Here is a 69,029-nt window from a genome sequence, read left to right on the forward strand (position 1 = left end):
ATATTGTTTGTTAAGAACCTTTCTTGGCATTCAGCAAATGTTCTTCAGGTGAATTTTGAACTTTAAATACCTTTAAGACTTTAAATAACAGGGCAAATTCTTCACAGACTGTTATTAGCCACTTTGTACACTAAGCTCAGTGAGTGCATGAAGGAAAATGTGAGAAATGGGCATAGATGTCAGGAGGCTCCACACAACAGCAGATCCAGACCATTCTGCTACATTCATGATCAGAAAGAAGTGTGTATGGTAGGCTGGTAGGCTCCTTTTTTTTTTTTTCCCTATCAAATTTGTAAAAGTAAGCAGCTTTGATGAGTCATAGTATGTATGAGGGGGGCAAGCTGGAGCCTTAAGTACTGCTGGTAGCCAGGCTAGTCGCAGCAGCTTTTGACAAGTCTTTCTATTTAAGCCTTTTGTCCTGTTGACTCTGCATCTGGAACTTGAGGGACGCCTGATACTTCCCTTCACATCCCCAGAGTTAGAGACTGCTCATGTTTGTGCTTTAGGACATCAGCTTCATGGGGGGGGGGGGGGGGGGGGAGTGAGAGAGAGAGAGAGAGAGAGAGAGAGAGAGAGAGAGAGAGAGAGAGAGAGAGAGAGAGCGAGCGCGGGAAACAGATCTGCACAGCTAAGCTTGGTGCCCTCAGGACCAGGGCTGTGTGAGGCCCTGTGTCCCATTCCCACTACCACAGAAAACCCAAGTTTAAGGGGCATGCTTAGGTAAGACCTGGCACTGCTGTATAGGACCACCAGACTTGGCTGTATAGAAGAGTTTGGAGAAAGATTCCAAACTGCCTGCAGCAGGGAGGATGTGAAGGTGAGCAAGCTTATTTTACTCATTTCATCTGCTGTTTAAAGATTAGAAGAAAACCAGGTTTTGTGGCACACACCCTGGAAGGTGGAACAGGAGGATCACAAGTTCAGGGTCATCCTCAGCTTCATAGTGAGTTCAAAGCCAGCCTGGGCTATGTGAGAGACCTTACCTCAAAGAAATAAACCAAGTTAGAAGTACATTCAAAGATGGACAGGGTGAGAATGCAGGTGAGGAAAACTGCAGGTACAGAAGTAAAGAGGCATAGGGTCCCACCTTGTGTTCCTCCCAGTTTTCTTAGATGTGTGTGCATTGAAGGAAGTCTGAATGCACAGAACTTAACTAGTCTTTCTGGTGGAATTTATTTTCTAACCACGGTTACAAAATCTGCAAAATGCATAATAAGAAAATGATATCGGAAGCATTATAGTAGAAAGATGAACTTCTTTAGGCCTGAGTGACTGCTGAGCCAGCAGCCTAGCTGTGGTGGTAGGTGTGAGCGGTACCCTCTGTGTGCTTCTGGCTCAGCAGTGGGAAGGGAGCTGCTTGCTTGTACATTTCACTTGGTTTGTGCTTGAAAGTCAGATAACTGGATTGATGTAGGAAGCCTACAGTGAACCGTACTGGATGTGTGCACACTAGAGACCAGGAACTGCCCTGTTCTCATTAACTTGTCTTGTCTTACAGGTTCGCTGCTGGGAAGTACAAGACAGTGGGCAGACCATTCCGAAAGCCCAGCAGATGCACACTGGGCCAGTGCTCGACGTCTGCTGGAGTGATGTATGTCTAGTTTCCTTTTGGTGTTTTGAGACGGGGTCTGTATGAGTTACTCTTTCATTGCTGTGACAAAACACCATGACCAAGGCAACTTCTAAAAGAAAGTGTTTAATTAAACGTATGACTTAGGTTAGGGTCCATGGTGGCAGAGCAAAAGCCCGTGCAGCAGGAACAGTTAAGAGGTCCCCATCTTGATCTGCAGGTAGAAGGCAGAAACACTGAGGATGGCTTGAAACCTCAAATGCAAGAGCCCATGGGGGCCATTCTCACTCGAACCACCACAGGGTCTCATAGTGCAGCCTTGGCTGGCACAGAACTCAGAGATCTACATGCCTTAACTTTCCGAGCTCCCAATATCTCAGCAGATTTATCCTTTTGTAGCAAAATGCTTAAGGCCAGAAGTGTCTTGGTTTCCAAAGCTTTTGAATTTGGTAGGCAATTGGATTGTGGTAGCACTCAATATTAGAGCCTGTCAGGATTTCCAGTTAAGGGTATTAACCTTGTAGCCTGAATATTTCACTGGGGATTCTGCATTTCCAAATATTTGTACAGGATTTCTTTCTTTCCCTTTTCCTGTCCTTAGAGAAGGACCCTTTCCCTTTCTGGGCATGTGCATGCTTGATAAGGGTTCTGTGACAGGTGTGCAGAGCTGTCCTTAAGGCTTTTTGTTTTGCTTTGTTGAGACACAGGGTTTCTCTGTAGACCAGGATGGCACTGAACTCAGAGATCCGCCTGCCTCTGCCTCCATAGTGCTGGGATTAAAGTGTGCTCCACCACATCATCCTGCTTGTTTTGTTTGTTGGTTTGGTTTTTTTTAATTTTTTATTTATTTTTTGAAGCTGAGGATCGAACCCAGGGCCTTGCGCTTGCTAGGCAAGCACTCTACCACTGAGCTAAATCCCCAACTCCTTGTTTTTTTTTAATTATTATTAGCGATGTGTGTTATGGCTTGAATGTGAAGTGCTACACAGGTTCTTGGTTTTGTTTTTGTGAGTATGGGTGTTTCACCTGCATGTATATCAGTGCATAATTCTGATGGGTGTGGAACCTTTTGACGTATGAGACTTAGATGTTAGATGTGAGCTATAGAGGCAGAGCTAGATACCTAAAGATTACCTGAGGATGCCGAGATGGGACAGGTGAGGATCCCAGGTGCTGTCCCTCTGCTGCTGAGAAGCTCTGAGGTAAAAGAAATCCTTCTGCTAAGATGTTTTGGTCAGGTTTGGTATGGCAGTAAAGTGGACTTATTATGTCATTTCTTGAAGCCTTTTGTGTCTCTGGATGTATAGTGAGCTGAAGTTGGTTTTGTTTTTTGTATTTGTGGGTGTGATGTGTATATGGTGGTGTTGATGTTTCTCCCACTTGTGGGTCTTTATCTGTCTGGCTTGGCAGTGATCTTTACCCATTAAGAGTTTCGCCAGCTGACATTGGTTTTCATTCTGTAGCTTTCAAAGCCACTTGATTTTTTTATTGTTTTATTTCCTGGTTTTCTTCGAGACAGGGTTCCTGTGTGTAGGCCTGACTGTCCTGGAACTCCCTTTGTAGACCAGGCTGGCTTTGAACTCAGAGATCCACCTGCCTCTACTTCCCAAATGCTGGGATTAAAGGCACATGCTACCACTACTGGGCACCACTTGATTTCTTAGAGATCCTGTTTCTACGTGAGCTCTTAGTAGTCAGTTTCTAGTTATATTACTTACAAGACTAGTTTGCTGTGTGCTAGCTCTTAAATATAGGAAAATGCAGAGCAGATGCATGACCCAGCTCTTGGGTGTCGTGGAGACTTAACTTTTGCTCCTTAAGCAGACTGTCTGTTTTATTTTAGGATGGGAGCAAAGTATTCACAGCATCGTGTGATAAAACAGCCAAGATGTGGGACCTGAACAGCAACCAGGCCATTCAGATAGCACAGGTGAGAAGTCTTCGTGGGTGGGCTCAGGAAGCAGCACTAAACAGTCCGGCTTACATTGTAAGCACCCTCACTTGTACCAGATTTTGCAGAGGACTTTGCCACAGGTCTCCCATGTCCACGTAGGTGGTGACAAGCATTGGTAAAGACAAGAGCAGACGGTCCTGACCAGTTTGGCTTCCAGCCCATGTGTGACTTGCCGGTCATTGTTCCCTTGTCCTTCAGCAGGTGTTGGCTGGTGCCTGCCATGTACCCGCGGACCATTATCACCTCGGGCAGCAGGCTGGGTCTCAGTGTGAAGACCAGAGAGTAGTGAAGGCCCTGCCAGAGCCGCTGTAGTGAAGGGTAGGGAGGCTTCTGACACAGGCTTCGCAGCCCTCCGCTGAAGGCATCTCTCAGCCTCCTCAGTAAAGTTTCCTCTTAGTAAACAGCAGCACCAGTAGCAGTCCCCATTAGATCCTTCTAGATAGTTCTCAGGAAGGGCCTTACTGTCACAGCTAATTATGAGTGAGGGTAAGCTTGTGTTAGGACAGATCATAGGTGCAAGCCCCTGGGTAACACCCTTGGGTCCTGGGAAAGCACTAAAATGCCCTTTGATTTTGTTATTGTTGAATATAACCTAGTAGTTGATTTGATTAAGTCAGTTCCTTTGAATTTCCACAACTAGAGCTATTTGCTCTGGTTGTTCAAGTGTCTCCCTGGTGTCTGTCTTTTAACAGCATGATGCTCCTGTTAAGACTATACATTGGATCAAAGCCCCGAACTACAGCTGTGTGATGACGGGGAGCTGGGATAAGACTCTGAAGGTATGCTGGGTGGTGGAGGGATTGTACGCTGGAGATGCTGTCAGGCCGTGCCGATGTCGGCCCTCAGCAGTCTCTCACTGCTGCTCCTCTCTGCTTTCAGTTTTGGGATACCCGGTCGTCAAATCCTATGATGGTCTTGCAACTCCCTGAGCGCTGTTACTGTGCAGATGTGGTAAGTAAAGAGCCTCACTTCTTTCCAACAGCTGAGCAAATGCGGCTCCGTGGCCTCCTGTGGTTTGTAGGTGATGGAAAGCCTTCGGCTTTAGCAGACTACTCGTACAGACATTTGGGGCTGCCTTTGTCCTATAGTACTAAGTGCTGCGTTCTGGATGTTTTCATTGGGACCAGAGACGAAAGCACTGGACTTTTGGACATTTGTTTGAGCGTGTGCCCCTAGTCACCTATCCTCCCTTGTGGGGAGACAGCATGGTGTGATGGAAGAAGAATGCGGAGATCTTTGTGGATGGTTCTGATCTCTGGGACTGCCTGAGTGGGATGGAAACTGAAGTGCTTCCTCCACGTCTGCTTAAGTCTTAGGGTTTGTTACAACTACCCAGGTAATTCACAGGGGGACCCATCCTCAGACAAGTGCACACTGGGGGCTGATGTTCACAAACTATAGAAAATACCTGACCGAGCATGTTTGCTTGTGCCTGTGATCCCAGTTGTCAGAGCAGAGGCAAGACAGTCTGAGTTCTAGGCCAGCCTGGTCTACAGCTCGAGTTCCAGGCTAGCAAGGGCGCAGAGTGAGACCCTGTCTCAAAAAGGAAAGAAACATCGGGTACTCAAAGACAGGAAGAAAACACACTGAAATACAGGCTGTTATCATATGAAGGGGTGGAGATGACCATCCATTCTCACTGGTGTCTCAGAATACTTTTTAAGCATCCGCATTTTATAGTTTAAAAACTCTAAAGGACATGATAACAATGTGCCGTCTTGATCAGGGTTCAAGATACTAGCCTATGCTGTGTAGCAAAACAAACAATAACAAAACCCAAAGCATCCCCACCATCCAGAGTAAAACAAATATGTGTGAGTGTTCTGCTTACAGGTGTGGTTTCTCTGTGTTTTCATAAATACATTACTACCACTGAATTAAACTTTTTGAAACATTAGAATTTTGTGACTAAAATGTCTTCATGTCAAGTGTTGTGTATCTTTCTTCTGTTTCCCAGATATACCCAATGGCCGTGGTGGCCACTGCAGAGAGAGGCCTGATTGTCTACCAGTTAGAGAATCAGCCTTCTGAGTTCAGGAGGATAGAGTCTCCACTGAAACACCAGGTGGGTCAGAGACCATTGAAAAACATACATTTGGCACCTGCTGCATGCAAGATGGTGCTCGTGTGGGGCACAGGTATACAGTACCTGTTTTGAAAAGCTTGCTGATATGTTCAGAGAAAGTGAATTTAAAGAAACAAACACAGTGGGGCGGTGGTGGTGCACACCTTTAATCCCAGCACTCGGGAGGCAGAGCCAGGGGGAGCTCTCTGAGTTCGAAGCTAGCCTGGTTTACAGAGTGAGTTCCAGGACAGCCAGGACTGCTTCACAGAGAAACCCTGTCTTGGAAAAAAAAAAAAAAAGAAAAAAAGAAAGAAAAGAAAAAAGGAGAAAAGAAACAAAAGCACAGTTTTACATAAGCACTTACATCCATGGCTGAGCCAGACTTCCCTGTCCCCCAAAGCCCCCCCCCCCCCAGTGGTTTAGTGCTACTGAGTGCTCCCAGCCCATCTGGGTGAACTAGGTCTGTCGCTCCAGCTCAGCCCTACCCTGACTGTAGGACTGCAAGGCCTTCCTGCTCCCCTGCTCTAGGTCTTCTCCTAGCCTGTGTTTCTCCTCTCAGAGAGGGCTGAACCATCCTAGCCTTCTTCCTGCAGGGTCTGTGCACATGCAGCTTCTCTAGGTGCTGGCCAGGTTCTCTGGAGACTGGTTCCATGGTGAGCCCTCTTGCCCTGCAGCCTTTGCAGGAACCTGACATAGTCCATCACTAAGTTTCTCTCTAGCACCTTACTAAAGCGTGCCCTAGTCTGGTTCATCCTGGGAAGCAGGCCATCCTTGCCTCTTCCAGAACGGTCTCTGGTCCTTCCCTTCACAGTTCAGAGTCTTCCTCCTCACCCCTCCCACTCCTCTCCCTTTCTCCACTAAGCCCTGTGCCCATGGCGTCACAGAAAGCATTTGGTAATGATGCACTGCCATCAGGAATCCGGAGCACTTTGCCCTTCAGATAGAGGTCACTCTTGAGTCACCTTTCTCCTCTCCCTTCTCAACCAGCAGGCTTCCCCAGTTCCTTTCTCGCTCTTCCTAACACCCCCAATCCCAAGTCTTCCTAGCAGCTACATAAAACTGTATGCAATGATTTCTTGGAAATGACACACAAAAACATAGGCAAGAAATGAATAACCCAGGGGACCACATCAGACAAGCTTCAGCATAGGAAGGAAGCAACCAGCAATGAGAAACCTGCAGGGAACAGACTAGTGAGGGATAGTGAGGGATTTGTATTGTTAAGGAGTTACTTTTTAAGGGCGTGAAGAATTTGTAGCAAAACCAATGACCCGATTCAAAATTTCTCCAAAGAGAACAACCTGGTCAGCAGGTATGTGATCCCAGGAGAGCCCTGAGACAGCACTTCCTGCATGGGGGACCACTGTTTCCAGAAGGTCAGAAGATGGTGCCTTAAGAAATGGTGCCATGGTTGAGAGCACTTTCTGCACAGTAACGAAGACCTGAATTCAGATCCCAGCACTCATGTGACAAGATGGGCCTGGGCTAATGTACGCTGTAACCTCAGTGCCAAGGGAGCTAGAGAGACTGTCTTAACAACACACAGAAAGTGAAAGGGGACATTTGACATCCTTCTCTGGTTCCTGTGCATTTATTCAGATGTCTGCACACATACACTGTGTGTATGCGCGCAAGAAACACAAAAGTAAGAAAGATAGCAACTGTTGGCAAGGGTATGGCAAAAGCTCCTGCACCATGAAAGTGGCCCAAAGTGCCTGAGGATTTGGGCACAGCCAAATAGAATTACTGTCAGGTCAGACGCTTCTAAGAAGGAAATCAGGCCTGGTGGTGGCGGCGGTGGTGGTGGCAGTGGCAGCTGTGGCCTATGCCTTTAATCCCAGCACTCAGGAGGCAGAGGCAGTGTTGTTTTTTTCTCTTTTGGGGAGCCTGCCACCCATCTCCCAAATAAATCACACATGGAGGCTTATTCTTAATTATGAATGCCTGGCTTTAGCTTGGCTTGTTTCTAGCCAGCTTTCCTTAACTTAATCCACATGTCTTTTGCCTCTGGACTTTTCCTGTTCTCTTCTGTAAATCTTACTCTTGTTCTGTGGCTTGTTGTGTGTGGGTGGCTGGACCTTAATGTCATACTCCTTCTCTTTTCTTTTTCCCTCCCATATTTCTCTATTTCTTCTCTCTGCCTGCCAGCCCTGCCTATCCTTTCTCCTGCCTTGCTATTGGCCATTCAGTTCTTTATTAGACCATCAGGTGTCTTAGACAGGCACAGTAACCCAGCTTCACAGAGTTAAACAAATGCAATGTAAACAAAAGTAACATACCTTAAAATAATATTCTACAACAAGCCAGGGCTGCACAGAGAAATCTGTCTCAAAAACCAAACCAAATATGTTAAAGAATGCTCCTTTTAGTATAGTAGGCTCGTGATAGCCAAGTGAGTGGGTGTTCACCCCTAAAACGAAGGAAGCTTGTCATTGCACAGTGGATGAACTTAGGGGCTGGTGTAGTAACTGAAGTGGGCCAGGCCAGGACAACAGCCTAACCAGGTCCTCGTACATGTGATAACCAAACTACTGACTTTGCTGTGTGTCCCTGTCCAGGGTTCCCTATCCGAGGACTGGCTGCTGCACTGCCTCCTGGCTAGGGAAACAGGAACAGACATTGGGTGTCTGACCTGAAGGGTGCCCTCTGATCAAAGTGAGACCCTGCTCTGAGCACAGCCAAGCAGGGCTGGAGCCTTGGACTTGGAGGGCTGTGCTGAATAGGGGCAGCTTCAGTTGTGCACAGATGGGCCCTGGAGCTGAGGAGGGTTAGAGTGGGGGAGACAAAAATGCCTTTGTATTTGAGTCATGGTTTGGGTTCTTCTAAAACCTAAAAATGGGTAACGTTTGTTCATGTTAACTAATATTTATTACATGTTGATAATGATCCTTCCCCTTTTATTTTAATCATAGCATCGATGTGTGGCTATTTTTAAAGACAAACAGAACAAGCCGACAGGTTTTGCTCTGGGAAGTATTGAGGGCAGAGTTGCCATTCACTACATCAACCCTCCAAACCCGTAAGTGACACTGCCTGGGATGCTCTTCCAACTGGTTCTGAGAGGAAACTGAGATGTCCTCTGCTTTTCAGGGCCAAAGATAACTTCACCTTCAAATGCCATCGATCCAATGGCACCAACACTTCAGCTCCTCAAGACATCTATGCAGTACGTTCCAGCAGCATTCCATCATGAAGAGAAAGAAACCCCCTGGAACCAGACTTGGAGCTGGCTCTCCAATGCATTGGGACCAGAAGTCCTAGAAGAGCCTGTGTTTGTGTTTGCAGACTTCAGTGTTCTTTACAAACCTGTTGACTGGCTCTGTTCTAGATGTGCTTGGAATGTGAGCTTGTTACATGGGGCACTGGCATTTCTGCCTTGTGGGTGTCCATAGACAATTTCCGCACATAGTGATGTTCAAGAAACTTGTTTGCTAAAAGAAATCCCACACATTTTGCTGAGGTTATGGCTTGGTGCAGCCAGTGGGTGCAAATGAGAATTCCTATCTGGGGAGCTGCCAGTTGCCTTAGGCAGCATGGCCAAGGAGTGAAATGTGCCCATGTGCTTGGTTTCCTGACTTGAGCTGGGAGCTGTACTGGCAGCAACCTGCTTCTGCTTCTTCTCACTGTGCATATCACCCTTTGCAGGTGAACGGAATTGCCTTCCATCCTGTCCACGGCACCCTTGCCACTGTGGGGTCTGATGGTAGGTTCAGCTTCTGGGACAAAGACGCCAGGACAAAACTGAAGACTTCAGAACAGTTAGACCAGCCCATAGCGGCTTGCTGCTTCAATCACAACGGAAACATATTTGCCTATGCTTCCAGCTACGACTGGTCCAAGGTGAGAACTTCCAAGCCCGCTCTGGGCCCTCCCTCTCAGGCTCTGGGGCCACAGGTCCGAGTTTGAATTGTAAATTCCTCTTGGACTTGAGCACCCTTGACCAGGCCATTGCCACCTCCCTGTGAAGAGACTGGCAGCCTGGCTCTCGGTGTGGGTTCAGTGTCATCTTCAGTCACATCTTGGCACAATGGGAATGTTTTGTCAAGGAGAGCCATCGTGAGCTCCTCCTTGTTCTTGAACACAAAACATGGGCATGCTGGGGAGAGGAGGGGTCACCAAGTGTTGCTCTGATGACATCGTTTGGTTTGCACAGGGAGAGTAAGGAGCTGGCGGGGTTCTGGCTGCATCTTGAGGCATTGCAGGTGGTGATATATGTGGTCTTGGGGCCATAACTCAGACCTTAGAGAGTGTCTATTGAAGGAGATGCCTCCAGTTCATTCCTCGTGGTTTTCATTTCTCTGCCCTTTGCTATACAATGCCTTTTCCCACTCTCCTTGCTTCTGATGAAGTCCCCAGACTCACAGTGGCTTGCCCATCTGTCTCAATTTTTGTTCATTCCTTCCTACCCCACACAAGTTCCTACTCCATTTCTCTACACTGTTCTCTCCCTGCTTTGCCAGAGAGCACACATATGCCAGCCTTAGAGAATCTGCTCGGCACCTTCTCGGCATCCATCCACTTCCCGTGTGTGTCTACGTGCTGCAGCTGGGGTGCTGACGTGCTCGGTCTCCCTGTCAGCTCTGGAAGCCTCCTTTCTGCTTGATGAATGCTTTAGCTCTGCTTCCCACAGCTGCTCCTCTGGAGGCTGCTCCTGCCCTCTTGCCAGTCTTCCTCTTCCAGTGAGGGCAGGCAGCCTCAGGGTTCTGTAGGTGTTGCATTCCTGCAGCTCCAGTCTGCACAGCTGCTGCCTCCTGGCTCCCCATTTCTCTTTAGAGTGTTTCCAGGCTTAGCCAGAGTTACACCCTCATGGCAGCTAATAATTGTCTCTGGCTCCAGTTACAGGTCGTCTGTGTCCTTTTCTGGCCACTGCAGGCATGTGGTGAACCTACGTATGTTCAAACGTGCATGGCCACACACACATGTAAACAAATCTTTAAAAAACACTGCATTTTGCTGTGAATGGTGGTTCACGCTACAGTTGCATCACTCAGGAGACTGAGGCAAAGGATCACAAAGCCTGAGTGGCTTGACAAGACCCTCTTCAAACTTGAAGCAGGCTGTGTATAGCTCAGTAGCAAAGTGCTGGCATTGTGGTGAGGCTCTTGGTTCAATCCCCTGCACCGCCAAAGAAAAGACAAAAAGAAAAAGCCTGCATTTTACCCTGAGCTCAGAGCACTAAACACAATAACCCAGGAGAGGAGAAAGCTCACTCTCTGAATACTGCTTAAAGAGTGGAGCCACAGCTGAGTGCACATTAACCCCAGCACTGGGATAGCAGAGGCAGGCAAGCTCTGTTGAGTTCAAGACCAGCCTGGTCTACATAAGTGAGACCCAGACGGGGGCTTTGGTACAGAGCCCTTCTGTGCCCCCACCGGCTGATGCCCCTTGACTTCTGCTCTCCTGGGAGCTGCCCCCTCTGTGGAATAGGTCCTCTCTCGTAAAATAAAGCATCATGGGTGAGCTTGGCTGTCTGTGAAACCTCTAGTCAGGGCTAGTGCTAAGCCTGGGACCCTGAGCAGTTGTCTTGGCAGTGAAGTCATAAAGGGGCCAGTACCCAGAAGACTAGATCCTGGCTCTCTGACTTCTGAGGGTAGAGGTCATGTATAACACAGGACTGTTAACATCTCATCCTTAACTCTACCTTCTCAGAGCAAGACTTGGTGTGGGTGTAGCTGTTGTCTTTAATACAAAGATCATTGGAGGTTTTTTTCCCCCTTCTTTAGGGACATGAGTTTTATAATCCCCAAAAGAAAAATTACATTTTCCTGCGTAACGCAGCTGAAGAGCTAAAGCCAAGGAATAAGAAGTAGTGGCCTGAAGCTGGGGGCTGTTGGAGTTTCCTGTCCACAACAGGTCATCTCTGCCCGAATTTGGGCCACAGCTGTGGGTGGCCCGCAGTCCTGGATGTGGCTCTTCCCCTCTGGAGGGACTGATGATCTTGTTCAGCGTTAGCCCAGCATCCTGGCGACCTGCCTTCTCTCCATTCCACTCCCTGCTGCAGCTTCCCTGCAATGCTAAGGGAACTGAGATCCTCACGGATGTCCAATCTTTTGGACATTGTGCCGTCCAGCAGCGTGTATTTGACAGTGTTGGGTGGGAACTGTTGATGAGCCCTGTATTCTGTTTTATAATAAAATATTTTGAAGATGGCCTGCTGATTCCCTTCATCCACTCCCCCTTTCCCTGACCCTCAGGAAATAGCCATCCCATCCCAGCATCAATGCTAGGTTCCAAGCATTGTTATTTTTGTCAGCCCCTGAAAAGCCGTGTGAACCGCACACCATCCCTGCATCAGTGTTGAGTGAAGGGGCTGGTGTGATGTCCTGCCCTGAGAGAACAGTCACCTTTCCCAGCACTGAGGGTCTTCCACAGCTCTTTTTTAATCCCAAAAGAACTGGAGACAGTGGGTCCTGGGTGACTGGTCTGCCTAAGGGCCTGAGAGTGCGCTCTTAGTCTCAACTGCTCGACCTGAGACAGACAGACCTTGGAGTCGAGCAGGCAACTCAGTGAGACCCTGTCTCCAAGTACAAGTCAGAGAGGGCTGGGCTCTGGTACAGTGCTGGCCCACCACACGAGCCCTGGGCTTCACTCCCGGGAACACTGCCGCTAGATCATTGACTGTCGTGTCTGCCTGGTTTCTCACCATTACCAATGTGTTTGACGTGCAAAAAGCTGTGTGTGTGGCCTCTGATGGGAGGTAAATATATGTCCCTCTGCAGGTGTTTGAGGTGGAGAGATGTGGGGCCTGTGTCCTGGTGGAGAGCCAGGAGCTTTGGAGAGTGGTGGGAAGAGGCAAGTGTGGGGTGGCTGCTGCTGGACCCCCATGAGCCTGCCTGGCCAGAGGAGCTGGCAAGAGGGATGGTATTCTGCTCATGAGACTGAGTGACCAAGTGTCTTAGTTTCATCTCCTGTTGCTGTGATGAAACACCCTGACAAAGCCAACTAGGGGAGAAAAGGGCTCCTTTAGCTCACAGTTTCAAGTTACAGTCCGTCCATCGTAGCACGGATCTGAGGAAGTCGCAGCAGTAGGCCCATGAGAGAGTTGGTCACATCACAGCCATAATCAGAAGCCAACAGATAAGTGCATGTCTGTACTCAGCATACTTCTCACACACAGCTCAAATCCCCCACCTCGGAAATGGTACCCCCCAGTAGGCAGGTCTTCTCATACCAGTGAACACAATCAGAATAATTCTCACAGGACAACTTAATCTAGACAATCACTGACTGAGACTCCCTTTCCAGGTGATTGTATATGGAGTCAATCTGACAAAGCTAACCATCACATCAGGGACAAGACTTAGCCAGCTTGATCCCCTCTCAAAACAACTGGGCTTCTGATTCCCTTACTCTCAGCTCCTGGGCCTTCACACTGAAGATCCAGTGGGTGAAAAGCACCCCCAAAAGTGCTGGTGAGACAGGACAGCTCTTCCCGCAGGGTACCCATCACTAAAGGGACCTGGATATGGCCAACCAGGGCAACCTGGGTAGTCCAGAGGCCCATTAGGGTCCAGGGCTCGTAAGTGGGAGGAAAGCAGATCAGAAAGCGACAGAGCCCATGAGAAGCCATGAAAGCAGAAGAGAACATTGGTCTGGAGCACAGGATGTATTGCTGGTCAAGGAAGGAAGGCTCTGTCTGGAGGGGCCATAACCTGTCTCATGGAGACCCTTGGCCTCCAGCATGGTAAGAGGATAAGCAGTAATGCTTCACACCCCCGGGTGTGACAGTTGATGACGGCGGCCACAGGCAGTGTGTAAACAGGAGCTTGTAGTCAGGTCCGCGCGCGCGTGTGCGTGTGTGTGTGGTGTGGTGCGTGTGTGTGTGTGTGTGTGTGTGTGTGTAGTCAGGTCCACAGACCCCGTGGGAGGAGGGCCTTGCCTTCCCCAGCCAGAGCCCAGTGACCCAGGATCATCGTGTGTGTGTGTGTGTGTGTGTGTGTGTGTGTGTGTGTGTGTGTGTGTGGTGCAGCCCCAGCACTCGGAGCTGCACCTGTGCCTTGGGAGCCCCTGCAGGCCACTGTGCAGCTGTCGCCAACAGCTGGACTTGGGGACTGAACCTCCACCCTGCACCATCGTGCAATGCAGCAGTGTGTAATGAAATTAATATTCATGTTAATGTGAAATAGGAATATGAACTTAACAAGAAATAGTAATGTGAGATTAATATTAACAGCTGGATTTAATTTTGGGGGGACAAGGATCATGTAGCCCAGGCTGGTTTTGAACTCGCTATGTGAATGATGAGAACCTTATTTTTTAAAATATACTTTTTAAACCAGGCGGTGATGGCACACACCTTTAATCCCAACACTTAGGAGGCAGAGGCAGGCAGATCTCTGAGTTCAAGGCCAGCCTGGTCTATAGAGTGAGTTCTGGGACAGCCAGGGCTACACAGAGAACCCTTGTCTCAAAAATCCAAAAACCAAAGAAAACCCAAAACAAAAACGAACCAACCAAACAACCAGTCATTCAAGGTATGCCACACGTGCAGGTGCATGCAGAGGCCAGAAGAGGATGTTGTGCATCACACTTGGAGGGGCACCACACTTGTTATGCAGTGCTGGGACTCGAACTCAGGCCTTCATGAATGCTAAGCAAGTATTCTACCCACTGAGCCACATCCCAGCCCTCCCAGCTGTATTTTTAATACAATTGTTTCCTTTGCAAATGGAGGCACTTTGTCTTTAAGCCATGACGCTGAGAAGGATCCTCCAGTCTGCAGATGGCCGCGGGCTCCAAGACCTAGGAGGACCTGGGAGGGGACACTACTTGGCAGAATATGCATTAGTGGATTGGTGCTCCTATGCAGACAAGGACAAGTTGGGTGCTCTCTGGGAACAACCCTAACCGTCCCCAAAAGCCCTGAAAGGAAGCTTCTGGTGCTCTGGCCATTAGAGCTGAGAAACAGGCCAGCAGAAGGGACCCCCTGCTACTGCCTGAGGATGAGAGGGCAGGCAGGGTCAGCTCTGCCCCCTCCTGAGCCTCCCAGGCATCCGTTAGGCAGATGCTAGTCTGCTCTTACCCAAGGACTCTGGAGACGCAGTCTGGCCGAGGATGGGGCAGGCAGTGTGCGGCCTGGGCTGTCCTGACTGGAATCCACAGGAACCCGTGGTCCCTTTTCCGCCCACCCCGTCGGGAGCTCACTCGAGTCTAGGTCACTGTCCTCTGGGGAGGAGAGAACTGAGCCTGGGTCCTGCAGCTGCAGAGTCTGGTCACTCCGGTCACCACAACCCGTGCCCCTTCCACTCCTACCTCCCAAGCCAGGGCAGAAGACACCACTGTTGCTCCCTGTGCAGAAAAATCAAAACAGCCGGGCTGTGGCGGTGCGCACCTTTAATCCCAGCACTCGGGAGGCAGAGGCAGGTGGATCTCTGAGTTCAAGGCCAGCCTGGGCTACAGAGTGAGTTCCAGGACAGCCAGGGCTACAGAGAAACCCTGTCTTAAAAAACACAAAAACCATACAAACCAAAAGCAAAAGCAAAAACCAACCTACCAAACAACAACCAACCAGTCATTCAAGGCTTGAGAGGCCAAGAAATGGAGCTGAGGTCAAAGTTCAGGCAGACCCCACCCCGTGTGCCACAGCAGCTGAGGGGGTGTGGGGAGAAGAGCAGGAACCAGGCCAGGCTAGCCTCCCTGGGTTCCTTGACCTCCACCTCAGGTGCAGCACCACCCTGACCTCTGCCCCCAAGGACAGCCCTATAGCCTGCCCCACTCCCACCCCCCACTCCCACCCCCCAGCAAGCTGTGACTATAAAGGATGTCTTCAGGCATCACCACATGTCCTCTGGGCTTGGTTATATCAGTACTATTGTGAGTCTCTCAGACTTGGCCTCATGGTCACAAGATGTCTTCCAGACATCTCACATCTACTCAGGACAGAAAGAATGCGAAGGCTCGACTGAGGAATAACTCCGTTGACAGAATGCTTACCTTTCGCGCACAGAGCCCAGGGCTTGTTCCGCAGGACCACATACATCAAGCATGGTGGTGCACTCCCACAATACCAGCCATCAGTAAGAGGTTGGGGAGTTCAAGGCCATCCTTGGCCACATAGCAAAGTTGAGGGTAGCCTGGGCAACATGAGATCCTGCCTTAACAAAACAGTATGAAGAAAGAAAAAAAAAAAGAAGAAAAGGTGATTGCCAAGGTCTAGCATTGCCTAGTACTCGCTCTCATTAGGAAGGGGAAAGCTGCAGAGGCCCCACAGACTTCCACCAGGGACTCCCTAGTTCAGATGGGAACATGTCGGATGGAGAAGCAGCTGCGTTCACCCACACTCTCCTGTCCTAGTGGGAGAGGGAAAAGATGGCGGGACAGGGTGTTCTCAGACAGCCCAGGGCTCCAGAGTACTGAGACAGGTTTCCGTGTCCACTGCCATCGTGCCTGAAGCCATGTCCAGCCTGAGATGGCTGAAGAGCAGCAGGAGTCACATTCAGCTGTCTCTACTGCAGTGAGTGAGTGGTTTCTGTTTGTTTGCATGTGTGTGTGTGTGTGTGTGCGCGCGTGTGCGTGCGTGTGCGTGTGTGTGTGTGTGTGTGTGTGTGTGTGTGTGTGTGTGTGTTCTTTTCTTTCACCTTTACATGGGTTCTGGGGATTGAACTCAGGTCTCTAGGCTTTCCACACAAGCACCTTTAACTCCCTGAGTCACCGTGCTGACCTCTGAGTCCAGAAAAGTCTTTAGAAAACTGGCTTGCTCCAAGAAGTCTCTTACTTCCTTGTTGTGTAGCCTCTGGTCATTTGGTCCCCTCTCTGGGTCTCTGGCACTTACCTAGCCTTTGCTGGCGCCTAGGGCAGGATTTCCCCACTGAAACGGGATCCTCCACAACGCCGGGGCCAGTGATGACAGCATCACAGCCTGATGGCAGTTTCAGGCTTGTGCCAAGGGCTCCAACTCCGGAGCTGCTGACCACGTGAGCGTTATAATTATCCCCTGGTAGCAAGAGGGTTACAGAGGACTGGTCAGCCCCCGCCCCGCCCCCCGTCCTTCTCCCGGCCAGCTGGGCAGCCTGTCTGTGTCTACACCATCAAGGCTGACAATTGGCTTTGCCAGCTGGGTAACGGGGCAGCCCAAGCCTGAAGCCTGCTCAGTTCTGAGCTTGAGAGGAGTCTCCTCTTGCCAGGTGCTGCTGGCATCCACACACAGGTTTAGACAAACTTTGGTTGATTAGCTAGGATACAGACTAGCTGGGCTATGACCAACAGCACCCCACTGCAGCCCAGAGGATGAGGTGTCAAGGGGGTTCCCCATCTTCCCAGCCCTCAAAGCAGGGGACCTGGGCCTCTTCTGAATGAGATTGGCAGGGTGAGATGGCGTCTTGGAGTGGGCTCAGGAGCCTCAGCCCACTCCAGCTGAAATCCAGACTAATGGATAACGGTGTAGTACCTAAGAATGGCTTTTTCTGGGTTAAGTCACATAACCTAGGGGAATCCCCAGTGAAGGCCTTAGCACGTACCACAAAGGCCAAGTGAACTTCATGATTAGTGATGCGTGAGGCAACTGTCAGCACTCAAAACATACCCCTGAGCCAAGCATGGAGGTGCAATGCTTGTGATCCCAGAACTTGGGAGGCTGAGGCAGGAGGATAGAAAGTTGGAGGTTGGCCTGGGCTACACAAAGAGACCCTGTGTGTGAAGCGGCAGGGAGGGGAGTCTTCATTACAGCTGTCACTTCTGGACTTTTGAAACCCCCCCCCCGTTCCCCACCTCCCACGTGGGGCCACTGGCCGCGCTTGGTCCTTCCTGCCCTCTCTGCCCCTACTCAGTGCCCACGTGGGCAACCGTGCCTGATGGAGACACCCACTATGCAGACCTAGTCCTTCGCTCTCACTGCAGCTGCAGGCGTCGAGGATGGGAGAGTGGCGGGTGTCTGCCTCCCACTCATGGCATCCTCTCTGGCCCAGAGTCGCAGCCGATAAGGCATGTGTTCAGAGCAAGGCAAGTCGACGCGCGCGCGCGCGCGCGGGGCGGGGGTGGCACGTGGAACGTGGAGCCCCTGAACAGGTGCAAGGGCAGGTGATGCAGAACCCCAAAGAGCCAGGAGGAGCTGGGTGCAGGGACCGTCCTCCGACAGCCAGTTTCAGAGTCGGAGGCTCAGCCAGCCCCCGGAGGTCACGCCCGCGCCGCTCTCGCACGTTCTGTGATCCCCTCCCCCTCCTCCCGCCTAGGCAGCCGCACGTGCCTGCAGCATCCGCCCAGCGCGCTTCTTGGGGCGGGCCCTTGGGAAGCGGAGGGGCGGGGCGGGGCCAGGGGCGGCGCTGGGACTTGTAGGCGCCAAGCCCTGAAGCCAACCGTCCTGGTCACCCAGGGGAAACTGAGGCCCCAGGAAGGCACCTAAGTGGCTCAAGATTTCAGGGCCAGGCAGTCTCGGTCCCCTAGGGATAAGTCAAGAACATACTTTAACCAGTTTTTTAAAGACACTTCTTAAGGGATCTTTGGTCGTGAGCCTTTTTTCATCCCACCATGGATCCACTCAACAGATATTCCCGAAGGCAGACCTATCTTACCGAGCCCTACAGCTTGAGGAAATCCTGCAAGTTCCCTGCTGTTAGGGAACTCACTCAACAGCATCAGGAGACCCTTAGATCAGGAAAAGCCCCGGTTGGGTAGTGAGTGCCTGGGGAAAATAAGCCAAACAGCAAAGGAACTTCTGTGAAGCTGCGAAGAGGTATCCCAGCAGGCTTTCCGGCATGCATGGGGTTCTGCCCTCTGCGAAGGCACCTAGGTGGAATCAAGCTTCTCCGGCCAGGAGCCGACTTTGTAAGCACAGGGTGGGGCTGAGCCCACCAGGAGACTACCTGCCTGCCTCTCTGTCCCCCTTGACCACTGGGCTGGGCCAGCTGTAACCCCACTAAAAGTTGCAGGTCGTCAGGTTCCAATGTGATAGTCAGAGACGAGGGCATGGGAGACACGGGATGAGAGCTGCTTCCTTAGCCGCTGGACCTGCTTCTGTGCAGAAATTCCTGCTTTCTTTTTTAGACGCGGTTTTACAGGCTAGCTTCTGAACTTCTGTGGAGCAGGGGATGAACCTATAATCAATCCTCTCAACTCCACCTCTTGAGTATTAGGATCAGTGCGTCGCCACACTCTGAGATTCACGGCTTTTCGACAAGGGGCCCACGTTTGTATTTGCCCTGGGCCAGAAGAGTTCTCTGCAGGCTGGCACCCCCAGCCCCCCTTCTACACATGGCATGCTATGCTCTCTGCTTGTTTTCCTGCTAAGGGTGACCCTTACAGGAGTCTCCATGCTAGTGACAAAGGAGACCAGCCGCCTCTGCTCTTCCCCGTGGTCTCATGGCTCTTAGCCTCCATCAGGCTGTAAAAGACACATTCACTGTGGATTAGCCCTCATTTCCACAAAGGCACTAGGGTCCCAGGGGTATATGCTTCTGCTGAAGATCCAGCATGAAGTGCCTGACACCCCAGGTCCCCAAAAGTATTTATGATGGTAATTATGTCTATATACACGGCAAAATCCACTTTGCATTTACTTTTTTTTTTTTTTTTTTGAAATAGAGTCTCATTTAGCCCAGCTGGCCTCAAACTTACTACATAGGTAAGGGTGGCCTTGAACTTCTGATCCTCCTTCCTCCCCTTCCTGAGTGCTGGGTTTACAGGTGTGTGCCACCAGCCAGGTTTACGTGATGCTGAGATCAAACGCAAGGTTTCGCACATGACCAGCTGAGCCACTACTTCGGACCTTTTAACGAGTACGTTGCACCCCTAGTCGCTTCGGCGTAAACCACTGAACGGAATCTGCCGGACCCTGCGCAGGGCGAGACCAGCTGATAACCGCGAACACTCAGGAGCTAAGCCGACTCGCCGGCCCCTCGTCCTGGCACGTGGGGCGTGTCTAGAACTACATTTCCCGGCGCCCCCCGCTGTCAGGGGCGTGTCTGAAACAGGGGGCGTGGCCGCTGGGCGTGGCCGGCTACAAAGGCGGCCGGCAGCCCGCGGGGCTCAGAGTAGGCGCTTCGCGGCGAACCGAAGAGCGGCGTAGGACGGCGTGGGGGAGTCGGATTCGGCCTGCGACGTTCCCGCATGCGCCGGCCGGCTCGGTAGCGGCGGCCCCGATGCTGCTGCAGCCCGCGTGTGCCCCGAGCGTCTTCCCGCGGCCGCCCGCCGCCCCCAGCGCCATGCACGGCTCGCAGAAGGACACCACGTTCACCAAGATCTTCGTGGGCGGCCTGCCCTACCACACCACCGACGCATCGCTCAGAAAGTACTTCGAGGGCTTCGGAGACATCGAGGAGGCCGTGGTCATCACCGACCGCCAGACCGGCAAGTCCCGCGGCTACGGCTTCGTGAGTGCCCGCGGCGCGCGCACCTGCCGCCGCCCCTCCCCCACCGCCTCCCAGACCCGCCGCGCGCAGCCGGGACTCCGGGGCTTCCCGGGGCCGTCGGGTCGGCCCTTCCCCCACACTTTCCAGCCTCCCCAAATAAGCGTCAGCTTTAGCACTAGCTACTTGAAGACGGTTTCCCACTTCCTTCCACTCTAGTGTCCCCAAACTTCTCCTCTGAGAAAGTTAACGGTACTTACTCCTGGGCAGAACAGCCTTGGGGGGTGGGGGGTGCTTCTCTAGGGATTCTCTTTGCTCCACCTCCCAGGGGATTGTTGCTGTCCTTGAAGGCTTGATTTCCCAGCACTTGAACTTAGAGGAAGGAGCTGTAATCCAGCAGACAGAGAAGACAGCCCTAAGGGTCCTAAGTACCCGATACCCCCCTGGGAGGAGACCCAGGGATGGCCTGATGCCAGGGCAGGACCCTCTTCCCCTCTGTCCTGCTTCCCTCAGCCAGCCACCGAAGCCCCTGACCCTCTGTGTTCCCGCAGGTGACCATGGCGGATCGGGCAGCAGCTGATAGGGCCTGCAAAGACCCCAACCCTATCATCGATGGCCGCAAGGCCAATGTGAACCTGGCCTACCTGGGTGCCAAGCCTAGGAGCCTGCAGACTGGTGAGAGTTGGAGTTTTCTTTCCAGCCCTTCTTGTTTCTATATTCAGCCTTTCTCTCTGTCTGATGGAATACACTGCCCCCCCCTCCCCCTTTGTCCCAGAGTGGCAGCCAGCGGTCATGTGCCTGCAGAGCCAGCCTGGGGCAGCCACCCCTAGCTTGGGAGCTTGATGGGCAGTGTATAGTCCCAGGGATACCGATTCTCAAATGTCTGCCCTGCTGGCGGTGGGGAGGGAAGAAGAAGTCTGTAGCTGAGGAGGCTGGAGATGAGGAGTCACCCAGAGAAGCTGCTGCCACCTGTGGACTTCTGAGCTTTGACTGGGTGTTTTGAGAGTTCACTAGCAGGGACAGAGGTGGTGGCTGGGATGGGAGAAGGAACTAACTATCATTTGACTAGGGGAGTGTGGCACCTGTGAGTCTGCCTCCCTGTGTGTGGCTCTGGGGCCTTACCCAACCTTACCCTGTTCCTAACTGTCCTCTGGTTTTAGGCTTTGCTGTTGGTGTGCAGCAGTTACACCCCACCTTGATCCAGCGCACCTATGGGTGAGTGGATATAGCTAGTGTGGGTGGGAGGGCTTTGAGGTGGGACCGCTGTGGGCCTCTCGGTCTGAGACACGAAAGGCCGGGGAAATGGCTGTTTTCAGAAATTGAATTGTGTTTTGGAAGTGTGGAGGGAGAGATAAGACCAACTACATTTCTCTAACTGGGCGGGGGCACACATGCCTTCTAGCCTGGTGCACACCTTGCCGCACATCCTCTCCTTACCTGTACTGTGGATGTGGGGACAGCTGTTCAGACTCTGAGTCGGGCTTCAGTCCACACCCAGTGCAGGCAGCCCTCCTGAAGTGTCTGCTAAGACGGGGCCTGGTGGGCTGGGCTCTTCCGGGGTGCTCTCTGATGTGGGTCTGTACCAGGTGAGGTTGATGTTTGTGAATGGTGTAGTAGACAACTGTCACTAGTTGCCTTTTTGTGTGAGTCACTTGCTCTGTGTCCCACCTCCTTCCATCCTAAAAAAAAGGGACAGGCCTGGCAGCTGCTTAGGGAAGGGCGGCTCACTCACCTAAGGGACACAAAAGTTAGACCCTGCCACTTGGTTTGGCCACAGTCACCTGTTTATCCAGTGTAGACTGGCTGTGAATGGGCCCGGTGGGTGGGGACTGACAGCCACCCCACTTTGCAGTGGCAAGCTTGCCACATTCTGACTGCCAGGTTTCTGTGTCTCAGCTCGGTGGGTGGGGTAGAGTGGGGTGTCTGTCTGTGGGGGCTGGAGCTAGCCTGGCCGGCAGACATGGGTCAGATGGCCGGAAAGGGTGCTGCTTGTCCTGTGGGGCGGCACTTTTGTTCTCCACAACTATCCTTGGGATTGGTGTGAACTGAGCAGGGCGTATCTATGGGGAGCTGTGGTCTGGGCCCCGGCCTGTGTTTCCTGTCGTCGTGTCACCGTTCTCCTGGGGAAGTACTTGGGGTGCTACTGTGGCAGATGGTGCCAGGTCACTTTTTTGGCCTGGGATCTGTTCTAGCCTGTCTGGAAGGAGTTTGGGAACACCCCAGCCTTGGTATCTTCAAGTTAGCTTCTCCCCTGCTGGCTGTGTGAGGGGGTACCCCTACTTCTGGGAGCTTGCTGTGCTCCTGGGCCTGGGTTTCAGGCTGGTGCTGAGCTGAGCTGAGATATGCTCACACGGACAGTTGCTTACTCTGGGACAGGGCCTTCCCACTGGCTCTGACACATAATAATGGCCTTGCAATCACTAGTGTCTGGCTTCTGTGGCCCTCAAATCTAGGTTCACAGCCTGTCTGTTACTGTCCGACTGTACCCCCTTTAGTTGCCTCTCCTCATCTGGAAAATAGGGACCCCGGTACTTAAGGACAACATGCTGTAGTCTCCTGGAAAAGGCCTTCCTCCTGTCATCATAGATGGCTAGAGACTTACCCGGGGCTGAGGTTTGAACCTGTATACTCAGGGCCACACTTGCTGTCTTTGGGGGCCGGCATGTTCCAGGAGCCCTGATTCTCAGGTGCATCTGACATCGGGGCCACAGTGATTTGTAACTAGATTAGTGGACTGGTCATCTAACACTGTGACTACGAAGTGGCCTCACAGTGTTTGTAGGTTGCCAAGGAGTGTAGACCTAAATGGACAGGTGGGCAGAGGGACTGGCCAACCTACATTGCCGTTGGTCCTTGGGTTCCTTCGAGGAACATCCCACGGCCCGCCCTTACAGACTTGGGAGTGGTGGTGGTGTGGCCAGGCCTCACTGCCTGGGGCATCGCTGTAAGTGCCCTGCCCTCCTAGCTGGGAGGCAGAGTTGGGCTGTCAGCGACCCCCTTTGTTTTTGCAAACAATCAGGCCGGCCTGACTCAGCGGTTGGTTTTGTCCGTCAGCCTTAGTCTGCCCTGGCCTAGGGCCTGGTGGGAGCTGGAACCCTGGCAGTTCAGAGCCTGCAGGCGCCTGCCTGACTGTACTTTTTCCTAGGCCTTCTGGGCCCTTGACATTCTGAAGACCCCACAGCCCGCCTATAGGCCAAAGCACTGTGGGGTCCTCACCTGTCTGGTCAGAACTACCCATCAGCTTACAAAGACTCTGAGAGAACTCAATGCTTTGCTCTTTGCCCAGGTCCCATTTGCTTGCCCCATGCCTGCTTGTTGACCAGACCTATGTAGCCTTGATGACTGACTGTACAGCCTGTGCCTGTCCATCATGTAACTGTATCTTCGGGCCAAGGCTTAGTATCTGGTGCAGCCTTCCTCAGCCATTGCAATAGCTTTTGCCAGCCTTCAGGCCTTGTGGTAGGTAGTCCCTGGTGGAGATAAGTGACCCGAGGCCTTCGAGCAAGGGGGTCTCTGCCAGCCCTGGAGCACAGGGGATAGTGCAGGGGTAGGGAGGGCCGGGCAGTTGGAGATCACCCCACCCTGGTTATGTGTTGACCTAGCTTGTCAGGGCCTCCCAGGGTCAAGAGCATCTGTCCACGTTCAGCCTGAGGCTCACGGAGAGCAGAGATTTGTCTCTGGCCTGGCAGCCCTTGGAACCTCTCCTGAACTATATTTGAAGGGCCTGTTGCTCCAGCAGGCTGCTCTCCGTGTTCTTAAGGGGAACCTTGCTGTGGCTAGATGCCCAGACACTCTGATCCTTCTCCCCAAAATAGGGCCAGGCCCTAGGGGTTGAGGTCAGGCCAGGGTCCCAAGGCCGCTGGGTGTCAGGCTGCCCCTCCGTACAGTAGCAGTGTTGACAGGACCACGTTAAGGACTAACTGATGCAACATGCTGATCCCAAGGCCATGGAAAGCTTTGGGGTTTCTCCTGGATGATCCCACAACAGGCCCTCAGCTGACCTAAGCTTGGGGCCACATAGACTGCTGGCCTGCCCTCTCCCTAGGGCCTCTCAGGCCCTCCTCCCTCTTCCAAGCAACTCTCCGCTCATATGACAGTTTTTGGATGAGTGTGCTCAGGTGCTGGACCAACAACAATCGAGGATCATCCCTCTGGCTTGGGCTTTCCCACAGCCATCATTTTAGAGACTGTTCTCTGTAGCTAGAGTTTTCCTGGTCCTGCCTGGCCCACAGTCAGGACAAATCTCTCTCACCCGCCAGTCTCGCAGCCACTCAGACCCAACCAAGTAAACACACAGAGACTTACATTGCTTACAAACTGTATGGTCATGGCAGGCTTCTTGTTATCTAGTTCTTCTATCTTAAATTAACCCATTTTTATAAATCTATACCTTGCCACATGGCTCATGGTTTACCAGTATCTTACATGGTGGTACTCACGGCCGTGGCTGGCAGCATCTCTCTGCCTCAGCCTTCCACTTCCCAGAATTCTCTTCTCTGCTTGTCCCGCCTATCCTTCCTGCCTGGCTACTGGCCAGTCAGCATTTATTTATACAGAGCCATCTCCACAGCAGTTCTCTGTGGGATGGACCTGGTGCCCGTGTGGAGATGTCTGTCTTGACACCATGTGACCAGGCCTGTGGACTAAGGGGAAGTGATGGGGAGTCATAGTTAGAGTGCTGCATTGTCAGACTGTTGACTCAAGCTGAGTGAGACAGACAGACGTCCCCAGCCCAGTGCCCAGTGTGGCAAGGACTACCTCCAGTTAAGCAGGTGCTGCTGGGGGTGCCCCTCAGGGGAACGAACACTGCTGTGTGTTGAGTCTGACTGGCTTGTTAAGCCACATGCTGTTACCGGTGTAAAGGAGTCCTACAGGGTCCCACACTGCCAGCCATTTCCTGCATAGACAGTGTATGTGAGGGGAGGCTGGGAGGAGGGTTGTTCCTGCCCTTCCCAGGGGTCTGTCCTGCTCTCACTGAGTGCAGTGGAAGGGGAGGCCAGCGTGAAGAGGCCAGCAGAGGCAGTGTGCGGCAGGCTCTGGTTCAGGAGGCCTGTCTGGGGTGCAGCAGTGAGGCGTTGGAAGTGCTGCAGGCACGACGCCAGCCCGAGCAGCAGGTGCGAGCACGCTCACCCCACCACCTGTGTGTTTTCTTGGGGGTGGCCCTCCTCGCTTCCCCCATCATCACTTCCTGTTTGGCAGCCTGTCTGGAGGCAGGCGTGGGCTGTCTTGTCTGACCCTCCCAGAGGGCGTGCAGCCCGGCTGCCGCACCTGCTCTTTGTCCCTGGCTGCTGTGACAGAAGCCAGCCTCGGGGGTTTGTAGGTTCCTCTCAGAGTAGGTTATTGCCAATGCCCAGGGGACCGCTTCTGAAGCCCGAGGCTAAGGGTCCATGGCTCAGTCTCCAGAAAGGGTTTGTAGAGGCTGGGTTAGCCCCAAAGATGTGCCCATGGCATGGAGGTCCACCAGGTGGCCCACTGGCCCCTTGATGATCTTGGCCCAAGAGTTTAGACTCCCTTGGAACAGTGGCCTTGCTCCCCTCCCAGCTCTCCTTTGGGCTCAGTGTCAGCTGGGAACCGGCAGGGAGTCTCCAGTACTTCTGACGCTCCCTTCGTGTGCGGCCAGAGACCCTACTCAACTGGTGTGACCACAGTGCCCCCTGCCAGGAGTCTTGCAGCAGGGGAGACAGAACCACACAGGATGGTGTAAGAGCTGTAGAGGGAAGGGGACTGTGGGGTGTTGAGATGGGAGCAGAGACTAGCAGTGTTTGGGTCCTTTTTTCTGAAACGAGGTCCTGAAGTGCTGGGATCAAAGTCATGCAGTATGCTCTCTACTCCTGGGCCACACGGCAATCCCCTGCTTCCCAAGTACTGGGATTCAGATTGTTTTGAGGGCATCCCTCGACTGCTGGATTGAGCCAGCAGGTCTCTCCTTGAGACCACTGCCATCCAGCCTGAGACAGTGGAATCGCCTGAACCACTAGCCCTGAAGAGAAGGGCTGAGATTCCAGAGTGGATAGTAGATGGACTTGACCTTGGAGGAAGAGGCCATCGTGATGTACAACTTTGAACATATCTAGCAGGTGGGATTTGGGCAGATTCATGTGGACCTGCTATTCCCAGGTGGCTCCCACAGTGGTGTGTCCTCTTCCTGCCTGAATTCACCTACCCCCAACACTCACCCGGCTGTCTCTGAACCCCAGAGAACCTGGTGTCCCCCATCACAGGGGGTTCCCAGGAGGCTTGCCAGGCTGCCACACACAAGCCACCCTCCCCCCAAGGCTGGGGCTGCTGCTAAGCTGCCAGCTCGCCTCTAGCACCGAGGCGTGAGGCCCCCAGGGAGAAAGAGAAAAGTGAAATGGGCTCATTTGCCTTTTTCGTTTTTATTTTCAGTCGTGGCTTCTTGTTCGGGAAATGGGCCCTCCTGGGCTGTGGCCAGTGATGTTTCTGAGAGTCGGGCTGCACACACGGGCCAGAGCCTCCACTGGCACTGCCCCCTCAGCCCTAGTTAGTAGTAACATGGTAGCTGTGCTCATGTTGTGAGGAGATGGATGTCTCAAATATGGCTGCAGAGTTCCCACCTCTCTTCTGGGGGCAGCCCAGGAGATGTGGCTGTGGCATCCTTAGTTTACCAGTGGGGAAACTGAGACCAGTGAAAGCTCAAACAGGCAGGTGAGATCTGGACCCTAGGTCAAGTCAGCCAAGTGCTCTTGGCTGTTTGTATCCAGACTCTGCATGGAAGGAGAGGCCATCATCTCTTCCCTCCCCGTGGGTCAGGTTCTCATGGCCCCACCCTTCAGACTCAGCTGTCAGCCCTGGTCAGCACCCATAGCATCCCACTCTGGGTACTTCCCTTCAGCCTAGGGTGGCCTGGTAGCTCAGGGCTACCCAAAACCAAGTACCAGTGGGAAGCTGAGAGCCTGAGTCATCCTTCCCCAACATCACATGGGTCTCCCTAGCAGGAGGGTCTGTCCCCAAAGCTCAGATTTAGACTCCTTTGGCGGCCTCTAGCCTAGGAACTCTTCTCTTCTTTTCTACACAGGGTTGGGATTTGTTGTCCCAGGCCACTGGCTTGAGAAGGGGCAGAAGGTTCCCTGAAAAGGGTGAGGAAATGGAACCCTAGGTATGAGGAGATGCTGGTGTCTGCTCTTAGCCAGAGACTGAACCTGAGAAAGCTGGTAGCAGAATCCTCTGGGCTGGGAATGGGAGCCACCCCAGAGAGAGTGGGTCACCCCACCTTTAGGTTTCAGCCCAAAAGACTGGACAACTTGGGCATGAAAGGTCTCTGTTCACTTGCCGCCCCCCCCTTCTCCTGCCCTGATGCTGCCAGGGTAAGGGATTCACAGAGTGGGCATCTAGCCTCCCGCGGGCGTGTTGTTGTAAGGGCTGTGATAAGGACATCCTCGGACTGAAGCAGGCAGCTGTTGGGGGCACTGAGGATGGCGGTCAGACTGTCTGCTCTGAACCTGACAGGCAGAGCTGTACCTTCTGTGCCATCCTACCCTGTCTGAGGCTGCTGCTCTCTGCTCTGACTGGGCCTTCTGGCTTGCCCAGGGTGCTCAGGTGTCCACAGATTCTGTTCTGGGCCCTTGGGGACCCTGGAAGCAAGGAAAGCTCTGCCCGAATGGGCCATTTGAAAGTGTACAATGATAGGACCAATTAAAAGATGTACAAAGATGTGTTTTCATGTGGAAAATAAAAGCAGAGGCAGGAGGGACCCTCAAGATGGTCCTGGGGAGAAGAACCCTTCAGGCCGTGTGCCCCCAGGTGTCAACACCCTGGAGTGGGTGTGGTTCAGGGGCAGCAGGAATCCAGGATAGAGATTCGGTGGAGAGGTGGCTGTGGGCTGTCATGTAGGAAGGCACAGGAGCAGCTTGGGCTTGCTTGGGTCCCGTGGGGTAGTACTAGAGGGTTCTGGTTCCTAGGGTGACGTGGTCTTGAAGTCTCTATGGAGACACTTTCGAGTGGTGTATGAGGGACGCAGTGGGCTAGGCAAGGGAGTCCAGCTGGCCAGGAAGGAAGTGGGGGAGACGGACAGCCGTATCGAGAGGCTTTGGGTGGTGGGTGCAGTGAACATGGAGGGTACTGAGTCCTGCAGGACCCGTACTACTGAAGTGGTGGGTTGGGAGGCAGGTGCCCTTGCTAGGCTGGGCGTGATAGTGGTTGAATAGTGGCTGGCATTTGAGTCTGAGCAGCACTGGGGACATCTCTGGACACACGGCACCTCCAGGTTGCAGGCAGGTGTGGCTGGGGCGTGCAGCAGTGCACAGCCTGGGACCTGGGCTGCCCTGGGACAGGGCACAGGGCTAGAACCCAGGTGGGTTTTCAGTAGATTGTGACTTGTGTGCCCGAGGGTTATCTGGTGTGCAGGCTCCTCTGTCCCAGCTGCCGCTCCTTGGGGCCTGGATGCCTGTGGTGGAGGCCAGCGTGTGGAGGCTTTGTGCTGCCCACGTGTACCACCACCGTGAGCTTGGTTCTCCACTGTGTGCATGCGGCATTTGGAGCTGGATAATGCTCTGTTCCAGGAACTGCCCCGGGTGTTTAGGATGTTGGCCATGTTCCTCTCTACCATGAGGTGCCAGTAGATCCTGCAGAAAGGTGTCCACAAGTGATTGTTTAGAACTGTGGTTCCAGTGGAGTGTGGCATAGGAGGGTGACTTGGTGGGTCACTCAGGTCTCTGAGCTTCTTTCACCTGTCCTGTGCCTTGGACAGACATGGTGTCAGCCACCACAGTAGTGCCTGGCAGAGACCTCAAGGGAAGCACAGGTGGAGGCAGAGACATGGGTGACCCTGAGCATTTAGGACATAGAGGATTGGGCAGGTCCTCCAGGTGGGCAGAGCAGAAAGCCAGCCCTTGCTGTAGGCATATATCCTTGCATGGGCTGTGGGTTGGCTTTGCAGGGAGCCTCAGTGTTAGCAAATGCCACATAGCCTAGAGGGGTTGGGTCAGGGCGTCCCACCCATGTTTAGGGAAGTTCAGAGCATAACACTCTCAGAACCTGTGTTTGAGTCCCAGGGGCCAGGTGGGGCTCCCCATCCCACACCCAGGTAGGGACAACCACATTGGCTTTGCTGCTCTAGGAAGGCCTCAGTCTTGCCTGGTGAGCAGGCATCCAGCAGCACCCTCCACCAGGCCAGACTGGGGGACAGAGCAGGAAATGGCCCTGGACCCCGAGCTGAGGCAGGGGCAGGCAGGAGTGTCCGGTGCGTGGGTCTGCTCTGGAGGTTTTGGTCTCAGCATGGGCTCAGGGATCTGGTGGGCCAGCTGAGTGGTGATGGGAGGCTGAGGAAGAGGAACCCTGCCTCCCAGGCCTGTCCTGCCTACTCCTGCCTGGGCAGCCTCCCCTGAGCTCTGGTTTCTGTCTCCCTCTTCCTGCAGAGCCCAGCCATGTGTTCTGCCCATGGCTGTGTGCCGGCAGGAATCTGGGGTATCACCAGCCCAGAGGGAGGGTTTAAATCTGCATCAGAGCCATTCCAATCGAGGAGGTAGGGCAGACACCTGCCTGGGGCTCCTACCAAAGGCTGATTGGCCTCACAGCTGCAGTTAGTTGCCGTGTGGCATATAGGATGCCAACCACTGCTGGTGAATGGTGTCCTGGCAACATCTGTCAGCTGCCCCTGCCCTTTGAAAATGGAGAGGGCACTGGGTGCAGAAGTTCTCCCCTGTGTCAGCTCCGCCTCCTTGCATGCACTCCAGTGGCTTTCCTAATGCTGCCCCCGCCTTGCCTAGGGCCCTTTGGTCCATGTGCTGTCAGGTGCTGCTGTAGGGGCTGGGGAGGTGGCTCAGGAGGTAAGTGCTTGCTGCACCAGTGTCGTGGCCACAGTTCAGATCCCATGGCCGTCTGCCTGTAATCCCAGCATGCAAAAGACAGATGGGGTCCTGGGAGCGAGACTAGAGAATCTATGAGGCCTGGGTTCAAGTGAGAGACCCGGCCTCAATATATAAGGTGGAGAGTGACCCAGGAAGACACTGGCATCCATCTGTGGCCTGTCTTCACACATACATTACTCGAATTCATCGATATACTCGCTGCTTGCCTCTCTGCCACCCACTGCCCATGGCTGGCCAGTGCTCCACCACACAGAAGCCAAATGTCACCTGTCCATGAGGCAGGTGCTGGGTGCTGCTCTGTTGCTCGTGATTAGAGCTCTTTTTTTTTTTTTTTTTTTTTTTTTTTTTTTTTTTTTTGAGACAGGGTTTCTCTGTATAATAGTCCTGGTACTCACTGTGTAGCCTAGGCTGGCCTTGAACTAACAGAGATCCTGCCTGCCTCTGCCTTCTGAGTCCCGGGATTAAAGGGGTGCACCACCAGCAGCAGCTGACTAGAACTCTTTTTAGTCATGCACATGTGCTCTTCAGCCTTCCAAAGACTTCTGACCCAAGTAGACCCCATCTCTCCCCTCTGTCTCTACTGGGCGTTCTCTGGGTGCCCTTGGGAAGCCCTCATCTCTTGGACCTGTGCGTGTTAGGTGTACTCGGCCTGGAGTCTGCACCTCCTCCATGAGTTTTCTTTCAAAGGTGTTACTATGGGCAGTGGCCTGGCTTGGGGTGGGGTTGTATGCCTCCTGACTTTAAAATGGGTGTGTTGGTGGGACAGTAGATACGAACCCTCGAGCATCTTGTTACTTAGCAGGGTGTGAGCCGAGCTCATCAGCAGCGCTATGCACCCTCCATCCTGCAGTGGGTGTACCTGTCTGTACATCACCCGTGTGTGCCCACAGTGGGTATACCTGTCTATCCGTCCGTCACCCGTGTGTGTCCTCAGTGGGTGTACCTGTCTGTCTGTCCGTCCCCCGTGTGTGCCTGCAGTGGGTGTACCTGTCTGTCTGTCCGTCACCCTTGTGTGCCTGCAGTGGGTGTACCTGTCTGTCTGTCCGTCCCCCGTGTGTGCCTGCAGTGGGTGTACCTGTCTGTCTGTCCGTCCCCCGTGTGTGCCTGCAGTGGGTGTACCTGCAACCCTTCTGTCAGCCTCCCGTGGCAAGAGTTTAGTAAGGATGCCAGCATCCTGCTGTCCGGGAGGTGGTGGGTGGCTAAGGAGCATGGGCAAGTTTTTCCACAGGCCTTGAGCTCTGCCCGCTTCCGCCTCCTCAGTCTTGAGATTGCTCCATGTTTATGCGTTGCACAGTGGGTCCTGCGGGAGATCCATGAGAGGGTGGTTCTAGTCCGAGGAGGAGGCGGCGGCTGCAGTGAGAGCAGGCGTTAGTGGCCTGTGGAGGGATGGTGCTGCCCGTGCGAGGCCCTGGTGCCCAAGCACACCCGCCGTGATGTTGCCGCAGCTGTTTGTGGATGGGGTTGCCGCCTCGGGCGGAGCACAGACCTCTTCGCCCTCCGTAGCCCTGGCCTCCCCCACTCTGCCGCCGTCCTGTCCCTTTCCGCCTGCAGCCCTGACACTCTGCTTGGCCCACAGGCTGACTCCCCACTACATCTACCCGCCAGCCATTGTGCAGCCCAGCGTGGTGATACCTGCCACCCCTGTGCCGTCACTGTCCTCGCCCTACCTTGAGTATACACCAAGCAGCCCAGCCTATGCCCAGTATCCTCCAGCTGCCTACGACCAGTATCCGTACGCCGCCTCACCTGCCACAGCCACCAGCTTCGTGGGCTACGGCTACCCGGCCGCCATGCCCCCAGCCTTGTCTGCCGCTGCGCCTGCGGGCACCACCTTCGTGCAGTACCAGGCGCCTCAGCTACAGCCCGACAGGATGCAGTGAGGCGCGTCCTGCCTAGGGCCACAGCCACCGCCTGCCAGCCTCAGGAGCCACCAGCACTTGGGTCTCCTCAGGCCCCTGGGCCCACCTGCCGAGGGCACCAGACAGCTTCTTCTCCAGCCCAGGCCCTGCTGTGCCTTGAGGAAGGACATGAGAAGTAAGGGGTACACTCTTGGGAACCTCTGCAGCCACTCCATGCCAGGTGCCTTACTCTGGGACGCGTGCAGTCGTCCACCTTCCTCTTTGGGAACCCCGCCCATTGCCCCTCAGTCGAAGCACTGTGCCATGTCCTGTTGGGATTCTTCTGCTGATGAAGGCAAGACCACCATCATCGAGAACCCCAACCTGTTTTTTACTTAGAGACTGGCTTTGGTCGATAGTTCCCCTGTGGAGACAATGACAGTATTTCTCTGTGACAGTGTCACTGATGGGATGCCTGGAGCTACCCCTCCCCCCTGGGGCGGCCATCACCAGAACGCAGCCCTGCAGGGCTCTGGGCTCCTGTCTGTCTGCGGCTGCCCACCCCACCTGCAGAGGTGCCCATCGGGGCGAATTCTCAGGTGTCTGTTGCTGTGCCACTGAGGCCTCCTTCCTGGCCCTGCACCCTCCCTCCTCTTGTTACCTGTGTGCCAGTCAGAGCGTGACCTAGCTGCACAGAGGGGAGTCCAGCCCACGTCTGGGAGGGGTGCAGTGGGCATCTCTGGCAGCGTGGGCTGCCCGCAGGCTGGGCAGTGGGTCCCTCCACACCTACCTCAGGGAGCCAGTGTGAAGGCACTCAGCAGCATGCCTGCTACTCAAGCCAGGAGAACAGAGGGAGTAATGTTATAATAATATTTTTATTAGAATGTTCTGATTATAAAAATAAAACGTTTTCTTTAAAGAGAAAGTTGGTCAGAGGTTTTTCTCTCAGTGGTCATGGTGGTCCTGTGCTCAGGGTTTCTGACAGCTGTTCATCAAACCCTTACCCTGCTTCAGCCTCTGCTGGCCTCTGCAAGCTTCAGTGACAAGCAGGGCCTGCCCCGGATGTCCCAGCAGTCTGAACCGGAGGACTCCAGCCGCCACAAGGTAGGTGCAGCCAGGTCTGGCCAGGCTTCACCTTTGACCCTAATACTCAAACCTTTAGCAGTAGAAGTGGACCTGGGCTGCTTTCTTACGTTATCCCTTGGGTCCTCCAGGAACCTGTTCTGGTTTCTGCTTAGTTTGGCTTTAAGATTTTAAGATAATGTGCTTTCCCTCTTCTGTGGCCCAGGCCAGCTGGGCTGCCAGGATTGGGTTTGCTTTCGTCCCAGGCCTCCATTTCCAAGTGTCAGTTTGCAAACACTGAAGGGTCAGAAGGTCATTGTGGGGCTCTCAACCCGCAGCTGACATTTGCTGCCGATGATAAGAGTGTGGGGCCAGGGAGGGAGTGGCGGGCACTGCCAGGGTTATCAGGAAGACCACGCGAAGCCAGTATACTTCCTGTCTCTATCAGCCGGTGGCAGCCACAGGGACAGGCCCTGAGGAAGGCCTGTTGGCCTGGAAAATGCCCTCCTGGGTCTTAGGATTGAGGGCTGTGGACAGGGCGAACGTAGGAGAGTTCAAAGGCACTGTTCTGGGCCAGTCAGCACAGCCACACCACTCTTAAGGGCAATGATAATTGCTGTTCTTGCTACCGGACACTTTCCCACGGGACGTCCCCAGGTCCAGATGGCAAGCTGCAGAGTCCTCATTGTCCCTGGTGCAGCACAGTGAAAGGTCTGGTTAGGAGAGCCCACACTGTCCCAGGACAGGGGTTTTCACTGCTTTACCTCCCAAGGACAGGATTTCTCTCCCCAGTGTTTGCAGGTGCCAGCACAGACCTGGTGCAGAGTGACCCAGAGGAAGCACAAGACCATCCAGCCCCGAGGGCCAGGCACACTCCCATGCAATCATGTGCTTACAGACTGTAAACACATTAGTGTGCTCGCCCTCCACATGAAGGTTCAGCCAGCCAGACACATGGATACATCATTTGCTCACTACCCGTGGACATTGACACAAGGTACACACAAAACTCCACACACAGGGGTGTGGATATTCACAATCACACACAAGCACACCTGACTCAGCTCAAATGCACACTTGCACAAATGTCTGCAAAGCAACACACACACCAAGTGTATGTGTGCACTCACGCCCCAGACCCAGGCATACTGGATAACGTGAGCAGGCTCCATGTGTTGTGTGGTAGGTGAGGACCATGGCCTCTGGGGAATGAGCTGGAGTCACTTGGGGAGAAGCTAGACCTGGGTGGGGGTGGGGGGACCTGGATGGCTGAGGGAGGAGAGGGCCCTAGGCCCTGGGCTGGACCTTCTCCGTGCAGGGGCAGTCAGCTGCCACTCCCTGCTGGAGCTTCTAGCCTAGGTGCAGGTGGGCAGTAGGCCAGGTGGAGTAGGCTGAGTCCCAACACTATCCTGTATGGACTGTCCAGCTGAGCATCATCTGCCATGCCTGCCCAGAGCCAAAGCCTTGCGAAGGTCCAGTTCCCACATGGCTGGCTGCATAATCTCTACCTCTCCCCTACCCTGGGGACCTACCCTGTTCAGTGGGACCCTCATCCCTGGCACCCACTGCTGCGAGGCTTTCGGGCCTTGAGATGTGTGAGTCACTGGCAGATCCCAGCTCTGTCTAGGTTTCGAACCTCAGTATGACCAAGGCATCCATGCGCTGGCTACCTCCAGCCATCATCTCAGCCAAGAGCACTCGCAGGAGTGGCCTCCCACAGCCTGCAGACTCTGGCCAGGGGTGGGGACACGCAGGCCCGGGGGGCCTGAGACTTTAGTTTGGAGCTCTGGCCACAGGTGCTTTCTTACTCCTACCTCTTTGGTGTCCAGCTCTCCAGTACAGTCCAGGGCCCCAAGGAAGGGAGCCACTCTGGTGGTGGTGAAATCCCTCCCTGCTGTCTCAGCAGACCTGCTCTGTGCCCTTGTGTGTGTGTGTTCCTGGTTCCTTTTGGGGCCTCAGTTTCCTCTGCACAGGCTAAGCTGGCCCTGCACCCCTTAGCGTCAGTTTCAGCTTTAGCTTTATTGGGGCCCAGTGGTGGTGGTGTGGGGGGGTCTCTCCTGCCGCCCAGTCTCCTTGGCCGTTCACTCTCTTCTACCCCAGGGGTTGGTTCCGACGTGGCTGTAGGCCTTGTCTGGGTCACGAGAGCCACATGAGCCTTTTGGAACTCCAGGAGGAAGGGGGACTTCTTTGGAGGAAGCAGGCTAGGAACAGATAACCATGAGTGTCTGTAGGGGAGGAGGAGGTGTGTGCTCATGGACAGGCAAGGAGAGCTGGGAGCCAAATGGTCTCAGTGACCTCTGAGGTTCCCGGGACCAGCTGTTCAAGCCAACTGCTTCCCCTTGCACTAGAGAATGGTCCTCAGGGATAGATTTCCCTTGTTCCTGAGGGCAGAGGCTGGAGTAGGCATTTGTAACCCTGGGCAGGGTTGGAATAGTAGCTTCTGCCCTTGGCTCTTCTCTCAGCTGCCTCGGTTCCTCATTGAGAACCCCTCCCAGGTAGTGTGATGGACAGTCATCTCTTGAGGGGAGCTGGATTGGGGGCAGAGCGAGCAATTTGATCCAGGCTTCAGCTCCGGCCTGCCTGGAAGTCTGCTGTGGCCCACTGGCCAGCTAGCACCCACGAGTGCCAGGTGAAACATTGGCCAGTCCTCTACCATGCCACCATCCCTCCATCAGGTGTACAGACCTCTCTCCCAAGGACCTACTGCAGTCAGGATGCAGTGGGAGGGGCCGCTATTCAGGTCATCTCTGGCTCTACCACTCTAGACCTTGGACATGATGGCTGGAGCTCCAGCAGCCATCCTGGTGCTTGGATGATTGAACCAGGCATGGTTACATCTCCTATAAACTGGGTAATTACCAAGTTCCTAAACAAGGGAGGATTAAGTAACCAGTAGAGTCTAATGTGAGGTAGGCACCCAGCCCATGAGCCCCAGGAAAGACTGAGCAATCATCAGGGGAGAGACACACCCAATTCCTTTAAGCTCAGGCCTCTGCTCCCCACAGAAAGGACCCACATTTCCAGCTACCTACAGCCACACTACTAGTGTGAGCCTCATGTCTCCAGAACTCAGGCTGTCGTTGGAGCCTGAGATCTTGTGGGTTCCCCATCTACATCTCCCTCAGACCCTGGCACCCCGTGGGAGGTTGACCCTCCCTGTGCCAGATAGGAAACCCAGGCAGAGAAATCCAGTTGTGTCTAGGTGTTGCCAGAGTGCTGGCGAGTGACTGGGCTGGATTTAACCCAAGCACCTTGAATCTAGCCACATAAGACATCAGGACCAGGTTCAGGCCACCGCCCCATCTCTTCCACCTCACCCACAGCCAGCTGGGCGTCACCCCCACTCCTGGCCCTCTCTGCCTGCTGAGTCACACTGGTGTTTTTCCTCAGACATGTAAACACTGAATGAGGACCCCAGGCAACAGGTTGGGTGTCTAGATACAGCTGCCCAGAGCTCCCTGCTCTGGGTGTCACCTTGTGCAGTGGTGGGGTGGCACCTGCCCTCCCAATAACTCCTGGGGCTGCTGATAAGAGTCAGGCTTTGCTTATCAGCCCGTTACTCTATCCCCGGGTGCTCATGGGGGGATGGTGAGAGCAGAGATGGGGAGCCCCTACCACTCCACCCCCCAACTCCTGCATGACCCATGGCTCAGAAAGTCCTGGGTGCCACCTGCTGGCCCCTACTGAGCCCTGGCAATGAGGGACATTTTTAGAGGAATTTTAAGAATAGAGATGCTGTTCTAAACTATAAATATAAATAGTCCTGCTAGAATCTGGGTATTATGGCTTAAGCCTGTAATCTCAGCACTCAAGAGACTGAGACAGAAGGATGGCCTTGAGTTTGGAGTCAGCCTGTTTCAGAGTGAAACCCTGTCTCGAAAGAAATGTAAGTAAATAAATAAATGAATACCTAAATTGCAATACAAATAAACATACTCTGATGGAGAAAGCAACAGGTGATTTGTGTGCACATCTGCATAGAGAAGACACTGTTTACTTCCTTGGCTTTTTGAGACAGCTTCACTCTGTATCTCAGGCTCTGGCCTGAAACTTGAGATCCTCCTGCCTCATCCTCCCACCACACAGGATGTAGGATTTGTACTTTGGGGTCAGGCCTTGTGCTGAGTCAAAGGAGCGTGCAATGCTAAGCCACAAAGTTTGGGGGGAGTTCCCTGTATAGCAACTGAAACGTATGGCTGAAGGGGCAGAAAAGAACCTTCTAGAATGAGGAGACAGTACACAAAAGTCATAAAGTATCTTAGAATCCCACTGTGGAGGGCTTCGGATGCACCTCAGTGTTAGCCTGGGCATGGGCAAAGCCCTGGATTCCATCCCCAGCACCACACACCACACACACATGTGCACACAATCCCCTAGCTCACCTCTAGACAGTGATTTCTCATTTAGGGTTAATTCTTTCCTCCATTGAGCTTCCAGCATAATCTGGAGGACTCTCTGCCTTCTGCCTCTCTGGCAGAATTTACAAGGACTCCCCAGCACATACACACACCAGCGTGGCTGAGCCCCTCCTGCAGCCAGGGTCTGCGTAGCTGTTCAGGAAAGGCTGTCATACCCTGTCTCTTACTGCCCAGCTGACCACATCTGTGTGAGGCCAAAGGCTGGCTCAGCGAAGTAGTGGGCCCTCTTGACCGCTGATTTCAGATGATGAGCTCTGTGGAGGGGCTTTCACATTAGCTTTCAGGAGCAAAAGGCGAAAGACATCTCTGAGCAAGCGCAGTGTGGCTGTGTTTTTTTTTTTTGTTGTTGTTGTTTTTTGTTTTTTTCCAACCTGGAAGAGCACTGTGCTTTCCTGAGCAGATGGCCCAGAACCTTGTCAAGAGGAAGGTGAGAGCCCAGCAGTGGTGGTGCCACCTTTAATCCCAGCACTCAGGAGGCAGAGGCAGGTGGATCTCTGTGAGTTCAAGGCCAGCCTGGTCTACAGAGTGAGTTCCAGGAAAGTTGCAGAGCTACACAGAGAAACCCTGTCTCAAAAAACAACAACAATTAAAAAAAAGAGGAAGGGGAGAGGGGAGAGATGGGAGAGATGAGCTTGCTGCTCCCCTCTGGATGGTAGCCAGGGAGGCCTCCATGAAGAGCCACCAAGTGCAGGCTAAGAGCATATGGCAGAAGGAAGAGCACACTGCACGTGCAAAGGTCCTGAGGTGGGGCTGGGCTTGACACATTGGAGGACCAGGGAGGTGTCCACTGTGACTGGTGGGGAAGACTGGAAGTGCGGAGGTCAACTTTGGGCTCATTTGAAGGGGACTGGGGCTGGGGAGATGGCTCAGTGGCACTGACTTCTTCCAGAGGACCCAGGTTCAATTCCTAGTACCACGTGACAGCTCACAACTGTAACTAGTTCAGAGGATCTGATGCCCTCACACAGACATACATGCAGGCAAAACACCAATGCCCATGAAATTAAAAACAAAAATAAAAATAAAATTATGAAGGGGAGCTGACAGGCCATGCTGAAGGGTTGGTTGAGGGTCAAAACAAAAAAACAGAGTGGCACTTTTCTACCCTGAGCTACAGAAAGCTGGGCTGGGGACCTAGGGCCTAGGCTTGGCAGGCAAGTGGCATGTCACACCCACACCCAGCTTTGTCTGGGAAGCAGACAAGGCCTGCTATGTGCCTGGGAACGCTGTGTTGGGATGTGGGGGGAGGGAACCTTAGAGTCTCCTGCACACAGCCATCGTGAATCACCTGAGGCCACCCAGACTACCTGCAGAGTGATCCTGGCTGGGGTGGGTGGAGAGGAGGGGCTGGGAGAGGTCTCAGCCAGCACTTCTTCACCTGCACTGGAGGCCTAGGAGCCTGAGGGCACATTGGGGAGCAGACTCAGCTGGATCCTGTGACCCCAATAGGGAGGAAGAGGGTTTTGTCATTCCAGTGCCCAGTGCTCTGTCTGGAACACACTTGGTGCTCAGTACTGTCTGTGGAGGAAGTGCACCTTGCCAGAGCACCCCTCAACCACAGGGCCTTTGTATGTGCGCTGTGCTCTGCGTTCAGTGCCCTTCCCCATGGTTCCTGCCCTCTCCCTTGCTTTGCCCCTCCCCACTGCTGGGCAAGCTTCTGGGTTTGGTCATAATTCCATTAGTTGTTCTCTGTCTCCAGTTCTGAACTTTGAGCTCAGTGGAGGTATGTAGCACGAATCTTAAAAGTTCTTATTAATAAAACAAACCCAGGGCCAGGTATTGGGGTGAACGCTGAAAGATCAGAGAAGCAGAACAAGCCACAGCTTCCTCACCTCAACAATTCCTCAGCTGATCCTGTTTCCTCAGACTGGAAGCCTCTGAGTCCTCATCCAGAATGGATCTCAGCTGAACTGTGCTGCTCAAAAGCCTAAAAGCTTAACCAGCCTAATTCCCAGTCTTCACGCCTTATATACCTTTCTGCTTCCTGCCATCACTTCCTGGAATTAAAGGCATGAGTCACCATGCCTGGCTGTTTCCAGTGTGGCTCTCAACTCACAGAGATCCAGGCAGATCTCTGCCTCTGGAATGCTAGGATTAAAGGCATGTGCCACCATTTTCTGACCTCTATATCTAGTGGCTGTTCTGTTCTCTGACCCCAGATAAGTTTGTTAGGGTGAACAATATTTTGGGGAACACAACATCACCACAGAGGTAGGGTGTTTCCGGCCCCTCCTGACAAGCCAGACTCCAGTGCCAGCTTCACTTCCAAAGAACTTAATTTGGAGGCTAGGGTGGGGTGGGGTGCTCAGTGGATAGAGCACTGAACCAGAATGCACAGGGTAGTGTGTTTAATTCCCAGCCCTGTATAACCCAGGCAGAGAGGTAGACTTGTGCAAGCCTAGCACCCAGGAAGCAGGAGCATCAGAAGTTCAAGATCATCCTTGGCTACATTTTGAGTTCCATGCTAGCCTGGGCTAAGGGAGAACCTGTCACAAACACACAATTTAAGTTAAACAATTCTGTAGTCCTGGATGTGTCCTGAAGCAGCAGCAGCTGGTCCCCGAATTCACCCTCGAAGGCTGATTCTTCACAAGAGGTACTTGTGGGGTCTGTCTGGGGAGGGGCGTGCAGCTCATCTGTGGGTCTGGGGAGGCGTGCAGCTCATCTGTGGGGTCTGGGGAGGGGGTGCAGCTCATCTGTGGGGTCCGCCTGGGGGAGGGGCGTGCAGCTCATCTGTGGGGTCTGTCTGGGGGAGGCATGCAGCTCATCTGTGGGGTCTATCTGGGGGAGGGGCGTGCAGCTCATCTGTGGGGTCTATCTGGGGGAAAGGATGCAGCTCATCTGTGACTCACAAAGCCAGAGTGCAAGTCGACTCTCTGCCCCTGGGCGTGTCCTGAGAGAGGTCAGAGGTGGCCCCTGGGAGGTAGAGTGGGCCCCCTGTGTGACAGCCTGGCTGTCTGTAGACTTGAATTTTGACCATATTTGCCCAGTGACTTGTGGCTGCCCCAGGCTGTGGCATAAATACCAGTTTATCAGGTTTATTTATTTTGTCCCCACAGAGCAGAGAGGAGCCAGCAGCCTCCCTGGGTGGTGTCGCCCACTCAGAACTTGGCCCTGGACAGGAGGCTGGACTATGGCTGGCACTGCTGGGACCCCTGGAGCTTCTGAGACGTCCTTTGGGGTCCTGGGACATAGGAAAGCAGGCCTAGCCTGCAGAACACTTGGTCAGTATCTAGAAGGCAAAACGGAGTCCTCTTTCCCAGAGGATTCTTAACCCACCCTGTCACCAGCAGCTCTCCCTGTCGCTGTGTGTGACCAGGCCAGGCTGAGCAGAACCCCAGAGGCCAGCAGCCTCAGGGATGGGCTCAGGTACAGGTTCCTAGCCCAGAAGGGCCCTGGGGACACAGCTTGGGAGGGATAATGGGGACAGAGGCCTGCCATGGACTCTGGCAGCGCAGTGCCTGCCTGAAGCACCATGACCACAGGGAGACTAAGCCGGAAGTCATCTCAGGAGGCGGCCAGTGGGGGAAGCAAAGAGAAAAAGTGAAATGGCTGCATCTAGCCATTCCTGAGGCTGGAGCTGCCATGGCTGAGCTTTCCGAATTTAAGCTGCCTGCTGCCTGCCCTTTGTCTTTTTTTTTTTTTTTTTTTTTTTTTTTTTTTTTTTTTTTTTGAGACAAGAGCTCACTATATATCTCAAGCTGGAACTCACTGTATAGTGCAGGCTGGCCTCTAGTGATCTCTCGCCTCAGCCTCCAGGGCACTAGCATTCCAGGTGTGAACCAGCACACCAGATTCCTTCATTTTCTTTTGTTTTTCTTCCTTTTTAATTTATTTTTTTTTTTTGTTACTGGTTAGAGATAGAGTCTTATGTAACCCAGACTAGCCTCAAACTGTAGCAGAGGATGATCGATGACCTTGAACTTCTGACCTTCCTGTTTCCACCTCCATAGTCTAGGATTACAGGCATAGGGCGCCACACTGGGTTTATGTGGTGCTGGGGATCTGAACCAGGGCTTCGAGCCTGTTAGACAAGCACTCGACTAACTGATCTGCATCCCCTGCCTCCTTCCCCATTCAGTACTGCGGATACGCCCCTCCTGCCTGCTAGACAAGTGTTCTGCTACAGAGCGGTGACCCACATTTTTGTCTTTTGACACGAGGTCTTGCTGTATAGTTCAAGACAGCTTTGAAACAGCAATCCTCCTGCTTCCCAGACAGCTGGGAGGCCTAAGCCACCACACATGACTAGTGTGTGACTGTCTTTTTTCAAGTTTTATTTTTATTAGTGTGTGTGTGTGTGTGTGTGTGTGTGTGTGTACGTGTGTGTACGTGTGTGTACATGCATGTGTATAGGTGTCCACAGTGGCCAAAGAAGGCATCCAATCCCTGGAGTTACAGATGGTTGTTAGTCGCCATATGTGAGTGCTTGGAAATGAATCTGGACCTCTGCAAGGGGAGCAAGTGCTCTAACTATTGAACCATCTCTCTAGGCCTGAATATCTTAATTCGTGGCCTGCCTTTTTTTTTTTTTTCTCATTTATTTTCAGGGGGAGCGCGAACGCAGTCCCCCACTACCACAAATTATGCAGTTGAGTTTTTCGCATTTGGGGAAATCGCAGGGGCCTGCCTTTATTTCCAGCACCAGGGAGGCAGAGGCAAGTGGATCTCTGAGTTTGAGGCCAGCCTGGTCTACAGAGCAAGTTCCAGGACAGCCAGGGCTACATAGAGAGACCTTGTTTCATAAAATAAATACAATAATAATAATAGTGATAATAATAATAAATAATTAAGTAACCCCTTTTCTCCCCAAATTGCTTTTGATTAGAGTGTTTTATCCGAGCAACAGAAATCAAACTAGAGCACAAAGCACTATCTCTGGTGCGGATCAAGGTTAGACGTTTCTGGAAGAAGTGCCCACCTCTGATCCTCTGAGGCCTCTGGACCCCACTTGCTTAGTGCAGGCCGCGTCAGCTCCTCCTACACAGTCAGGACTGAGATTCCTGGACTCACCTCCCTGTGAGCTTAGTTACCATCCTGGAATGGAGATGAAGTTTTTACCACTGGACAACTCTGTGTGGTCCATCCTTCTCACATGGATCTCAGCAGCACCTACTGTGAGATGATGTCTGTGACAGAGAGCGTGGGCACCCAGGAGCAGGGGATCTCAGCAGCACCTACTGTGTGATGATGTCTGTGACAGAGAGCGTGGGCACCCAGGAGCAGGGGATCTCAGCAGCACCTACTGTGTGATGATGTCTGTGACAGAGAGCGTGGGCACCCAGGAGCAGGGGATACAGGGACTGGGCCATACTGGATTCTTTCTTTCCACGTTCAGGTTAAACAGGACTCTCCCTGGGCCTTAAAAACCTTGTGCTCTTATTTTACAAGCCGCAAACATCCCTGATGGGACGCTTGGGGTGTCCTCCCCTCACTTGCCCACTCATGCCAGCTGCTCCCAGCCCAGGGCACCTTTGCCCCCACCAAGGTCTGGCCTGCAGGTGCCCAAAGAGCCCATCCTGACCTTCCCAAACTCAACTCACTGCTTCCTCCATAGAGCTACTTCCCCTCCCCTGAGGGCACCCAGGCTGCGTGGGGGGGGAGGGTGTGTGGGGTGGGGGGAGGGGGGGGGGGGGAGTAAATGTACCCGGGATGGGGGGCTCAGGCTAGAGACAGGTGTTGGCAGTTCCTGGCTGCGTCACTCCTGGAACCCAGTTGAATTTCAGTCCCATAGGCACCACGGTGAGGTGCTGAGTTCTCCCCCACCAGCAGCCCTACCTCTGCCTCAGGACTTTGGCACACTGTTCTCATCCCTGGCATGCTCATCCCTGCCTCCTGCTTTCACCCTGCTCTTAACCAGAATTTCCCTTTCTTTCTCTACTTCCTTCTTGGCTCTGGCCACACCCACACTTCCAGGTCCCTTACAGATCCACTAGCTAACTGCTCAGCAAGTGCCCACTGAGGGGGATGGGTCACCACGGGGTGACCTAGCCTGTTGGGCAGCCAGGAAGAAGGGTGTCAGGGATGTGTTCTTGCCGCCTGGTAGAGACCCAGCTCCACCGGAGGCTGGTGTTTGGGCTCTTTTGGTCAAAAGAACCCTGAGTCACATAGACAAGCCTGGGGCCAGGACTTTCCCTAAACAGCCTCCAGCAGGCTCTGGTGAGCAAAGCCTGGCCTCCAAAGGGAACAGCATTCCAGGCAAGGGTTCAGCAATGAGGAAGTTCTGGGGGTGCAGAGGTGGGGTGGGGGGAGCAGAAGAGAAGTCCCCTGTGGTTGAAACTTGCTAAGGGGAGCCCTGAAGACTGGAGACTCAGTGGGGCCATCCGGAAGTGATGTGTGTGATACAACGTGGCTCTGGTTTCCCAGGGACCCAGGGAGAAAAGCCCAGAGAGATGACAGTTCCCAGAGGACTCCGCCCTAGACATCCAGAGCTTTCCCACTTGCTCATGGCCTCCATCCAGCTGTTGGGGTTACCTAAGCTCGGGGTTCCCAGCTCTCTGAAAGCCCCTCCAGGTGTAGGGCAGCCCCTTCCTTCCCAAGCGTCACTCATTTAAAAAGTACTGAAGGCCTAGCTGACGACCTTCCCTCCACAAGAGGCCACTGCCCACCGTCTGCGTCACAGGGAAGACCTGGGACAAGCTCTTGGGTATAGGCCAGCCTGCTTGGTACCCCCCCGGGTGACCTGAGGACACAGGCCAGGAACCAACCACTGAACATGCCACTTGCCCAGCCCCCACAAGTCCTCAGGAAGGATGCCTGGCCCCCTGGCCTGCCTGGGATCCTCTTGACCCAGCGGCCTTCTACCAGCTGGGGAGAGTACATCCCTCTCCGGGCCAGTGAACTTGGTGCCAGCCCAGGAGCTCTGTGTGACTGTGCTGGACGCCACATCCTTTCATTCCTTAGGTTCTCAAGGCAACCTATTTCCACTTTTACAGAGGAAAGCAAGAACCAGAGAAGGTATGTGGCATGCACAAGGTGACTCACTGGGCAGGATTCGTGTCTTTCTGTGGTAGACAGTCTTCTCAAGGTCATTGTGTTGGCTGGTCCTGCGAACACAGCTGCATGCTTCATGTACATGTGACTTCATGCAACTCTCTACATGTCCTGGATCACGAGTAGTAGAGGGTGCAAGTGTGTGCTGTGGTGTTGACTCCGGCATGCACCCCTCATGTAATCAGGGCTCATTGTTTCTGCCATAAATGACTGGATAAATGGCTGCAGACTCTTTGAGGGCATCGTGCTTGCCACCAGGGTGGGGGCATTGCCTAGTTTAGGCCAAGCATATAGCCTGGCCCCTAACGAGTGCTGGGAACTTCTCTGAGGTACTGAGTGGAGCTTGGGGGCTCAGGCCTGCCCCTCCGGCTCCTCGTCCTTCACCGAGTCATCCTCGGAGTTCCACCTGGGCCCTTGATTGCTCTCGTTCTGCTGTGGACGTTCAGGGCCGGCTACCTTCCTCCGTCCAGGATAAGCAGTAAGAAGCAAAGTTGGAGTTTATTAACAAAGATATCAGCACAGAGAGTGATGAGAGCCAGGGGTGCTTAGGAAAAGCAGAATATACCCCCCAAGTGTGGGTGTGTGTTTTTCAAGAGACAAACACGATGGCGAGTGTTTAAATTTTTTAGGTGTATTTATTTTTATTCACATGTATATGTGTGAGCTTGAGTAATTGTATGTGCCCATGGAGGGCAGAAAAAGGTGTTGGATTCCCTGGAACTGGAGTTACATAGGATCGTGAGCCACCATGTGGGTGCTGGGAACAGAACCCAGGTCTTCTGGAAGAGCAGCCGGTGCTCTTAAACTCAGTCATTCTCCAGCCCCTTGATGGAGTGTCTTCATGGTACTCATGTACAGGATTGGGGGGCTTTTGACACTCCCTCTCAAAGGGTGTATGGGCGACTTAGTGAGATCAAGGTGGTGCCTGGGAGTCCACTGATGGGATTGCCGCTGCTGACGGCTGGGAAGGGGAGGATGCGTGTGTGTGTGTGTGTGTGTGTTGTGAACAGTTTATAGGCTTGTCTGTGAGATCCCCAGTATGTTATAGTTGACTCCTTATAAAGGAGGCAGGCTATACTGGAAGATCATGTATGCTTAGGCCTTAAGCACAGCTCATTCTATTCTAGCATCCTTATTTGAAAATATCTCTTATAAAAGGAAACTTGGGACTGGAGAGATGATTCAGTCTTGCAGAAGACCCGAGTTCAGTTCCCAGCACTCACACTAAACAACCCCCAACCACCTGTAACTCCAGTTCTGGGAGATCTGATGTCCTTTTCTGGACCCAAGGGCACCTGCATGCATGTGCACATACATGCCCACACATAGAGACACTAATGTTCACATAATGAAAAATAAAGGCCAGATATGGTGGCACACACCTTTAATTCCAGAAGGGAAGCAGAGATGGACAGACCTCTATGACTGCGAGGCCAGCCTGGTCTATGTAGTGAGCTCCAGCCCACCCAGGACTGCTTGTCTCAACAACAGTAATAAATCTTCAAAAATCAATACATAAAAGGTGTCTTGCCTTTGGAAGTGAGGGCACAGTGAAACCACTGAACTGGACCTCTCCATGGTAGACAGGTTGATTGGGGGTCAGACTATCAAGGCTATCTCTGGGTGGAGGGGGCAAAATAATGGGAAACCAGCAGACCTGATATGACAGTCAGCAGGGTAGGGGTTCTTGAGCTGATACAGGCTGTTCCGATTGACCTGGACTAGATCCCCTGCCTGAGGTAGAGGACCTCTGGGGATGGATTAAGGGAAGTTGCTGGTAAACAGAAACCCACCCTTAGGCCTCAGTTTACCCAATAACATTCCTAACCTTGTCACAAGCACTGTCAGGTTGTTATTTATTTGGGGTGGGGGTGGTTGAGGGCACTTTGGACACAACAAAGTCTCCATGCTAGCAACCTTCACAGCCAATGCTGTTGGCTTCTGGAACTCTGTTTTTCCAAACATGGTTTCTCAGTGTAGCCCTGGCTGTCCTGGAATTCACTCTGTAGACAAGACTGGCCTCAAACTCAGATATCTGCCTGCCTCAGCCTCCCGAATGCTGGGATGAAAGGGGTGCATCACCAGGCCTGGCTGATGCTGGAACTCCAGACTCTTGTCCTCCAGAGGCTTTAACCTAACTCCAGGTTAAGGGGCTCCCTTCCCTTCCACATCCCCATTTCTCTGTCCTGCCCCAGAGGTCTTCTAAAGCCACAGCAGACAGCACCTGATTTGACACTCTAGGCTGGTCCAGAGCGGAGGGGTCAGGGTTCATTCAAGCACCCAGAACCCCTGCCTTGGTGTGGGCCCCCTCTTTGTGCGAGGCCCCAACTGGAGGAGCTCATTTCCCCATTCTCTTTCCTGGGGCAGAGAGTGCTCGGCGGGGGCTGAGCCGCCCCGGGGTTATCAAAGCTACCACTTCCTCGCACAACCTGTAGCTATATTTAGAGCTCCAGCCTCTCAGGCTCAGAGTCCGGGCGTGGCTGGGCCTGGGCTGCTTCCTGAGCTGACATCTCCACCTGCTTCCTCTCACGCCTAGGCCAGAGGCACCGGCAAGTCGAGCTGCAGGCTGCACAGAGCACCAAACAGACACTCCTCCTCTTCACAGCCGCGTGAAGGGCCAGGTCCTTCCCAAAGGGGGGGGGGGCTGTGGGCTCATCCCTTCCTCCAGGGCCCCCGTGTTTCCTGAGGGTCTTCTAGCTCCATGTCGTGGTAGACCCAGGGTAGAAGAATAACGCAATAGAGCCCCTGTCCATGTGAGCCCTGAGCACTGTGGCAGGGGAAGTGGAAATTGAAACCACAAATGGCAATTTAAGCAAAAGCGGGGAGCTGGGGATGTGGCTCAGTTGGTAGAGGGCTTGCCCAGCACGCGTGAGGTCCCTGGGTTTGATTCCCTATGATGCATAAACCAGGCAGGCTGTACAGCTATAATCTCAGCGCCGAGGAGGTGGAGGCAGGAGGATCAGAAGCTCCGTCATCTTTGGCAACAGCAAGTTTGAAGCCGGGCCGGCCTACAGGAAACCTTGTGCTAAGGGGCGGGGCAAGACGGCTCTGCAGGTAAAGGCACTTGCCATCAAGCCAAGCTTCCTGAGTTTGAACCCAGGACCCACCTGGTGAAAGGTGGGAAGTGATGCCCACAAGTTGTCCTGACTCCATGTGCACATCATGGCTTTACTTACCCGGTAAGTAAATAAATACATGTTTAAAAAGGGATATAAATAAATGTTTTTAAAAGGTAGGGATCCCTGAGTATGTGGGAGAAGCTTGGGGAGAAGGGATAGCGGTGTGGTGTGGGGTGGGGGGCATGGCTGAAAATCGGTCAACAAGCGGCAGACAGGTGGGTTCAGCCTGGAAAAGCCTCTTTGGGTCACCAGGACAGGAGTGACTGCAGACAGGGAGAGAGAGCCGCTCTGGCACCCTAAGGCTCCAGCCATGGATGGTCACTCTGCTTGGTTAGGCCAGGGCGACAGCGGGAGGTAGGAGCAGAGATGAGGGTGTTTGCAATAGCCCGTGGGAGTCACTCCTTGACACCAGTGAAGTCTGGAGACGTGCCTGTCACAGGCCAGGGACACAAACACTCTGCAGAGACCAGCACAGTCCCCAGCACAGGAAAAACTGGGGAGGAGAAGGCTGATATCAGGAGCGGTGGGGGGGGGGACTGTTTGAACTCCTGAGTTCCAGGACAGAACCGGCGAGGGCACTGGATCCCGGCAGATCCTGCTGAGTCCTGGAGTCTGGGGAAGGTAGGGCCACCTCTGGAAAGGTGGCGGGAGTGTGAGAAGGGCCAGGAGTGATTGCCGGCTGTGCTGGCTGCCCATCATCCCTGCTGTATCCCAGGTGCTCCTGAGCGGGGCCGTGTGCATGAGTGTGTGGGCAACCAAGGTGTGCGGGACAGATGAAAGTCCTCCACACCTGGGTACCAGTGCCTTCCAAGACCTGGACAGTGCTCCAACCAGCATGGGCACCCAAAGGGTGCATGCATGTCCACAGGACCTTGATCCGTTTTAATTCACACCCACGTGGTGGCAGGGAGCCACAGCAATGGTGGAGTTGGGCTACAGCATGAGATAGACTTCGGTGGGGGGTGGGGTGGGGGTGGGGTCCTGATCACCCAGCACCTGGCGCACAGGTGACCATGGAAGAAAGCACTGTTGTCACTGGAAAAAGCCGATGGAGTGGGCTGCTCTGATCTGGCCTGGGGACTTCCAGGAGATGGGCAGGATGGAAGTCCCTGGATCAGGAAAAGCGTCTGGCACTCTTGTCCCACTGGATTTGCTGATCCAAGAGCTGATCCAGGGTCCTCTGGATGGTGTGGCTGGGGTGGGGGCTGGGGTGGGTACTTGGCCCCTTCCCTGGGTCCTGCCCTGAAGGCCTTTCCGTAGGCTCAGGGGGTTGAGACATGCCACCAAATGACCTGGTGGAGGTTGTTCCCTGATCACTACACGCACTGTGGTGTGCTCCCCACCCCCCCAGATAGAGGCAATACATGAATGAGTAGATACACAAACGTAAGAAAAATCTAATGACATTTCCTTACAGGGCACCCTGACCTGTGACATCGAGAGACGTGGCCCAGAGGTCACGTGAGAAACAGTGGAGGCGAGCAAGCTGTGCACGCTGAAGGAAGAGGGCCAGCTGTTCTGTCACTCAGAAGAGGGCCCCGCCCCACCCTGTTCATATCAGAAGTGAAAATACCCAAGATCACAGACTTATAAGCCAGATTCTGAGGCTCCACCTGCTGGAATCTGACAGGTGCCATGAAGCTTCCCAGCTCTGTCTGGCCCAGTCCATCACCATGTGGCAAGTGTCCCAGCCAAGGAGGCGACTCAGGAGCAAGTGTTCTGAATGGTGCTATATAAAAACAGGAGAGACAGCAGGGCGGTGGTGGACCCACGCCTTTATTCCCAGTACTTGGGAAGCAGAGGCAGGCAGATCTCTGTGAGTTCGAGGCCAGCCTGGTCTACAAAGCAAGTTCCAGGTAAGGCACCAAAGCTACACAGAGAAACCCTGTCTCAAAAAATAAAAACAAAACAAAACAACAACAACAACAAAAAAAAAACAAAAAACAAAAAACAAACCCAAAAACCAGGAGGGGGGGTGAGAAGATGGCTCAGTCGATAAAGTGCTTGCCGCACAAGCATGAGAACCTGAGTTTGAATCCCCAGGTCTCATGTAAAAGGCCAGGTGTGGTTTCACATGGATCCCTGAGGTTACACAGTTTGGCTCCAGGTCCAGTGAGAGACCTTGTCTGAAAAATAAGGTGGAGAATGATAGAGGAGACACTAAAGGGCAACCTCTGTGACCTTCACATGTGTACTTACACACCCACCCACACACCCACGTAAAACAAGAAAAATCAGGAGGGGAAGGAAATGAAAAACCCAGAACCCTCACTCATGTCTCTATGGCTCCCACACTGTTTACAGCGCTGCCCTGGCCGGTTACTATTGTCCGTGAGTATTTATTTATTATCTTCTTTTTAGTTTTTGGAGAAAGGGTCTCCTGTAGCCCAGACTGACCTTTAACTTGATAAGTAACTGAGGATGACCTTGAACTTCTGATGTCCCTGCCCCGCTTCCTCTGGGATTATAGGTATGTGTGGTACTGGGGTTTACCCAGAGCTCCGTGCATGCCGGGCAGCCAACTGACCACACCCCCAGCTCTGAGCTGACGGCCTTCAGCCCTCCTTGGTCTGTGTCCTTTCTGAGAGACGACCAGATGACATGGTCAAGCCAGGGTTGGAACCAGGCAGGCAGTCCCACGGGTCCTCCTGACACAGTCCTGCACCAGGGAGACACAGACAGCTCTGAGAGGGTGCTGTCACCAGGAGACCCCTGGAAACAAAGGGCCCACAGGCATGCCCTGGCCGGCAACTCCAGAACGTGGACATCACCACACCTGGGGACCTGCATTGGGTGGTGGGTTCAGAGGGGCCTTGGCCCAGTCACTGACCCAGGCGGCTCTCTGTTCCCCACGGAAGCAAGTCCGCATCCTTCACATGGGGAGCAGACAGCTGGGGGATGTGCTCAAACTCCGGGTTCCCCTTGTCAGTGTCTAGGCTGTAGGGTTGTCCACACAGGAGGAGAGTGGGGTGCCAGACCCCACAGCCTGAAGACAGCTGTGACCCCAGAGGTGCCCTAGAACAGGGTACACTTTCTCTGGGCTCCCTGGCCTCTTGCAAAGGGGACAGACAGGTGGGGACAGTTCACACGGGGGCTGGAGAATTTCCTCTTAAACACACTCAGGCCAAAGGAAACCAAAGTGAGTGAGAGCTGATGGTGTTGGCCAAACCCCTAAAGGTTCCTTCCAGGTTCAACTTTGGGACCTGTGGCTAAAGCCAACTCAGGCACTGGCAGGGTGGCCCAGGAGGTGGGCCTCCACCTCCCTCACCCCTGCTGCTGTTTCCTGAGGCTGAGTGGCTGAAACCCCTCTTCCCTCTCCTCCCCCTCTCCTCCCCCTCTCTTCCTCATCTCCTCCTCCCCCCTCACCCCTTCCCTTCTGTCTTTTTCCAGCACGCCTCCCCCCACAGCTGAGCCCCAAGAGCATCAGCTCTAATAACAGCCTCCATACCCCATCCCTGCTCCTGTCTTGCTGGGGGGCTTTCTTCATGGAGGGGTGGGCTGCCTAGGGTGAGGGCCCCCCTTCCCAGCAGGACCTGGCCACCTCCAGCAGGTGACCTGGCTGCACATGTTAACTAAGTCAGGATGGCTGGTGGAGGGAGGGCAGCCTGGACCTTTGTCCCCTCAACGTGCCCTGCTCCTCATCACAGCCCCCCTGCACATACCCTGCCCCACAGACCCCTCCACTCCGGTGGTCCTAACTTTGTGGGTGAGGCTCACACATTGTGCTTTGGCCCCCAGGCAGGTGCTGCAGGGCCATGGTGGGGGGGCTGGGGGTGGAGGGGGAGACCGGGGTGACAAGTTTAACCTCGCCACTCTGGCGGCCTCCTGTGGCCTGTGGGCCAGATGCCACTGCCACCGTCGGTTGGTACTGCCAAAGCTGCCGTAAGACACCTGGGGTGGGATGGGAGCGGTTGTGGCCTACAGACTACTCACAAACCCGCTCCCTCAGAGCACCAGCTCTAGTCTCTCCCCTCAGATAGGATGCTGCTTCTGTTCAGAGGGCAGCCCCAGGCTGGGCTTCCCTGTTACGTTCTCTGCTGCCGCTGTGACACACACACACAGTGCCCAGCAGGTGCCTGGTGGGTAGCAGAGATTGTCCCCAGAGGAGGTCTGTTTTGGGGACCCTTAGTAGATACTAAACCTGTGATGCCCCCTTCTGATCAATCTCTAAAGTTGGAGGCCCAAATCTTCATTTAATAACTATAAGCTGTGTGACCCAGAGCAACTGTGTCAGCCTCTCTGGGCTTTGTTCTCTGTGTGCACATGGTAGCAGGCCCTTCTCACCAAGATGCACAGGTACTCGGGAAACACCTGGTATCCAGCAAGCCTGGCTACTTACTTCTATGTCCCTTAAAAGATGGTCTACCAGCCCAGGGCCCCAAGTGTGCTTCAAGCCATAGAGCCTTGGGTCTCAAAAGCAGGTTTAGGGGACTCTAACTCTAGGGGGCAGGTGCTGTGGCCACCTCCTAGGCCTGCACCCACGGCACAGCAGTTCACTGTTGTGCAGCCACATCTGGAGCCAGAGATGGTGGGCGGCCACTTGGTCTCTTTCCCAGGCCAGGAACCTAGCTGTTTCCTCCCTTCCCCTAAGCTACAGCTGGGCTGGCCAGGACAGTGACAGACAGACACTTTGCCCAGAAGGGAGGCTTTCTTGGGAGATGTCCCAGCAGGTTGTCAGGCAGTTGGAGGAGAATGGTGGGGGGTCAAGGGGAGACAGCAGGTGGGAGAAGACCCGCCCCCCACCTGCAGCGGCCCAGCCAGTCCAGCCCCCAGCAGCCTCTGTTCCTGGCCTGACCCTGGCTCCAGACAAAGCAGAGGGAAGTATCCCTACCCTGTCTCATCCCTTCTGGGGCCTCAAATGCCTCTTTGCAAAGAGGGGATAAGGTCATCCTATCTCTACTAGGGATGAGGGAAATAGTGAGAAACCACCCAGAACCCAAAGAATTGAAGACGGAATGCATGGTCTGATGACATTGCTGGGTCCCCTGCTTCAGGTCTGGCTTCCTACTGCTCCCAATGGCACCCAGCTCCTGGACAGATGCCATGGCTCCTGTGCCTCTGTCTACCTGCTCCCTACTCATCCTGCTCACTCAGCTCCAGCCACATTGTCCACACTGGACCCAGCTTTCCCTGCCTCAGAGCTGTCTTCTGCCTGGAACACCAGCCCGCTCCTAAGTCTAGCTCCTACTTATTTTGGGGTCTCAGATTAAAAGTTACCTACGTGAGCCAGGTGCTCGTGGCTCACGCCTTTAATCCCAGCACTCAGGAGGCAGAAATAGGTGGATCTCTGTGAGTTCGAGGCCAGCCTGGTCTATAAAGTGAGTTCCAGGGCTACACAGAGAGACTCTGTCTGGAAAAACAAAACAAAAGTCCCCTACACGGGGGGCCTTCCCTGAAGTCTTACTTGAAGCAGTGACTCTCGGGCTGGGTTGCTGTGACTGCTGTCCCAGGCTGAGGATGATGTTGACCTGAACACAGGACACTCAGTGTGATTGGTCAGAAGGCAGGCAAACACTCTGGCAAGTCCTTGGCTAGCATGTGTAGGGTCCTGGGTTCAGTTCCCGGAACCAAACAATAAAAAACAAACCCTTTTCTTCTGGCCTCAGTCCCCCACCCCCTTTATCAGGGCCCCCAAGGAGCTCGGGATCTTCCTTTGTCACAAACAAGGTGACAAGTCCGCTGGTGTGGCCGGCGGCTTGTGCTTAGACCTGGGGTTCAGAAGCTCAGTCACAGGCACCACACCTGTCCTGCATCCTTGGGAACTCCCTTTCCATGCAGACAGGCGCATCACCCCTCCCCTCACAGGAGGGTCCTAGTAGCCAAAGCTGGGTCCATGCCCTCTGCCTGGTGCTGCACTTGCTGGGGCAGCTTCCCAGGAGAGGAGACTCCAGTGTACCATCAGAACTGTCAAACAATGTCCCTGCCAGGTCTTTACAAGAATCCAAGGCTTCAGTGCCCAGTGCCAAGCACTCACTTAAGACAATACCTCTGCGGCTGTGGGTCTGCCCGGCGCCCGGCGCCGCTGTCTCTCCTCAGCCTTATATAGGCAAAGGCCAGGGAATCCCTGTCCAGGTCTGGGATGGAGTCCCAGGGGACCCACCCGACCCTAGAGCTCCCACCTCTGAATATGCCAGCCCCTGGCTGGGTGGTTGAGGGTGGCTGCCCATCTGGCAGCACTGGGGCCAGTCCAGGACTTTCTGGAGTCCCAGTGACCCCAGCGCAGGGTCTTACCAAATAAGGCCTGAGTAGCGGGGCCTGGCCAGGCTCTGCAGCTGCGCACCCCGCCTCCAGCGCTCACCCAGCAGAGATCTCCTCACTACTGGGTCCACGAGCCTCCTGCTGCAGTGGCACCCAGCGCTCTTCTGTATCCCCTCCTAGAGGAACTTCCATTTGGAAGCTCTGGAATGTTCCCCTGGAGCCCCTCGAGCAAGGAGGTGCAAGGGTCCTGGGGTCCTTGGCTGCAGCAGGGACCTCAAAAATGGCTGAGTCACACCCCCACCTCCCAAGCACGCACAGGCCCTGCTCCCACATGTCCTGGGTTAGGCATGAGCACTCCGTGGGGCAGCCGATTCCCAGTGTCTTGACGGTAGGGACTTGGTGAGGTTTGCCAACGGATTTGGACAGGGCCAGCTGAGGTCTCTGGTCCCACTTGTGTCTGCAGTGGGGAGGGAGACAACGGGAGAGGGCACCAGCCGTCAGCCGGCCTGGGCCAGCGAGGAAGACTCGCCCACAGGACCCAGGTAAGGCCAGGTGGCCTGGGGCCAGGGGTGTATCAAGAGTTCCTTTGGGCATGCAATTCCTTGCCTGCCTATCTCAGTTCCTGCAGGTAACTCTGCTTCCTGGAGCCTCAGTTTTGCCTTCCTTACAATGGGCAGATCTAAAACCAAGTAGCCAGCAGAGGGAGGGATCCCCTTTTCCTGGGAGCTGGGGGCGCAGGGACTCTCCGGTTTGAGATCACCCTCTGCACCTCTTTACCACTCTCAATCTTCTCGTGGTCACATGGTTCTAGAGAGATGTGTCACACCTCTCTGACACTCCTAGACAGGAAGTGTGTGGGAAGCAGTGGTACTGCTGTCCTACTGCTTGTGTGAACCTGTGTGTGTGTGCGTGTGTGTGTGCGTGTGTGTGCGTGTGTGTGTGTGCGTGTGTGTGTGTGTGCGTGTGTGTGTGTGTGTGTGTGTGTGAACCTGTGTGTGCGTGTGTGTGTGTGCGCGTGTGTGTGTGTGTGTGTGTGTGTACCTGTGTGTGCGTGTGCATGTGTGTGTGTGTGCATGTGTGTGTATGCATGTGTGTGTGTGTGCGTGTGTGTGTGTGTGCGTGTGTGTGTGTGTGTGTACCTGTGTGTGCGTGTGTGTGTGCATGTGTGTGTGTGTGTGCATGTGTGTGTATGCATGTGTGTGTGTGTGTGTGCGTGTGTGTGTGTGCGTGTGTGTGTGTGTGTACGTCTGACCTGTGTATGTGTCTGTGTATATCTCTGTGTGTGAACCTGTGTGTGTGTATGTGTGAGAATCTGTGTGTGTGTGTGTTTGTGAGAACCTGTGTGTGTCTGTGTGTGACCTCTGTGTGTCTGTGTGCATGTGTGTGAACCTGTGTCTGTATGCCTGTGTGTTTGTACGTCTGACCTGTGTGTGTATATCTATGTACACCTGTGTGTGTGAACCTGTGTGCGTGTCTGTGTGTGTATGTTTGTGAGAACCTGTATGTGTCTGTATACATCTGTATGACCTATGTATGTCTGTGTGTGTGAACCTGTGTGTGTGTTTGTATCTGTGTATATCTGTGTGACCTGTGTGTGTTAGACCTGCGTGTGTCTGTGTACATGTGTGTGAACCTGTGTGTGTCTGTGTGTGACCTCTGTGTGTCTGTGTATGTGTGTGACCCTCTGTGTGTGTGTGCGTGTGTGTGAACCTGTGTGTGTGTGGCCTCTGTATGTCTGTGTATCTGTGTGTGTGACCTGTGTGTGTCTGTGTGTGACCTCTGTCTGACTATGTGTGTGTGTCTGTGTGTGTGAGACCTGTGTGTACCTGTGTGTGTGTCTGTGTGTGACCTCTGTGTGTCTGTGTGCATATGTGTGAGACCTGTGTGTGTCTGTGTGTGAACCTGTGTGTGTTTCTGTGCATGTATGTGTGCACCTGTGTGTGTGTCTGTACGTGTGTGTGCATGTGTGTGGTCTGGTCTGGCTCTTTAGACCCCCTAGTCCTGGCCTTGGACTTTGGGGTCATCAGTGTCAAACCTGCCGGTCACTATGGACTCCACTGCAGGCCTCCTATATGGCAAGCAGGGCCAGCAAGTGTCTGTAAAATGACCCTGTGCTTAGAATGGACCACCTAGCCCTTGTTAAGAGTGTCCCTGGACACTCTGCTCAAGTGCGGGAGGCCAGCAGTCTTTCCAAGCCCCAGCCCCAGCCAGGGTGGAGGGCATGATAGTGTGGGTGAAGTATCTGGGGCTGGGAACGTTGGCACGTCCTGATGCATCAGCTTGGGCAGAACTGAGTTGTGGAGGCCAGGAGGGGAAAGGGACGCCATTGTGGGCGCCCTGGTGGCCCTAACAAGCCAGGATCAGCCACCTGCCATTAACAGGACAATTAAAGAGACAAATCATAATGAAACACAGAAAAAGGAGATTTCTTCAGTGTGGCCACATTGGGAAGGGTAAACACAGAGGTCCAGTGACCCTCAAGTCTGTCTTCAGGGTCCTGGCACAGACTTTAGGTTTAACACAGGGCAGAGGACACACAGCTAAGCAGCCTGTCAGGGTGTGTCCTGCCATCACTGACCCATCGCTGACCGGCTCTCCTTTCTCCTGTAAGGAGGTCTAACAGGCTGCCAGACTGTGTGGGCTCTTCCTGGGAGACAAGCTCCCGTTCTGGCTGCACCAGGCTTCAGTCTTTCCCTTCCCCCAGCATGGATTCCCGGGACAGTTTCAGTTTCTCGGGGTGTGTTGTCTCAACAGTCTGGTAGCCTAGAGGAGGGGTTTGTATCTTTCTAGAACACAGTCAGTCCTGTCAGGCCCACCAGACCCCTTCCTTGGGGGCTCCGTGGAGAGTGCCTTCCACTAGAGGAGACCCTGCTTTTCTCTAAAGGCCTCTGACTGACAGAAACTCCACCTCCAGCACAGAGGGGTCCCCTAGGAGCCTCAGAAGTCCACATGATACCTGCTCCGACACCAGGACAGTGTGTGGCTGGGTTACAGGGCCCTAGTGCTCGGGAGCACAATCGTGGAGAAGCTGGAAGACGGCAGGACACATTCCCATCAGTGAGACTAGTCCTGGGGTGTGGCCCTGCCAAGTCCCTGACTGAGGCGGGGGCCTGCCCCCTGGGGCCACTGGAGAAAGCTAAGATGCAGCCATTCACTTTGGTTTTTAGGTAGGAGAAAGATCTGTGAGTGGGCATAGGGAACTGTGGGTGCTGGATCTGTGCGCTACAGAAGTGCCTGGCCAGGCTGGGCGGTGGTGGTGCACGCCCTTACTATCCCCCCACACACACTCAGGAGGCTGAGGCAGGCGGATCTCTGTGAGTTCAAGGCCAGCCTGGTCTACAGTTAGTTCTACGACAGTCTGGGCTACACAAAGAAACCCTGTCTCAAACAAACAAACAAAGTGTCTGGCCAGTGTCTACCCAGCATCCTGTAAAGTGGAGAGAAGTAATGTGACTCCCAAGACTATGCGCCCCAGGGCCTCTGAATGGACTTCCCCGCTCTCAAATAAATGTGTCCTTTCAGTTGATGAGTAGAGAATGTGTATTTAACCGAAGGCCTTGAGCCAGGGTTGCTGCTGCTGGGAGCTGTGGGGTGGGGAAGCAGGGGCCTGGATGGGCGGGGTGGGGAAGCAGGGGCCTGGAGGGGGGAAGCAGGGGCCTGGGTGGGCCGAGGCACCTGTGCCCAAGCCCTGACAGCTCTGCTTTCTGTTCTGTAGATGTGGAAACCAAAGCTCAGAGAGGCTGTGTGAGTTATCTGAGACCACAGAGCATATGATATAGCCTTTGACCTGGAAGACTGCGGACCGTGAAAGCTAACGAGAAGAGATAGGAGCGTGGTGCGGTTTCCGTGTGAAACTCGGTTCAGGCATTGCCTCTGCAACCTTCGGTGGGACCTTTCACCTCCAAACGTGGGTTCCCACTAGATCCAAGAGTTGGACTCTGCTCCTCTCCAACTGGCCTCAGTTTAAAGTCTGTCAAATGAGAACACTTACCACTGGCTCTTTCCTCTGTATTTGCCAAGCACCTAACTGTGTCCTGTGACATGTGTGCACACTGTTCTGGGTGCTGACGTGTGGCTGTGCCTCACACACTCCCCACGGGTGAGTCTGGGTTGGGGGCAAGTGGTGTGTCAGACCAGGGTTCTCGGTCAGGTAGGCTTCGAGCAGAGGCACACTCTGCGGCAGAGGCCTGGCTGTGTCTCCACCATCTGCCCTTAGGTGGGGGGGGTTGCTGAGGGAGCAGCGGGAGGGGCGGGCAGAGGGCAGAGCAGGTTGGCGAGGGTGGAGCTTCCCCCTCCCATTCTTTTTAAGGAAGAGATGAAGCGGCTTCGTTGGTAGAGTGCTTGGGTCTTGTGTACAAGGCTCTGGGTTAGACCCTGTGGTGGTCTGAAAGAAAATTGGCCCCCATAGGGAATGGCACTGTTAGGAGGTGTGGCCTTGTTGGAGGAAGTGTGGAGGCGGGCTTTGAGGTCTCTTTTGCTCAAGCTTTACTCAGTGTGACACTTGGTCTACTTCCTGTTGCCTGCACATCAACATGTAGCAGCTCCTTCTCCAGCACCATGTCTGCCTGCATGCCGCCACGTCCCGCCATGATGATAATGGACTAAACCTCTGAACTGTAGGCCACCACCTCAGTTAAAGGTTTTTCTTTGTAAGAGTTGCTGTGGTCATGGTGTCTCTTCACAGCAATAGAAACCCCGACTAAGACAGACCCCTAGTGCCACATAAAAGTGGTTGTGGTGGCACATGGCAGTAATCCCAACCTCCAGAGATAGAGGCAGGAAGTTCAGAAATTCAAAGTCATTCTCTGCCACCCAACAACTTCAAGGCCAGCCTGGGCTACATAAGACTGTCTTAAAATTTTTCAAAAGCTCCAGGAACAACAAACCACAATCAAAGAGAATGATAAATGGGATGAAGGAAGGCTCAGCACTTAAGAATATTGGCTGCTTTTGCAGAGGACCGGGGTTCAGTTCCCAGTGCCCATATGACGGTTTACAACTGTAAGTAACCCCAGTTCCAGGGGATCTGGTGCCCTCCTTTGGCCTTTGTGGGCTCCTTCATGCATGTGGTACACATAAATTTATTCTGGCTCATGCATGTATGCACACAAGCGTGTGCGCACACTCACATACTCACAAATTAGAATTTTAAGCTGAGAGGTTTCAGGTGTAGAATTCAGTGGGAACACTGGGATACTGTCCTTTCGGTTAAGAGAGTCATTTGAAGAACTATTAATGTCATGGGCAGGCAGACAGCAGCAGGTGGGCGCTCTGAGGAGAGCTCAGGTCCACCAGGTGGAGTGGAGACCTTTCTTGTCGTCTCAGAGGTTCACGTCATGTGGTCATTCCTGATTCTGGGGCAGGAGGAGGAGATGGAATTCTGAGGTATGTCTGCGCCACTCTGAGCCTGTGAGAAAGGAGGACCTCATCTAGTTAAGGTGTACCCACTGTACCTGGTGGACGGGTGCGTCTCCACCTAGAACGCTGTGTCCTGAGGTTCCTTGGACAGGCGAGACTGCTGCTCATCCTCCCCTTGGAATCCAGGCACCTGGCGAGTCTGTGAGAGTCGGAGGTTCACAGACAGGCTTTCCAGTGGCTGAGGAGAGGAAAGAGAGCTGGGCTGCCGCAGCTGAGTGTGGCCTCCTTAACCCAGAGCTTAAGGCCTAGCATAAGAAAGGACAGAAGCCAGCGCCCCTGAGTTTCCAGTTGCCCCATTCACCTGGGAAACACAGGGGAGTGGACTTGACAGATGGGGAAACTGAGGCTCCAGGGGTGAAGGTGAACTAGCCTAAGGTCACAGTTCATGAGAGTAGTGCTCTGTGGTGTTCATGCAGCCTTTTAAAGATAGGTGACTCCTGGGTGGTGGTGGTGGCGGCGGCGGCGGCGGCGGCGGCGGCGGCGCGGCGGCGGCGGCGGCGGCGGCGGCGCACACCTTTAATCCCAGTACTCGGGAGGCAGAGCCAGGCGGATCTCTGTGAGTTCCAGGCCAGCCTGGGCTACAGAGTGAGATCCAGGACAGGCACCAAAGCTACGCAGAGAAACCTTGTCTCAAAAAAAGCCAAAATTAAAATAAAATAAATAAAGATAGGTGACAGATGGGAGGTGGTCGGGAGGGATAGGAGCCAGGAGAGGTGGGGAGGGGGCTGTGTCTCCTTTTCTACCCAGGGTCCTGGCTCTAGGTGACTCAGCAGCTGCCGCTCAGGCCCACACAGGCCAGGAGTTCTTTGCCCGCCAGCGGACTTTGAGCACATGACAGCAGCCGCTTTCCGGACTTTTCCAGGACCTTGGTGTGGGTTCTCCTCTCCGAGCCAGGGACCTGGTATCTTTGGCAGCCTGTGGGGACTATTTTTAAACCTCACAGCTGGTTTTGGTAGCAGCAGCTGACATGTGTGTGTGTGTGAAGCCCTGGGTTCTGCCGACATTCTGGACTGACTTCGCACATGAGCAGGGGTGAATCAGGAGGAGTGGAGGTTGGGGCATATTCCCACCGAGACTCTAAGAGGGAAGGGGACAGAAAGCCAGCCTCAAGCAAGGGACTTAGGATGGACCAAAGGGCTTGGACATGGTCACAGAAGATGCAGGCTGATGCCAGGAGAGAGAGGCAGGATTTATTACTGGAGTTATTAGAGTCAGCATCTGGACCCTGGCAGCCTTGACAAAACCAGGCTAGCCCACTCATCCTCAATACACCAATTAAGGAAACAGCCAGCAAAAAGCAGAGAGAAGAGAATTATGCAGCATGGTCACATTGGGAAGAGGAGTAAATAAAGAGGTCCAGTGGCCCCCCTCGAGTTCATCTTCCAGGTCCTGACACGAGGTTTAGGTTCAAATAGAGGGCAAGAGGTCTGCATAGCTAAGCCGTCTGGTCAGAGTGTGTCCTGCCCGTCACTGAACCATTGCTGACGGGCTCTGGTGTCTCCTGCAAGGTGGTCTGAGGAGCTGTCTGGAGTCTTCCTGGGAGGCAAGTTCTCCTCCTGGTTGGCTACATGCTTTGGCCTTTCTTTTCTCCAGCATGAGATTCCTGGAGCAATTCCAGTTTCTTGGGATGTGTTGTTTTCAAAGGTCTGAAAGCCCAGGGAGGGACAGTGTCCCTTTAGAATATCTACAGTCCTGCCAGGATAGCTATAGCCTGGGGCTCTGCCTGGCCTTGCCCTCTATGGGGGATGGTGACTGTGAGGCCTAGAGGCCAGCACAGTGGACAGCCCTTAGCACTTGTGTGGACTCACTGGCCACTGCCTGTAACAAGTCCTTCCTGGGCATGTGTCCTCCCTCACAAGCGTGTCAGCTTTGTGGAGGACCCTGGCAACCCCAGGTCACTCAGAGGTAGGGTCTAGGGACCCAGTATCCCTCAGCTGGGGGCAGGGAGGGACCTGCATGAAGCCTGGACTTCCTCTTGTCCTCACCTCTGTCCAACCCCTCACAGCCGCTGTGTAAGTCACCAGTGCTGGGCGCTGCTCTCTTGGGTTCTGGATTTGTCTGTGATGAGCCCCCGTGTCCAGTTTTGTTATGGTGACTCTTGTCCATTGTCTCACGGCCAGGGTGGAAAGCTGGCTGGGGAACTAGGCAGCAGTCTGGGAAAGAAGGGAAGGAGTAGAGACCGCATTCCTGAGGAAGCACCAGCAGAAACTGAAGTCTGCAGTCAAGGTGTGAACAGGGCTGGCTCCTTCCGAGGCGGGGAGGACATCGGCCCAAGCCTCTTTCTAGTTGTGCTGGCTGCTAGTGCCCTGGGCGCCCAATAGCTTGTTTTCCAGCTCAGTGGTCACCAGGTTTCTCCCATGTCTCTGTCTCAGACATCCATTCCTCTCTCAGAACACCAGCATCAGGTTTTGAGTTACCTTAATCGCACCCATGAAGATCCTGTTCCCATACAAAGTCTCCTTCTGGCCTGGGTGAGTGTGAATTTGGGGGGCATTGTTTGACCCAGTGAAGATATTCCAGGAATTGCGGCAAGGCTGAGACACCTGCACACACAGACATGCTCAGGAGATCGCGACACCTGCGATGTCCCACCCGGGCAGAAGTCTGGGCTTTCACACTCTCTGGGAGCAGATGGACAGACAGGACCATACTGTGTGTGACCTGTGGTCCTGCTGTTGAATGAAATGTAGAGTCCCAAATTCAAGACGATTAGGAATTCCAATGGCTTCTCGGACCACAGGAACCTCCATAGGTAGAGTGCTTGCTTGTGATACAGGAAGCCCTGGGTTCGATCCCCAGCATCATGCAAACAGCGTATGGTGTCACAGACCTGTAATCCCAGTATTTGGGAGGAGGCAGGAGGATTAGGAGTTCAAGGTCATCCTCAGCTACAAATTGACTTTGAAGGCAACTTAGGCCACTTGAGACTGTCTCCAAAAAAAATCCAACAACAAAAACAACAACAAATCCAAATTAACATTGATACTATTTGTTTGTTTGTTTGTTTTGTTTATCTATCTATCTATCTATCTATCTATCTATCTATCTATCATCTAGCTATTTATTTATTTTTTGGTTTTTTGAGACAAGGTTTCTCTGTGTAGCTTTGGAGCCTGTCCTGGAACTCGCTCTGTAGCCCAGGCTGGCCTCGAACTTACAGAGATTGCATGGCTCTGCCTCCCGAGTGCTGGGATTAAAGGCATGCGACCACCGCCGCCCGGCCTTTATTTATTTATTTTTAAGATGGAGGCAAAGAGCATTAAGCAAAGGCCGTCGCTTTGAGCTCAGCACTTGTGGGATTGCTCAGGCCACGCAGCACCACGCGAGGCTGGCCTGCAGTGGGGCCGGACCTGTTCTCCCCTTTGAGAAAGAGATTCTTCTTTGACGTGGAAAAGCCAGTGGGTGTGGTGTGCTGCGTTCTACCCTGCGACTGGGTCTGTGCTACCCAGGCGCCTCATTGGGGTCTGTGCCCCATCCCTCCACCCAGGTCATGAGCTCGGCTGGCCGTGGCAGGGGGCGAAGCTGACTTACCCCAAACCCTCAAGACTAAGGGGCCTCAGGGACCTGAGCCTGGGTTCCATTTATCAGCTGTGGGAGCCCAGGAAGACGGTTCCTGTCAGCAGCCCAGGCTCCTCTTCTGTAGATGCATAGGCACTGATGGAGCACATTACCGACCAGGCCCAGGCGTGAGCTTGGGTGAAGCAGTGTGAAGATGGCCCCTGGCCGGCCACAGCGACTGTTTAGTTTTGCATGATGTGGAATGCAGGTGACCAGCGGGCCGCCTGTCTGTAGTCACCCCACGGTCTGGACACTATGCAAATAAGCCACTTCAGGAAGTTCAGGCGTGAGATGAGGAGTTGGCTCTGGCTTACTGTTCCCGGTCCTCTGCCACCCCACCTCCTGCCCTCCCCATGTTACTGTGACAGACTCCCTTTGCTCTGTTAGCAGGGACTCACCCCACGGTGATCCCAGGACCATCTCCTAAGCCTCCGGTGCCCACCCTGTTCTTGGCTTCACCCCACAGCTGGGTGAGTGAGGCATGCAGACACCTCACCAATGGTCCTTGTGCCCAGGATTATGGGCCCAGTTTCTTCCCAGGCCACCGGAAACAGAGCCGTGCTATGGAGTCCCATGGTGAGCTCCAGGCAGCTTGCTGGCTGCTGATGACTTTATCTCCAGTGGCTGCCTGGTGACAGCTTGACGGTTCCCAGAGTACCCGCCGCCCCGGCTCTTTCCACACGCCGCCATGGGCCACTCTGACATCTAGATTGAGCTGTACTGAGAGCCAGGCTGCTGGTGAAGGTGTCCGCAGGGGAGACGCCATTCTGAAGGGGCAGGCCTCTGATCTCGGAGTTCGCATCCTCCAAAGAGTCTCTGGACAGCTGCCCTGACTAGAATATTGTGAATTCTCTTGAGAAGAGTCCTCCAGTTTTGCTTCCCACCAGACCCTGAAAACCACACAGGGGTCCTGGCACCAAGATTGTGCCCCAGACCCTGGCAGGGAAGAGCACAGGTGCCCCACAGGCATCCAGGAGCCCCTGCCTCTCCCAATAGACATCCTGTGAGGCAGTGTTCCTTGGGTAGCTCGTTCACTCTGGTCCTCTGTGGGCCACCTTGGGACTCTCGTCACTGCATCTCACCACCATTGTGGTTCGAATCTGAAATGTCACCCACGGGTGTGATCACCCATGAAACACTTGGTCTCCAGATGTGACGCTATCTTGGGAGGTTGTGGAAACTTCTGCAGGACCTGGCTAGAGGAAGTAGGTTACTGGAGGTGTGGACTCGCCCCATTTCCTGCCTGCCACGAGTCCCTGGCCGGTCCCCTTCCCCTCTCTCGTGGCTTCCTGTCTGCCTTGAGATGGAGAGACACCTCTGCCACAAGCTTCTGCCTCCACGATGTCCAGGCTCCATGGACTAAACTTGCTGCAACCAGAAGCCTAAATAAACGTTCCTCCCTGAGTTGTTCGGTCACAGTGAAGGAAAGGTAACCCACACAGCCACATGTGGTGGCTCACACTCGGGGGCCTCTTCACGGCAGCGTGGCTGACAGCAATCATCTGTCGTCTAGAGTTCAGGCGGGAAGTTCATGCAGCCATGTGCAAATGCCAAGGTTGCAAGAGGCAGAAATTACCATACCCCAGCTGCAAAGTTGGGTCCTCACCACAACCTGGGCTTCCACCACGGTGAAGAATCCTCCATGTTGCGTCTACTCCCTGACCCCTCTCGCACAAGCCGCCTCGTGCTTGCTTTGTGCCTGAGAAGGCACAAGTCCCAAGAACATGGGGAAATCGGGCTCCCACGGGACCACTTGTGGTCAGCACTGGGACTGGCCAGGCTTCAGCACATGTCCCTCATCCAGGCTGGCACAGTGACTTCACAGGATCTCCAGGGGCTGCTATGGTCAGGCTGGGGCCTAAGGGGGCTTTCTAAAGTCACTTGCAGGCTCCAAGAGAAAGAGGCCTGTGAGGTACATGAATGAGGCCAGAGGCCCAACATCCTTGATACAGTCCCTGCTCATGGGTTCTTCCTGGCCTATTCCTGTCCTCTGGAGTCAATGGTCTAGGACCCTTCACTGATGACATACAGATGTCACAGGACCATGTGGCCATCCACTCCCAGGAACTGCTTTCCTTGCCAACTTCCAGGTGGGTGGCACCGGAGACACTTGCTACTTGGGCACTTTGAGAGACAAGGCTATCCAACCAGAGCTCTTATGTCCTGTAGAGGAAGCTCAGAGGACAGTTGCCTGGGCCAGCCTGGGCCTGTTCTGGCAGATTCCCAGGCTGCAGCTGACCTCTGAGGAAGAGGCTCTGCCAACCCCTCCAGCAATCCTCCTGAGACTGTGTGCTCGCCCACAGGTTCTCCTATCACTCATGTCTCCTTGTGGTGACCGAGCTTGGGAGCACTGGGGTGGGACCGTTGACTCAGTATGAAGAAGGAAGGCTTTTGAGCCCTGTTTCAGATGCTGGTGGATGCCACTGAGGGCCTCAAAGCCTTCATTGACACCCCACACCCCCTACACACACACACACACACACACCCTCCCTGAGACTGGATCTAGCTAAGGAATCAAGATTGTTCCATGTATAGCCAAGGCTAGCCTCAAGCTCACTGCAATTCTCTTGCCTCAGCCTCTCCAATTCTGGGATGCCAGGCATAAGTCATCAGGGCTGGCTCGGTTTCCTCTTCCGTGTAAGTTGCCACTTACTGGAGCGGCACGAGAGGATGGGGTCTGAGAGCCAGGGTGCCCAGGCCAGCGGTGTCATGGGGCTCTTTGGAGGATCCCCAGCTGAGGACTCCTCCCAGCTGAGGACTCCTCCTCGGAGATGGTCTCCCAGCATCTAGGAAGATCCTTCCCAAAGACTCCCAATGGAGGAAACAAATCCACAAAGTGTTTTCACAGACCGAATATAAGAGCTTCCTTCTGATCTCTGGGAGATGCACCCCACCTCTGTGTGTGTGTGTGTGTGTGTGTTGATCCTGGGGGCCCTTAAACTTGGAAAGTTTCATCACCAGCAGAGGAAACTGCTCCGAGCCCCTCCCTGGGTTTGGTGGTCACCCTCCAATGTTATCATCCTGTGTGATCAGGTACATTTGTCCCAGCCAAGACGTCACCATGAGCTCAGGAATGGACGTGAAGCTCCAGGGCTAGCAAGATGACTCAGTGGATAAGGGCGCTTGTCTGTAGCCTGACACCCTGAGTTCGGTTCCCAGGGCCCACATGATAGAGAGAACTGACTCCCACAAGTTGTCCTCTGACCTCCACACGTGTTCCATGGTACTTCAGAACCCACCCACAGATCACACACACAACAAAGCATAATAAAAATGTAAAGACAACAGAGATGGAGTTCCAGGCTTGGAAGAGAGAGCTGTTCTCCATGAACTTCTGTATCCCGAACAGCTCTGTGATGGCTACTGTTGATGGTCACTTGAGGATCTAGAATCATGAAGAGAACAAGTTCTGGGCCTGTCTGGGAGGGAGTTTCTAGACTGTTTTAGTTGAGGTGGGAAGACCCACCCTAAATGCAGCAGCACCCTTCTGTGGGCCGGGTTTCCCGACTGAATAAAAAGGAGAAAGTGAGCTGAGCACCGGCGTTCATCTCTCTGCTCCCCGGCTGTGGACGAAGTGACCAGCTGCATGCTCCTGCGGCTGTGCCCTCCCCACCACGATGGCCTGGACCCTCGGACTGTGAGCCACAGCACACCCTACGTCCCTCAAGTCACGGGGTCACGTGTTTTGTTGTAACAACCAGGAGGTAACTAACACATGTGACTAACTAACTTGGGTGGGAACCCAAGACTGTCCATCCACTGCCACCCTGACTCCTCAGGCTCCCGAGTCTGCGGTGGCTTCCCATCATCCTTTGCTTGTGATTGTCTTGACCATTCTGGGGAGCACAGCTTGGAGTTGTGATGTGCTCTACAGCCTGGGTCTGTCTGATGCTTTTTGTGGGTCCTGGAAGGCTGTGGGATTTGGAAAGAAGCAGGGAAAAGTGAGGTTTCACCTTTGTCTGATGTGGTTTTAAACCTGAATTAAATGTGTGTACGTGACTGCCGCAGGGTCCAGGTAGAGGTCAGAGGACAACTTGTGAGCGTCAGCTCTCTCCTTCCACAATGAGGATCCTTTACCAGCCAAGCCATGTCCACAGCTGTGCCCCTCTCCCCCACTGCTTTTTTTTTTTTTTAAGACAGGCCCTGTTCTAGCCCAGGCTGACGTCACACTTACTATGTACCTGAGGATGACTTTGAAGTCCTCGTCCCCCTGTCTCAACCTCCCAAGTGATGGGATTTTAGGTTGTCTGAAGGTACTATTGCTGGGATGAAACACCATAACCAAAAGTAAGTTGGGGGAAAAAGGGTTTATTCGGCTTATACTTCCACATCACAGTGAAGGAAGTCAGGACAGGAACTCAAGCAGGGCAGGAACCTGGGGGCAGGAGCTGATGCAGAGGCCATGGAGGGGTGCTGCTTACTGGCTTGCTCCTCATGGCTTGCTCAGCCTGCTTTCTTTTAGAACCCAGGACCAGCAGCCCAGGGGTGACACTGCCCACAACCGGTTAGACCCTCCCCATCAATCATGAGTTAAGAAAATACCTACAGCTGGATCTTAAGGAGGCGTTTTTTCAACTGAGGCTCCCTCCTCTCAGATGACTCCAGCTTGTGTCAAGTGGACATAAAACTATCCAGCACAGGTGTATGCCAACATGTCTGCTTTTATGTCCCAATGCCTCTTAGGATCCTGTCTTTGAGGGATACCACACCCCAGCCTTCATTGCTACATGGGTTTTGAGGAAGCTTTTGTGACATCTGCACTCTGACTTAACCAATTTCTTGCTGTAATCCACTCTGGTCACACCCATGAGTCGCACACTGTGTGGTCTGACCTCCTGGATGCCCCACCCCCAGCTCCCAGCCTTGTAGAAAGATAGAGTTTGGATGGGTGTGCTGTCCTGAGCATTTGGTCTGTGTGCTTCCTTGAAGACAACATCCCCTCATAGGCAGGGGGAATCCATGGAGTGCGTGGGAAGAGAATGTTCCGGTGGAATTCAGCTGAGAGGGAAGATGGCAGATTAGGAGCTGCCTGGTGGGTGACAGACCTGGTTATGAATTCCCTCTGTATGCTGGCCACTGCTTGAGCAAGCAGCCGCCTGTCCCACCTCTCTGGGTCTCACCGTACTCACTGCAAGGGGACGATATTGTGGCTGGTGCACTGGGCACTGGGAAGAGCCACTGAGGGGCTGCGGATGGTGTGAAGACATCAGTGTTGGGCCCCTGGAGCTGTTTCTCCAGCCAAGCCTGTGCCAATGTGGGAGACTGACTAGAAAAGGGGCCACCTCCTAAGGCTCCCTTTGGGGAGGTTTGGTGGCCCTACTCCTCCTGGAAGAATCAGCAGCTGTCCCATCCAGGGATCTGTTTGCAGAGTCATCCCAGGAGAGGCCCCAGCTCCCGGCTTCCGAAGACTATCAGGAGCTGAATCTCCCTCAGTCATCCACCACTGGAGCTGTCTCCCTGTGCCTGCAGCCAGATCTTGTGAGTGGCACTTTCTTCTGGATTTCTTGTAGGAAGGCCACCCTGAGCTGCGTGTTCCTCGGAAGCTCATGTCCTCCCCTCCAAGGGTTGCACAGCGTCAGTGTGACCGGATTGTCTTCAGAATGCTCCCTTCCTCTACCTTGGGTGTGACACGTGTGGTCACTGCCCCCAGCAGGGGTCAGTGCTACTCACAGATGCCCACCTGGGTCGCAGTGAGACTCTACTTGGCACACAATGAGCTCCAGGTGTGAGTTCTCCCCCTGCCTCGGTACACTGGTCTGGGGCTCAGCTGCCTCTGCCAGGCTTCCCCTGAGCTTGGCACTCTAAGGGACCGCCTTGATCTTGGGCAGGCATTCACAGCTGTGGTGAGTTCACGAGGGCAGAGGTCCTGTCTTGTTCAGAAGACAGCGCTGTCGTCCCTGTCCTTCCTAGTCTCCGGCTCTTGTCTTCCGGCTCCCTCTTCCCAGATGTCCCCTTGAGCCTTCTGGGGGTGGGGAGGTGATACACATGTCTCACTTATGACCGATACTGAAGTCAAAGCTTCCGCTGTCCAGCTTCTTCCTCTTCAGCACACCCCACTGGAACCATCACAGTGTGTCGAGTCGCGCTCTCCCCCCCCACCGCCCCCAACCCAGACAAGGTCTTGCGTACCTCAGGCTGGCCTTAAACTAGCAATAACTGAAGATGATCATGAACTTCAAATTCTTCTGCCTTTCTTCCCAGTGCTAGGATGACATTGTGTTACCATGGCTCGTGTGTGTGGTGCTGGAGAGCACACCTAGGATTTTATGGATGCTGGGCAAGCATCCATATCAAAGCCCCAGGCCGGAAATGGGTTTTGATGTAAGACAGTGTTTTTCTGAGGCAGGGTCTGTTACATCAGACCACACAGCCTTTCTTGAGCCCATAAGGAGGGGCTGGGGAAGGTGAGGCCGTTCCCTCAGTTGCTATAGCTCAAGATGAACACTGTTTGAATGAAACAGAGCCAATAGCAGCTTGGCAAGGTGGCTCAGCAGGTAAAACTGCCTGTGCTGAGTTCTGCTGATCCCGACCGACAACCCAGAGGGGAGGGAAAAACAGACTCCTGAAAGCTGTCCTCAACACCTAAGGATACAGTAATAATAGTAACAGTAATAATATTAAAGCAGGGTATGGTGATGCAGGCTGTAACCCCCACACTTGGGAGGCTGAGGCAGAAGGATGGTTGTGAGTTCAAGTTCAGTTTGGACTGCTTAGTAAGATCTTGTCTCTA

The 69,029-nt window shown here is 53.8% G+C and overlaps 2 protein-coding genes, 2 long non-coding RNA genes and 1 pseudogene across 4 annotated transcripts in view; 3 read left to right on the forward strand and 2 right to left on the reverse strand.

The window, feature by feature from the left end:
- The window catches only part of Rae1 (ribonucleic acid export 1), a 15,291-nt gene extending 3,552 nt beyond the window's left edge, over positions 1 to 11,739 (forward strand). Inside the window, exons 4-12 of the mRNA XM_028893782.2 lie at positions 1,499 to 1,591; positions 3,414 to 3,500; positions 4,217 to 4,303; positions 4,404 to 4,475; positions 5,482 to 5,589; positions 8,502 to 8,608; positions 8,680 to 8,755; positions 9,235 to 9,429; positions 11,313 to 11,739. Coding sequence (XP_028749615.1) covers positions 1,499 to 1,591; positions 3,414 to 3,500; positions 4,217 to 4,303; positions 4,404 to 4,475; positions 5,482 to 5,589; positions 8,502 to 8,608; positions 8,680 to 8,755; positions 9,235 to 9,429; positions 11,313 to 11,399 — 912 coding nt within the window. The 3' untranslated portion in view covers positions 11,400 to 11,739. The remainder of the gene's footprint in view (positions 1 to 1,498; positions 1,592 to 3,413; positions 3,501 to 4,216; positions 4,304 to 4,403; positions 4,476 to 5,481; positions 5,590 to 8,501; positions 8,609 to 8,679; positions 8,756 to 9,234; positions 9,430 to 11,312) is intronic.
- Positions 11,740 to 19,536: 7,797 nt separating this feature from the next.
- Positions 19,537 to 32,458, forward strand: Rbm38 (RNA binding motif protein 38). Its single transcript, XM_028893783.2, has 4 exons — positions 19,537 to 19,892; positions 20,420 to 20,543; positions 21,029 to 21,083; positions 31,272 to 32,458. Exons 1-4 carry the CDS (start codon positions 19,662 to 19,664, stop codon positions 31,573 to 31,575), a joined length of 714 nt encoding a protein of 237 aa, XP_028749616.1. The 5' UTR covers positions 19,537 to 19,661; the 3' UTR covers positions 31,576 to 32,458.
- Positions 32,459 to 41,560: 9,102 nt separating this feature from the next.
- On the reverse strand, positions 41,561 to 41,740 carry LOC114709831 (annotated as a pseudogene).
- A 1,854-nt stretch (positions 41,741 to 43,594) lies between these two features.
- LOC114709821 lies at positions 43,595 to 48,949 on the forward strand. Its single transcript, XR_003736989.2, has 3 exons — positions 43,595 to 43,970; positions 46,916 to 47,185; positions 48,543 to 48,949. It is a non-coding gene; the product is annotated as an uncharacterized LOC114709821 (long non-coding RNA).
- Positions 48,950 to 59,917: 10,968 nt separating this feature from the next.
- Positions 59,918 to 62,908, reverse strand: LOC114709827. The gene is made up of 2 exons (XR_003736990.2): positions 62,796 to 62,908; positions 59,918 to 61,284 (listed from the first exon to the last, which is right to left on the reverse strand). It is a non-coding gene; the product is annotated as an uncharacterized LOC114709827 (long non-coding RNA).
- Between the last annotated feature and the right edge of the window lie 6,121 nt (positions 62,909 to 69,029).

This window comes from Peromyscus leucopus, chromosome 4 (assembly GCF_004664715.2).
Source record: "Peromyscus leucopus breed LL Stock chromosome 4, UCI_PerLeu_2.1, whole genome shotgun sequence".
NCBI classification, from domain to species: domain Eukaryota; kingdom Metazoa; phylum Chordata; class Mammalia; order Rodentia; family Cricetidae; genus Peromyscus; species Peromyscus leucopus.

Bases quoted from the DNA above. Each gene is read 5' to 3' on its own strand.
- Rbm38 (XM_028893783.2), top strand. From the start codon at position 19,662: ATGCTGCTGCAGCCCGCGTGTGCCCCGAGCGTCTTCCCGCGGCCGCCC. The intron at 19,893-20,419 runs GTGAGTGCCCGC...GTGTTCCCGCAG, and splicing joins AGTCCCGCGGCTACGGCTTC to GTGACCATGGCGGATCGGGC. The intron at 21,084-31,271 runs GTGAGTGGATAT...CTTGGCCCACAG, and splicing joins TTGATCCAGCGCACCTATGG to GCTGACTCCCCACTACATCT.